Genomic DNA, 51,835 nt, shown 5'->3' on the forward strand with positions numbered 1-51,835 from the left:
GGGTTTGTCCAGGACTAGAAAAAAAAAAGCGGTCTGTTTTTTCAGAAACAGTGCTACATCTTACCCTGGGCTGTCTGGTATTGTAATTCAGCGCCATTCACTTGAACGGAGATGAGTTGCAATGCCAGACGCAGCCTGTAGACAGATCCTTTTCTCTAGTCCTATACGAACCCCTTTAACAGAAGGCTTCTATACAGTGGCAGATGGTCTTTAAAAAGGACTAAGATCATCCAGTTTTTTAGTAGTTAATACTTGATAAAAACAGATTAGAAAAATTGAATATGTTTCTATTATTTTGCTGTCTATGCATGACTATGGGGGCAGCCGTCGTTCCTGAGCTCCATTTAACAGCATTAAGAGATATACTTCACGGCAGTCTCATGGGCCATTCACACAACGGACAGGTGGAGACACACTGACTTGTATGGGAGACTGTTCTAGACATGTTCTGTCACTCGTGCAGAGGTCATTTTGCAGGAAATGGAGTAGATCGAATCCACCATTCGCAATAGGCGTTCACCTGTGACTGTGTCATCAAACTACTAATGACTTGTCCGTTAATTTGTGTGTGACATGTGCGAGTTACATGTAGAGCCTGACTGCACCTGTGATGTCAGTTACCGGCTGTTAGCTCCACCCCCTGATCACATGATGGTGACGTCACCACACGTCCTTTATGCTCCTTCTGCACTGAATGAGGAATTATGGGCAGACTACATCCCCCACAAACCCATACAGCCTCCTTTGCTATGGATACATCAATACTCAGTCTGCCAGTTTGTAGCTGGTTGTCAGACTGCTGCACATCTGTGTGGAGACTAAAAAAAAAATGACACCTCACAAACGTCCACATACATAGCTGGCGGTGCATATTGACCAACAACATTAAAGCATAGTCCTTCCCCACTATCTTCACATCTCATGAACGCGATATCATGTCATCTCAAGTGCTAATGCCGCCAACACCAGTCCAGCCTTCATCTAATCGTCAACCGTTGTCCAGTGTTGGAACAAACAGTTGCTGTCGTGTAAACGTGTCACCACAGAGGGTTCAACGCCGCCGTGTAGCGTGACACAGCGACAAGTCACAATTTCACCTCAACCACCAGCTGAAGTTTGTAAAACACATGCAGCTCATATTTGAAAGCTACAAACAAACATGTCCTCTCAGCGAGCTGCTGAAGTTCGTAAATCACGTGCAGCTCATATGCAAAAGCAATGTAGCAGAGCTGTGTGGTGCACTGCATCACCAGAAACACTGGTACTATATAATTTTCTATTACTAGTCTACATAGAGAGGTTACCTGTTACTGGAACCGTGCCTGAGAGGTAAGCGAGAAGAGTGCTGCAAAGTTTTATCCACAGATCAAAAAGTATCAGACTACCAGAAGGCCGGTCTCTCACGACTGGTTTTGAATTGCGGAATCTGTGATAATCACCAGCGCGGATGATCAGCGGCATTCTGCACATAATACAAAGATAGAACATTTGCATTTTCACTCACAGGAGTGAACAGCGATTGCAATTTCTGTAAGCAGAAATAAAATCACAGCATGTCTTATTTTTCTGCGGATTCCGCACAGATGGCGTCCATTGAAGTCAATGGAAGCTGTCCAACCCACGGCCCATTTGTAACTGACCTTGCGGACAGGTCAAGGTTACACATGTGATCACCCAGCAGCAGTGCAGTAAATACAAACATTTAAAAAAAAAAAAAATATATATATATATATCTATATATATAGATATATATAGATATATATATCTATAATTTTTTTTTTTTTTAATGTTTGTATTTACTGCACCGCTATATATATATATATATATATATATATATATATATATATATATATATATATATATATATATATATATATATTATATATATATATAAATATAAATATAAATCCTACTGCGCATGACAGGTGCCGGCCGCGGTCAGTGCTAGATTCCGCAGTGGACTCCTGCAAGTGGAATCCAACCCGTCCGTTTAATACGGGCCTTAGGCTCTGTGGTCAGTGTGAAAATATACAGGATTTTAGATTTGTTTGAATATAAATTGTGACTGAAAGTTAAAAAAAAAAAAAAAAACCCAAAAGTTCTTAAAAATGTTTACCACAAAATTTAAGTTTATATAAAAAGTAATTTTCCGATTACAAATTCCCTTTAAAGAATCCATCCACATTCAGTAGATGATATTCTTTAACCAGGTCCACATAATTTATACACAAATCTGTGTGATCTGTGGTGCCATAGTCTCATTTCATAGAATGTTAAGTGTCCGGGGTCATCGGGTCCAACCCCCTGCTCAATGCAGGATTCACTAAATCATCCCAGACAGATGTCATTCCAGCTTCTGTTTGAAGACTTCCATTGAAGGAGAACTCACCATCTCCCGTGGTAACCTGGTCCACTCATTGATCACCCTCACTGTCAGAAAGTTTTTTTTCTAATATCTAATCTGTGTCTCCTCCCTGTATCAGCGAAGGATCACTACTTTCCTGAAGTGATGCGAGACGGTTTTTGATATAAAAATGCCTCGCATCCACAGCAAAGTCGTATGTTAGCGAGTGCGATATTGGGCCACAATTCATGGCTCAATATTGCACTTTCCTATGTGAAGTTAGTCTAACAGAAAAGTCTTTAAAAAAAAACTTGTGCGGCACTTTTTCATTATCCTCTGGTAGATCTCAATACTGCAGTTAAATCTGCAAATACAAAATTCTACAAGAAGATTCTTACAATGCCCCAGTAGTCGTTCACTGTATCAGTTCCCCATATATGCACTGTATAGCCCAGGCTGTGTGTCCTTGTGTCACAAAAGAAAAAGGGCGCACCAACACAAGATTGCACAAAAATTGCTAATTGCACATTGGTAAGATTGGCTTGAATACAGCAAAAGGTTTAATCCAGTTTTAACCAACATAAACTGTGAATTCCACAGGGAACACAAAGCATGAAATGAGGAGAATACATATAAAATACCCGGATCTGGGTGTGTTTTACTATAACGTTTGCAATTGAGTGTGATCGATATCAATAAACATTCTGCAACAGGTGTAAAAAACAATCCCCGACAGACCGATATTCGCTACCCCTACTTTGCCTTGCCTGCCTCAATATGAGGGAAATAAGGAAGCCTAAAGTCTGCACTATTAAAAGGTAATCAGTATAGGACCTAGAAAAACCTGTAGGTACAACAAGCCCGCCGGGCAGAATCTGCAGTCCGCGAGTTTAGTGGGGCTGGAAGCAGCTGCAGCGATGGAGGTGGTCAACAAGGGCAGTCATTTATTCACATTTGCCCGCTTTGCGCTTTAATCACTTTCGGAGCAACATCTTGGCAAAGTCAGCATTAGACATCTTGCGGGGCTCCCCTTCTGCACCTGATGGACCCCCCGTTGACTGCGGGGTACCATTTTCGGCTTTTGTGGTGGTGCTTGATGTATTCTGGCGGTGCAGAGATCGAGGTAAGAGGGCCACTTGGGTTCTTCCTTTACCCCTCCTGTTAATAGATTAAACAGAATTATTTCAACATGGATCTCTTAGCCTCCTACTATGGACAGCAGAGAACAGAGGGAGAGCGGCGCTGAGCTTGGGGATAGAATAAGAGAATTTAATAGTGGCTTTGCACCACTTTTCTGAGAGGAAAAAAAAGTTGCAAACTTTGTCAAACAGCACATTTTTGTGTATTTTTTATTATTCCTAGGTTTGCTCTATATTTTTATGTACCCGTTTTTGTTGCTATGTGGATATTCAGTTATCTTTTGTCTCAATACGCAAATATTTTCGCAATTTTTTTAAATAAAAAATTCTGTGGCCCTCTAATTTATAATGGAGCTCTCTTGTTTTTGTTTCCTTCTTCATGCCATGTGTCTTTACAATAGGGATTTGCACTTTTTGTTGACTACGATTATGTAAAGATGTAAACTGGTTTGTTGCTTTGGCAGTGCAACACCTTCTGGGATAGTCTTCGGCTATTTTTATTCTACCCTAAGGATGGTTTCACACCTGTGCTGGGGATTCTGTTTTTCTGCTTCGTTCGGGAAGGGGGAAGCAGGAAAAAGGAATCCCCACGGCTGAACGGTTCCGTTTTTGGATGGATAGAAAAGCGCAGGGTGGTCTCCATTGACTATAATGGAGTCTGCTTAGCTTCCAAGTTTTGACATGGAGGAAAAAGTGCTTGATGCAATATTATGGAAGCAGGAAACCAGCACCCACTGCTGAATAGAACAGTAGTATGTTGGAACCTAGCAGCACCGAACGGACGCCACTGACTATAGCAGGGTCTGTTTGATTTCTGGTCATCCATCCGGCATTTTACAGGACTTACAATTTTTTGATGTAAATTTTTTTTTTCAATTGGGAATCCTAAATGGAAAACGGAGTCCTACTGTCCTCCGCTTTAAATGATAGACAGTCATACAGGAAAGCTGGGGTATTCTCCACAAAAGTTGAATTACAGACAGTAGGGGAAAAAAACGTTTTCTCTGCCAGAATTCCACAAGACTGTTTCTATACTTACGCTCCATATGTTTGCCGAGGAACCATAGGCCTTGGAGTGTCTTGACCCTCTTGTCTTCTTACAGGAGGATTACTAATCGCCACCTTAATAACATGGTTCTTCATCTTTGTACCATCCAATTTGAGTACAGCTTGGGCAGCCTGGCTCTCGTTTTCATATTCGACATAAGCAAGTCCCTAAAAAGCATAGAGGATCATGAGATTCTTGAGACTGGAAAAATGATCATGCAGGAAACAAAGTTAGCCAGTTCTGTAGACACAAATAAAGTAATGCGGCCTGATCGGGAAGTTTTTCCTTTTGTTTTTTGTCCTAAGTGTTTCCGCCTATAAATCGTCCTGCTACATTTCATCCATCTGTAGCCAATAAGATAAAGCCATAGTCCAAGCAAAAAAAAAAAAAAAAGCTCAATCAAACAAGAGTAAATGCACCTTGTTCTTTTCTTATTGCCGGCAAATGTGGCCTGTGGAGCTGAGCGGTCTGTTATGGCCATGGCATTATTCCCACAGGCCCTCTTCTGGTACATGGCACACGTGTCCCGAGGAGGTACAAAACATTCTGTTCTCGCCTGTACCAAGATGATGAGGCCGAGTCCTGTATCTAAGCATTACTATCCTGCACCGACTCATTTGCATAAATGTGCAGCACAAAATTTTAATAAATATCAGGATAAAACAGGGAGGTTTGGCCATTTTAAAAAGGAAAAATAAATGCATTTTCCAACACTTATTTAGAAGCAAAAAACTCAGCATGACTTCCCGTAACTTATCACCAATGTATTCTAGTAGCAAACTATGTAGTAAATGAACCTTTTAACTCCATTAGCTGTGTAATAGCGGTATTCAGTGCCAGCCGTGTGCTGCAGAAAAGACTTGATCAGTGCAGTGACAGGCAGAGGGAAACATAGTACCCTGTCCTAAAGAGCCGTGGGGGTCTCAGGAGTGAGACCCTCACTGATTCTGTGTTTAGGGGATCACTTAATGTATCAGACAATGTACAGAAAAAAATTTAAGATATTTTTAAGCGGTGTGGAATGGAAAATAAAACCCACAAACAAAATTACGCCATTGTTTTTTGAAATTCTGCTTTTCAAGTGTTCACCGTACAGTGAAAATGACATGTTAGAGGAGTTGTCCAGTGAGCAAAAAAACTTAAAGAAAAAAAAAAATGGGTCAACAACAAACTAACTTGTACTCTATTGAGGTCTCGGTCCTTTTTGCCCTCCATCTGCACCCTGGTAGACTGTCAAACTAACCTTATTAACAACATCCTCAGAAACAGACAGTCCTGCCACAAATCTAGTTATCCAATGGATGTATGATGTGCTTGGTGCCAACCAGCACATTTATATCATATAATCCTGTTGCTTACTGAATGCAAGGAATTGTGTGTTGTGTAGGACATAACATGACTGATGCCATGTTTAGTCCTGTGCATTTAGCCCATAGATGCATTACACAGGACTGCATGGGCTACTGTGCACACAGGAGTCCACAACATGGATAGAAGATGGTATGTAAGCAGGATTTTAAATCCATGTATATTACAAGACTGTCTGATTTTGTATTCTATAAACATTAAAAAAAAAAATTTGAAATACCCCTTTTAATATAAACCCCACGTGAGCGTAGCATAAACATTATGTACAGCTCCGGCGGTCAGGAGGAGACAGAATATTACCTACATACCCAATATAGATCCACTACATAAAAAAAATGTGAGTTTAGGAATTACTTTGTTTGCTTCATTAATGGGAAGAACATCTCCAAGTCGCAGTAGAAAAATGACTTACCTTTGGTTTTCCAGATCGATTGGTTACCAGACGGATCTCCCTGATGGTGCCATGTTCTTTAAAGATTTCTTCCAACTCCTCTTTGGTGCAGGAAAATGGAATCCCAGAAACGAAGAGCTTATGTTTCTCCAGAGCTGTACTGTACCTAAATACCTAAGAAAATCACATCATTATTAAAGCAGTATAAAAATACTATTTTGGAAGTAGTATAAAACCTCTATGCCCTGGCTCCAGATAGAAATCAAAATGGCTTTCCAAAGCTCCCTAGTATTTGCAAATGGCAACAAGAACTTCCAATCTTGTTGCCATTTGTGACTCACTGCCCTTGCTTTTCTGCATGGGTCTTGATGATGTTCTGCATGTCAGGCAGGTCTGCTAGACTCGTCTCTGACATTGATTCTCTTCCATCTCCCCCTACCAGTGGCTCCATGTTTTCTTCTATTTCCCACTATCAATGATGCAGGAGCCATTACGCTGCTTCCACACTTCGTTGGGGTGAGATGGAGTTTTTGAGGGGGAAAGGAGATGTTGCTGTGAAAAGAGAGAAGTGGTGCTGCAGGGAGGGAAAACATGTTTCGAAGGGGGAAGAGATGAAACTGTGTGGGGAGACGTGGTGCTGCAGTGGGAAGAGAAGTTGGTGCTGCAGGGGGACAGAAGAGGATGATGTAGCGTTGAGCAGACACAAGGATGCTTTGGAGAAGGTAGGGAAAGAAGATGATTGTGTTGTGTGCAGAAGCAATGGCAGGAGGCTGAAGATACCATGGAAGACAACTATCAGCTATAAGAAGCAGAAAAGAAAGAAAATCACGAAGAGAGAGATATTAGACACAGTAAGGGCGCCTTAACACTAGTGAGAAAATCTGGCGATTTTCTCATGCCGCGAGAGTGAGTGAAAACTCACGATTATGAAACCAATGGCTTTCAATGGTTTCATTCTCATTTGCGATGTTTTCACTCCTGCAATGATGCGAGCAAAAAAAAATAAAAATTTGCAGCATGTCCTATCTTTCTGCGATATCACCCATTGAAAGCAACGGGAGAAGATCACGCTCCCCTGCTGCAGCTGTGAGCTGTAGCAGGGGATTCCTTCATCCAGGGGTTTCACCTTGTTCTCAATGGGGCCGGCAGCAGCAGTGCCAGTCCCACTGAAAACATCACAAGACAGCAGCGGCAGGGTGTTCAAGTGATGAGGAGACTCCCTGCGGAGATGAAGGAATTCCCTGCCGCTGCTGTCAGAGCAGCAGCAGAGGATCGCGATGTTCTCGAGTCACATTGAGAACGAGATGAAACCCCTGAATCACAGCTGCAGGGGATCGCGATCTTCTCCCATTGTTTTCAATGGGGCCGGCGCTGCTGCCACCCCATTGAAAGCAATGGGTTCAAGGGCACCCCTGCAGTGATGCGAAGCCGTTTTCACATGAAAACGCCTCGCATCCAGGGATTTTTAGAAGATTTGCGAGAGCGATATTGGGCCGTGAATCACGGCTCAGTATTGCTGTCGCCACTATGCAGGAGCTCTAAGATTACGGTTCACATGGCAGAATTTGAATCAGATTTTTCCACACATTCATTCTGCCTGTAAAACTACGGCAGAAACTTACATTTGTAGACCAAAGTATTATTTGTTTTCCCAGATTTCTCACTTTAGTTGCCAAAGGCACCAGAGTGGTTTTTCTTTGTAATTTGCAGCACTGCCATATGCTACAATTCTGTATTTTTCCAGTTGACTCCTCCATCCACACCTTCTTACCACTTCTTGGCCTGCATAACCAAGTCCACAGCGTTTATCATATGTATGTGTCATTTGTCTCTACAGTCCACTACTTTTTATGCATAAGCATCAACTTGTGTCAAATTGAAGGCTTAAAATTTTCTTGCTGCCAACTATAAATCCAACCCCAAAGATTACACCTGCAAACCCGGACAATCTGAAGGACAGAGACCCACCTAAGTAAGCCGAATACAATGTAACACAAACCAACCTTAAACTCTGGGTTCTTGTTCTTGTCCACACATGGTGAAACATACATGGGTCTCCCATTCACCTCGTGTCGGTCCATTTTCTGCGCAGCCAGGGCACTTTTCTCTTCAGTAAATTCAACGTAGCAGTATCCACGGAAGGTCGATTTGTTGTTGTAGACAACCCTGACTTGGGAGATCTCCCCGCAGTCAGAGAAAACACTTCTAAGATGTTGTTCTGGATCAGACATGTCATAGGGCAAGTTGCTCACAAATACAGTTATGTTGTCCTTGATGGGATTATGAAGGATCCTGGGCTGCTCCTTTGTGGCAGGCGCTTTCTGTTTGGCTTCAGACTGGCTTGTGGAGGAAGTGCTCCTACCAAAAAGCCCAGTCTCAGTCTCCATCTCCTCGTTGTCTTCAGATTGCTCCTCTCCTTTGTGCTTCTTACTGGGTTGTTCTGCTGCAAGACAAAAACATGAACAATTGTCTATACGGGGTGTAATCAAAAAGCCTGACCCAGCGCTATATCCCAATACTGGTATCCTATATTGAAATATCAATAGCGAACTTGAAAAGGAAATCATGGATGTGCTACATGGTGGTATGGCGCGTGGGCCCTGGAACATGGATTTCAATTTTGTGTTGTGGCCCCTGTAAGAGAGAGAGAGTAAAACCCAAATGAAATGTTGAAAAAGTAGCATGCGAGAAGCAGAAATCTGCTTTCCACTTCTGTCTACGTCCTGTGGGACCCCTGCTGTGTCTGAGGTATGGAAAGCGTACTCGGAGTGACCTTCTTCTGCTACGATACATGCATGGAGCTGTCATTGGACCGGTATTCATTCCAGAGAGTCTCAATGCGGATTGGCAACAGAATCTCCAGCAAATGATGGTGGATGACTTCCTGGATGATCTGCCCCTATTGTACCAGGAGGCAACGGAGTACGCTTTCCTTACTTCAGTCATAGCAGTGGTCCCACAGGACTTAAGACTCTGTAAGTGGATTTCTGCTTCTCGCATGCTCCTCTTCAGCTTTTGCAATTGAGTTTTACCCTCTCCCTCTCTTACAGGGGCCACAACACAAAATCAAAATCCATGTTCACGGGGGCGTGGCTAAGCGGCCATGAAGAACAGTCGCACCTAAAGGCAGCTCCGTGGAGACCCCATTAATCCTGTCACATCCTTCCTTCCCTGAGGCACTAAACTTAAGTACTGGCGCCCGGAGACTGCACTGGTGCCGGTGGTCGTGCTGGCGGGGTCCCTGGTGCAACTTCTGGGCTGTTTTGAGTGAGAGGCGGGAGGTCCGGACCTGGGCCTGCATGCTACACGTGCCGCGCGCTGGGAGACCGGCCCACGTGGAACACGGCGGCAGGAGAGATAACGCTGCGGCTCCCTCCCTGCTGAGCATCCCTGAAGCAACTGGTGGGTGAGATCCACGATACGGACAGGGAGCTGAGTGTCGGGTGCAGTGCGGCACCTCCCCCACCTTTGCCTGAGAGGCTGCGGGGGAGCGCGGGGACGCTGACGGGCACTCACCAGCCCTGCAGGCAGAACACTGACGTGGAGGCTGGGAGGTGAAAGGTGACGGGGCTGGGATTCTCCTCGGGAGTCCCTTACTGCTGCGGAGGCTGAGAGTGGGTGCCGAGGCTGAGGAGACGGCCCCTCCTCCATCCTGACAGGCGGCTGCTGCTTAGCTGAAGCGTGGGGGAGGAAAACTGCTACAGCACACAGCGGGAGACTGTCTCCAGCTTCAAACAGACCAGCTCTGTGGGGGGCTTTACAGCATCCTGAGGTCACAGCACGGCTAGCAATCAAGTTACTGCACTACTACTCCCAGTGGACAGACATCAGCTGGAGGTAGGCACTGTATTACTACTACTCCCAGTGGACACTTGTAGCTAGAGAGTCATTTTGCCACTACTACTGCTCCTAGCGGACACGTCACTGCTGGAGATAGAGCCACTCTGCCACCACTACTACTGCTCCTAGCGGACACGTCACTGCTGGAGATAGAGCCACTCTGCCACCACTACTACTGCTCCTAGCGGACACGTCACTGCTGCAGATAGAGCCACTCTGCCACCACTACTACTGCTCCTAGCGGACACGTCACTGCTGCAGATAGAGCCACTCTGCCACCACTACTACTGCTCCTAGCGGACACGTCACTGCTGCAGATAGAGCCACTCTGCCACCACTACTACTGCTCCTAGCGGACACGTCACTGCTGCAGATAGAGCCACTCTGCCACCACTACTACTGCTCCTAGCGGACACGTCACTGCTGCAGATAGAGCCACTCTGCCACCACTACTACTGCTCCTAGCGGACACGTCACTGCTGGAGATAGAGCCACTCTGCCACCACTACTACTGCTCCTAGCGGACACGTCACTGCTGGAGATAGAGCCACTCTGCCACCACTACTACTGCTCCTAGCGGACACGTCACTGCTGCAGATAGAGCCACTCTGCCACCACTACTACTGCTCCTAGCGGACACGTCACTGCTGCAGATAGAGCCACTCTGCCACCACTACTACTGCTCCTAGCGGACACGTCACTGCTGGAGATAGAGCCACTCTGCCACCACTACTACTGCTCCTAGCGGACACGTCACTGCTGGAGATAGAGCCACTCTGCCACCACTACTACTGCTCCTAGCGGACACGTCACTGCTGGAGATAGAGCCACTCTGCCACCACTACTACTGCTCCTAGCGGACACGTCACTGCTGGAGATAGAGCCACTCTGCCACCACTACTACTGCTCCTAGCGGACACGTCACTGCTGCAGATAGAGCCACTCTGCCACCACTACTACTGCTCCTAGCGGACACGTCACTGCTGCAGATAGAGCCACTCTGCCACCACTACTACTGCTCCTAGCGGACACGTCACTGCTGCAGATAGAGCCACTCTGCCACCACTACTACTGCTCCTAGCGGACACGTCACTGCTGCAGATAGAGCCACTCTGCCACCACTACTACTGCTCCTAGCGGACACGTCACTGCTGCAGATAGAGCCACTCTGCCACCACTACTACTGCTCCTAGCGGACACGTCACTGCTGCAGATAGAGCCACTCTGCCACCACTACTACTGCTCCTAGCGGACACGTCACTGCTGGAGACAGATATTCTGCTACTACTACTCCTAGTGGACGCATTACAGCTACAGATAGAGTGACTCTGCTGCTGCTACTACTACTCCTAGCGGACACATTACAACTAGAAACAGGGCCATTCTACTACTAATCCTAGCGGACGCACACAGTGGAGGAGAGAGCTGTTCTGCTACTACTACTCCCCCCAACGGACACATCACGGCTGGGGAGAGGGGACACTTCACCACTCCTAGAGGACACAACCCAGCTGGAAATAGTCACTCTACTACTCCTCCTAGCGGACGCATCGCAGCTGGAAATAGTGTCACTTCACCACTACTACCACTCCAAACGGTCATACCACAGCTGGAGATAGTTTTTCTAGTACTACCACTCCTGGTGATCACAACCCAGCTGGAGCCAGTGACACTTTCTACCTAAAAAGACCTGTGTATGCCTTTAGTGTACCCCAGTAGAGTGGGTGACATCAGACTTAGTGGTGGGTCCTGCTGACCGCAATCATATCGACACCGGTGTCCTGCCGGCGAGGGAGCCGTAGAACCTCAAAAATGAGCCGCAAATCTAATATACCAATAGCAGAGCGGCTACGTGAATTTGCTCACGAACAACCTGATGATGCTAGCCACGCACCCTCTGATCCACTGAAACGGCCACCCCCCTCGCCAGGCTCTAGCACGCTTCTACCCTCTGACTCAGAACCTACACTACGGCAAGTTACGGCCCAACTGCTAGATGCCATTAAAGGTTCTACTACCTCATTAACGAGCAAAATTGAGGAAGTTAAAATTGACGTGGGCCTCCTACGACAGGATATGCAGAATCTTAGGGAGCGAGTCGGAGAGACTGAGGCCCGCATCTCACAGGTGGAAGATACTCTAACTCCAATACCAGCTAAATTGACCGAAGTGGAGAAGATGGCCGGTCTATGGTCTCAACGAGCTGATGACCTCGAAAACAGACTAAGAAGAAACAATCTTCGAATCTTAGGCCTGCCGGAGCGTGTTGAGGGACAAAACCCGTGTGCGTTTATGGAGGGGTGGCTGAAAGACCTTCTTCCAGAGGCGGCCTTTTCTTCGGCCTTCGCCATTGAACGGGCACATAGAGTTCCATCTCGGCCCCCACCTCCGGGTGCCCCACCGCGACCGATGCTGGCACGATTACTCAGTAGCAGGGACAGAGACGCCGCCCTACAAGCTGCTAGACGTAAAGGGGCACTTAAATTCAACAACACCACCGTCTCCATTTTTCCCGACTTCTCGGCCACTCTTCAAAAAACGAGGGCATCCTTTGTCAACGTCAAGCGTCGGCTGAGAGAAGCTGCTATCCAGTATTCCATGATGTATCCTGCCCGTCTGCGAGTCATTCATGGCGACCGCACTATCTTCTTCTCTACACCTGCGGAGGCTGAGACCTGGTTGGAGCGACTCCCGGGATCGCCCAGACGTTGACCTGGAGCTCCAGGAGTTCAAGAACTGGTAACCTAAGCGTTGTAACCCTGTCGGAGGTCTGCCCTCTCTACCTCGTATTTAACACCTTCAACTCCCTTCTGTTCCCCTACCCTGTGTGGATTGGGCAGTACTACATGACAGAGACCTTTTGGGACTTCTTCTCCCACGCCTCAGGGAATTATCATTATAACAGTTATATATGTTTTTCCGGGATCCACGGACTTTATGCTTGGTGCGAAATGTGAGATTGTGCCCTATATATTGCCATCTGAAAGGTGCACTCTCTCCCCCTATATTTACTATGTTGCATGAACTAAATACCAATGTTCTCCTCATTCTAAGTAATCGGGCACACATGCAACTTCAAGTTTGGTTTATAACGTTTAGTTATGTTTTTTTTCAAGTTTTGCAAGGATTGGTGCAGCACAATGTATGGATATGTGATTGGAGGGGATTTGTAGAGGTTGGGATGCTCCTGGGCCACTACTGGGGGTCCACCTTCTTTAACTTAGGGATTATCCTACTACTACATGTAAAGTATAATATTAATGTCTAATTTCACTATGCTGTCCTGGAATGTCCGGGGGCTGGGCTCTCCCAGAAAACGCTCTATGGTTTTCTCACAGGTGAGGCGCTGTAACCCGCATATTACATGTCTCCAGGAGACCCATCTGACTCCAGAGTCTATATCATGGTTGCGTAAGCCCTGGGTCCAGTGGTCCATCCACGCTACCCACACTTCATACTCCAGGGGAGTATCCATCCTGATACACAAGCGACTTAGATGGGAGCCTGGTCGGACCCTGAGAGACCCTGAGGGGAGATATGTCTTTATACAGGCCTGGGTTGAGTCAAATCCATATGTTATCCTTGGGGTCTACCTGCCGCCACCGGCAAACCTGACTGTCCTTCATCAGGCAGCCCAGTTTGCGGCTCAGTTCCCAAACGCTGCTGTTGTCTGTATGGGTGATTTTAACATGTTGCTTGACATAACATTAGATAAATTTAGCACTACTCTGCCAATTTCTATTAACCCACACCCTACAACACTAACTACATTTTCTCAGGAGGTAGGCTGGCAGGAGGTTTGGAGAGCTAAACATCTAGCGGATCGGGAGTTTTCGTGCCACTCAGCCGGCAGCAACTCTCTGTCACGCATTGATTACATTTTCGGTAACGCCCGTGCTTGTTCAACAGTAGCGAAAGTACAATACCTTCCTAGGGGTGTGTCGGACCATTCTCCCCTTTGGGCTGAATTTGCTATAGCAAATAGTAAGACTAATAGACATGGTTGGAGAATACATCCCTTCTGGCTAAGTCTATTTGACCCACACGATCGTATTCCCGACCAGCTTGCCACCTTTCTTGAAATAAATAGCCCTGATACTGACCCGGCACTACTCTGGGAGACCCTTAAGGCCTTTCTCAGAGGCTGCCTTCGCTCCTCTATATCATTTATTAAACGCAATACTTCCCGATGTGAGCAGGAGATGGCATCCGAATATTCCAAATTGGAAGCGACTTATGTCGCAGACCCCTCAGATGACAATAGAACAAGGTGGTTGAGTCAGGGAAGACAATATCTCATATATCTGCAGGAGAAGGCCCGTAGGTCTACTTTCTTTGCTAAGCAAAAATATTATGAACAAGGTAATCAATCCAGCAGCTTGCTGGCTCTGTTGGTCCATCAGAATTCAGCGTCTCCCTCTATACTACGTATCAAATCTGATTCCGGAGAAGTCCTTATTGACGGGGATCAGATTGGGATGCGATTTCAACAGTTCTACACTGAGTTGTACAACACCAAATTCCAGCATTCTCAGGACACCCTGAACAATTTCCTAAATAAGCCTACATTCCCGACACTCACACAGGACCAACAAGCATTTATGGATGCACCCTTTACCCTGACTGAATTAACGGAAGCGCTTTCGGGAATGTCCAACGGTAGATCGCCAGGCCCTGATGGCATTCCAATTGAGGTATATGCCAAATACCAAGACATATTGCTCCCTACATTACTTGCAACATACAATGCGGCCTATGAGAACGGAGATCTCCCTCCATCCTTCTACGAAGCAACAATAGTATTAATTCTAAAACCGGATAAAGATCCCCTAGACTGTGGTTCCTACAGGCCAATTTCCCTACTTAATACTGATTACAAACTCCTAACTAAAATGCTGGCTAATCGTCTCAATACCATAATACTGGATTTAATCCACCCGGATCAAACTGGATTTATGCCCGGAAAATCCACTAGAGAGAATTTGAGGAGGGCCCAAGTGGTGACGCAGATAGGGGCGGCCAGAGAAGAGGATTGGGCCTTGGCCTCCTTAGATGCAGCAAAGGCATTCGATTCCATTGAATGGCCCTTTCTCTTCCAAGTTTTACGGAGATTTGGTTTCGGCGAGACTTTTATACGCTGGATCACTCTTCTGTACAAATCCCCCCTAGCAGCTATTTCCATTAATGGATCCTGTTCTCCCTACTTCCGACTACATAGAGGAACTAGACAGGGGTGTCCCCTCTCCCCCATACTATTTGCCCTGGCCATTGAGCCGTTGGCAATGATTCTACGAGAAACCCAGTTATATAGGGGTGTCACAGTGGGGGATAGGGAAGATCGAGTGGCTTTATATGCCGATGATCTCTTGCTTTTCTTGGCGGACCCTGAGGCAACCCTCCCCCATGTGATAAATCTTATTAATACTTTTGGTGAATTCTCGGGCCTTCAAATCAACTGGACTAAATCAGCCCTGATGCCTGTTTCTCGTGAGAGTCGTCTGGGCGATATTGACTCACTTTGCGGCCTCCGGATCTCAAACCAGTTTAAATACTTGGGGTTACAGATAACCAATGATGTGGGAAAGTCTCTAGAGCTAAATGTATACCCCCTCATAGATTTATTCAGGTCTAAGTTTAAAATATGGGGCTCCCTACCGCTCTCGGTAGCGGGGCGAATCAATCTTATCAAACTAATAGTATTACCAAAATGCTTATACATAATGCAGCATGCGTCGCTGCATATCCCGTCCCGCTTCTTTAAATCCATGCAGTCCCTGATGTCTTCCTTTATTTGGGGAAATTCCCGCCCCAAACTACGAATCTCTACGCTTCAGAGGCCGAAGCAAGACGCGGGCGCTGCCCTGCCAGATTTGTTCATTTACTATGTGGCAGGCCAGCTAATTCACTTGAGAAGCTGGCTGAGTGATGACCCTCTCCCCAACTCTGAGGCGCATCTGGCACATTATCTTAAAATCCCTAGATTGTGGCCCCTGCTGGAATCTCCTTCTACCCTAACAGGCAAAATGCTACCAATTCATAGGTTGGCCTCTCAGGTCTGGCGGCAGGCCAAGTCAATTGGCAATTTTATGGACATAATAGCTGACACTCCCCTTTGGCGTAATCATGGGCTCCCAGAATTACTCCGACTGTAGGACGCTCACATTTGGGAACAATATGGCATCCGGACCCTGGCAGACCTCTATCCACAGAACACCCTGTCCTCATTTGAGCAGCTACAAAATAAATATGATCTGCCCCGTTCCCATTTTTATAGATTTCTCCAGGTCAGACACGCTTTGGAGGCGCAGTTCCCGCCACCCAGACCTGCTATTTCTCATTACCCCTTAATAGGCATCCTTCGCTCCCAAGGCCCCCGGGGCCTCATATCGGCACTATACTCCCACCTCATCTCAATACGAGCCTCTCAGGATATACCCTCTGCCCTAACAAAATGGAGGACACTGATACCGACACTAACAGACGATACGTTCCAAGAGCTCCTGGAATCTCCTCTATATGTATCCCCAGCAGCCAATAATAAAATGATCCAGCTGTATATAGTGTATCAGTGCTATCTCACTCCAGCGAGATTGTACAAAATGGGCAGAATACAGTCTACAAACTGCATTAGGTGTTCCTGCGAATATTCAGATTTTTGGCACATGATGTGGGAGTGTCCTGTTATTGAAAGTTTCTGGGGGGAGGTCACAGGTTTCCTCTCTGAACTTGTGGAAGTCCCTGTTCCACCGAGCCCAGAGATCTGCTTATTTGGAATACTAGATGAAGAAAGCTGGCAACACCATAAAAAGATTTTTCTGAGGGAATCTTTGTTCCTTGCTAGAAAAACGATTGCATTGCGGTGGATGGATCGTAAGAACCCCTCACTCTCAATGTGGAGGAAGCTGGTCAATTCGGTGGTGCCATATAATTATATAGTCTACAAGGGACGCAAGTGTCCTGAGAAATTTGATAAAGTGTGGGGTCTGTGGTGCGATTCCCCCCTCACGTTATATTCACCACAATTAATGGCTTCATCCATTCTGGAGCTCAGACGTGCCCCATAGTGGATACATGTTCTGGAGCGGGACCTGTGGCCTCGGAGATTTGGCTTCTGTGTACCTGATCAGGTTTTACAGAATTAATGTGTTATCTATGTTGTACTGCATTGACTGAACCTTTATACCAACCTAATTATACAGTTATGTGTATTATCTACGTGCTGCACCTTCCTGCGATTGTAAGTTTCTCTATGCTATTTAATTTTCAATAAAACGAGTTTAAAAAAAAAAATCCATGTTCACCATACCATCGTGCAGCACATCCATGCCCTCCTATTCAAGACAGCTATTGCGGCATGTCCCACCTTTGGGCGTTCCCTCACATTGTCCATTATTTTCAGTGGGGCTGACAAAGCATCGCACGGCGGTGCAGGAAAAAAATCGTGACATGCTCTTACTTTTTGCGTTCCTCTGAATACATCGCCCATTGACTTTAATGGGACCTTTAATGCTTCTCAAAAGCCATGTGATGAGTGTGATGCAATGTTTCCCACTGAAAATCAATGGAAAACACTTCCGATTCTCTATTGCAAGAGGACCGGAACTTCACAGATGAGAGGTGTTCATGAGTGCGATATTGGCCCAAGTTTCACGGCCCGATATCAAGATCGCCCATGCGTATGTAGCCTAATAGAGGGAATCTTCTGAATGTAAGTCAGCAATGTTCTGAATGCAGGACGGATAGTTACTGACCCTTGATGAAATAGCAGCACAGTAGAAATGTGCAGGGTCTGGTAGAACATATTGAAATACGAACAAAAGGGAAGAATAAGAGTTATTTGCAAGAGTTATGAAGACTAACTATCAAACTGTTGAATCAACAGGATTACAAAATTAAGCAAGCTGCAATGATAGTGAAGAGCTTAAGGCCAATTTATATATAAACTTTAGGGAAAAACAGTTTTTAATTCATTTTCATCCTGACAGCAGTGCATGACCACACTTGCACACCTCTGCTCCATTCACTTCAGTAGGACCACTGGAGACAGCTGAGCACTTGATCTCAATAATCTCCAGCGTTCCCATTGAAGTGAATGGAGTTGTACATGCACGCACAACCACTTCGGTCATAAAATTTGGGCTGCGCCAGGGATGCAATCCTGAGATGGGATAACCCCTTTTAAAACCCACTCCCATATTTTGCTAAACAAAACTGCATGTGTAACCCAGCATTATAATTATACCAATAACATACAGTGGATATAAAAAGTCTACAAATGCTAGACTGTTAAAATGCTAGGTTTTTTGCAAATAAGGGAGATGAAACAATACCTCCACAGCGCCACCTATTGGAAGGCAGCAATACCTAAAGTCAATGTTAGACTCTATATACAAGCCTTGTAACAATGACCGGGTTTGCTAGGCTTTTGTCATGTTAAAAAAATCCAATAAAGAATAATAATTTAGATTTATTTCCACCTTCAATGTGACCCAATATTTGTACAATTCTATTGAAAAACAAACTGGAATCCTTCAGAATGGAAAAATAAAAACAACAAAACTAAAATAATGTGGGTGTATAAATATACACTTCATAAAACTAATACGTGGTTGATGTACCCCTTGACTGTGACAGCATCATGTCTTTTTGGGTAGGTGTCTACCAGCATTGCACATCTTCACTTGGAAATCTTTGCCCACTCTTCCATGGAATTCAGGTCTGAGCTGTGGCTGGGCCATTCCAAAACTTTGATCTTCTGCCGAAGCCAGTGTTTTGTCGATTTGGAGGTTTGCTTTAGGCTATTGTAGTATTAAAAGGTGAAATTCCTCGTCATCTTCAGCTTTTTAGCTGAGGCCTGAAGGTTTTGTACCAAAATGGACTGATGTTTGGAACTCCAGCGGCAGAAAACCTGCCTCAGTGTATAATGCTGCCTCCACCATCTTCACTGCAGGTATGAAGTGGGAAGGGGAGGGAGGGGGATGTCTTCTGGTGATGCGCAGTGTTGGCTTTGCACCAAATATACCTTTTGTAATTATGGCCAATAAGTTCCCCCTTGGTGTCATCAGACCAGAACATGTTCTCCCACAGACGTCTGGCAGACTTGATGGAGGTTTTGGTAAAACACATCCAGACTTAGAAACATTTTCTAATAAAGAAAAACATCGGTCTTAACCCCCTACCCCACAGCCCAGACATGTGAAGAATACAGGAGATGGTTGTGGCATGGCTACACAACCTTGCCAAGACTTGCCAGAAACTCCTGCAGCTCCTTTAATGTTGCTGTAGGCCTCTTGGTTGCTTCCAGGACCAATTTTCTTCTGGCCTTTTCATCAATTTTTGAGGGAAAGTCCAGTTCTTGGTGATGTCACCATTGTGCCAATTTTTTTATGACAGTGTGTTCCATAGTATATGTAATGCCTTGGTAACTTTTTGGTCTCCTTCTGCTGACTGATGGCTTCCAACGATCAGATCCCTTTGATGTGCTGTAAGCGCTTTATGGCTTTTGCTGAAAAAAACAACTAAGAAAATATCAGGAAAATCCAACTAAAAGAGCTGAGCCGTATATGGAGGAAATCAGAGTCACTGTAAATAATGGCAGCGGAGTGCTGACTACTATTTAACATGAGTTTAAATGTGATCGGCTAATTCTGACCAGATCCCCAAATATAAGAGGGTGTTCACACTTATGTAACCACATTATTTTTTAAATTTCCACCCTAAAAGATTCCTGTTTGTTGTCCAACAGAATTGTACAGATAACGGGTCACATTGTAGGTGGAAATGTATCTGAAATGATTCATCTTTGTCCGATTTTTTAACAGGGGTGTGTAGACTTTTGATATCCAATGTAAGTGAAGTGTTTTGCAAAAGCAATAATATTTTCATTTTAAATAATGTACATGATAGAAACTCACCCGCCTCCTCGCCCCACTCCTCATCATCTTCCTCGTCATCCTCCGCTTTGCGTTTATCCCCAGGTTTTGCTTTTTTGGGTTTCTTAGCTTTCTTCTCAGCTCGTGTTTTTTTCCTCTGCTCGGCTTTTTCCTCTTCTTGTCTATCAAGGATGGCTTGCTTCTTAGCAGCCTTCGAAAACAAGCATATAATGTCATACGCTTTTAAGAAGATCAATGTTCTAATATTACCGTGTATTTCATATTAGGCCCCCTATCCACGGCAGTTGCGGAATATCTTCAGCGATATTCCACCACGGGGGAGCAGAGTGAGGAGGGGCGCTGTCAGTTCTCTGCGGAATCTGACAGATTCTCCGCACTTTCCATAGCACGGCTATGGAAAGCGTTCATTGTGTTACCCGCGGGTAACACAATGAACAAACGCCCGTGGACAGGCAGCCTAAATGCGACATATTCCTGGTACCTTTGCACGCTGTTCATTAACTCTTGATAGTTTTGCTTCAGTTTTCAGAACAGCTGCATCCCAGTCTTCCAAACTCCCTGAAAGAGAACAGATAATTACACTCTTAGTGAAGCTCATCCATGAAAAACATCACATCTTACATTATTTTCAATTTTGGGCACAAGTTACTCACCTTCTATTTTCTCCAGGGCGAGTAATACATCACACACATGCTCAGGATAGTCCACTGTGCACTGCACGGCACGATGCAAGGCCTTCCTACAGTGCTGAATGTCACCATGGGCTCTGAGGACGACATAGCATGCAACACAGATAGATACATCTTCTATACAGAACTTGCAGGATGCAGATGGACAACAAAAAGAAACAATTGAGGGAATTTATAAAGACCGGCACTTCATACTCCAGTATTAATTCGAAATATGTGCAGGAGAAAGGTGCGCCAAGTTTATTAACCCCTTTAAGGACCAGGTTGTTTTGGTCCTAAAAGACCAGTCTCTTTTTAGGGATTTTACCCATATGGTAGTTTTTATGGCTTTATTTTTTTTTTCTTCAACTACCAAAATTATTATTTTTTCTTTCGCGTTCCCCAATTTCGGTCAAAAAGTGTACAAATAGTCAGGCCGCGAAGTCCCTGCGCCCGTCTGCTAAGGGCTGTCTTTTTTTTTTTCTTAAAGTGGCAAGAGAGCAAAGTCACATATTTTTGCAGAAAAAGGGCTGTCAAAATTCACGACTTTTTTGTGCCAAGAAAATGTTGCAAATCATATATTAAATTTCCCCAAGTTCCCCTCTATCACTTTTCAGAGGATAGAATGAAACTGTACAAATGCTAGGATAGAAGAGCGCAGTAAGGGAATGAGATGTTGTGCACAAGTAATCGATCAGTTTCCGTAGGACTGTGAGCAGATGGATTTAACCCTTTCCAGTCCACTGTCTGATGTCTTCCTACATTCTGACTGAAGTTTGTACAGCTCCAATGTCAGAAGATGCCCGATAGGGTATTCTTACCATCTATTGCCAGCCACTCCACTGTCGGAGCCTCTGTGGCGCACACACACTGGCTTTAGCCAGCAGATGGCACCGTTGTACAGCAGCAAAAAGAGAAAGCCTTTTAGGAAACCCTGAATCCAAAATTGGATTGGAACGGGTTAAAGGGAACCTGTCAGGTATTTAATGCTGCCCGGGATGCAAGAAGCAAAGTGTAATGACAGACATGCTGATTTTCAGTGGCCACTTACACCAATCGCTTTATTACTATTAGAAAAGTAACATTTCCACGTATGAAGTAAGCCATGAGTCCGTATAGCCCCTTCAAACCAACCACCCGCCACCACTACGCCAGTGATTGACAAGCCTCTCTGTATTACTGTGCCTATGGAAAGGCCTGTCAATCAGCAGCAGGAGTGACCAGGGAATATATGATTACTAAGCCAACCAGACCCACAACTGACTCGCAGTATACTTTGAAATTTAAGTTTTCTAAAACTCTACATGACCAGTATAGGTGACAGACCACTGAAGTCAGTGTGTCTATCACTATAGCGTAGTGCCCACAAGTTAGGCGCAATTAGGGACATGGAGTTCCTCTTTTTGGCAAAGTATGATGCCAGCTAGTAATGTTACATACTCACACATTGCTGAAGGGGAAAATACATTGCTAAGTTCATTCAGACAGTTCTTACCTTTCTAGGTTGTAATACTCCAGCCACATATTGGCAAACTTCGAATTGCCTTTGGTCATGATGCTATCCCAGAGCTCCCTAGCTTTCTGCATGTTCTTGCAGTGTCGAGCCTGAGGGATAAAGCAAGAGGGAACTATCCTTTAATTTGTAGTTCATCTGCAATTAGATTTGTCCAGAATAAGCTCACAGTATTCTACAATTAAAAGGGGTTGTCCCGCAAAAACTAGTTATCCCCTTTGTGGATAGTCTGAGCTCTGGGACCCCCAGTAATCTTAGGACAATCTCTAAAATATCCTGCAATGAAGTCAGCAGTGCATACATGTGCACAGCCACACCAATCACTTCAATGGGACCGCAGGAGATAAGCGAGTTCAAGCGCTTTATGAACTAAAAAGGACTGTAAAAAAAGTTATTTCTGCTTTAAACATTTAGGACAAATTTACTTCTATGGGATTAACGGAAAAAGCCAAGCCTGCTTGCATATTTCTGTATCTCCCATTGATGAGAATGGAGAAAGCTGTGAACATGCGCCTTGGGTAGCATGATGAGAGACTGGTGAACACTGTGGCTGGCAGTGGGGGACACACCTCAGCTGCTGCAGAACACACTGTTGAAGTAGATGTTCATAGTACTCGATCAATGATTAAGATGGTGAGCTGAGGTGTGTGTTATAAAGAATAATGTATTAAGAATATTAAGTCACCGCAAAGTTCCATTACCTGTATAAAAACAAATTACAGTAGGGATTATTCCATATATAAACCACAGTGGAGCCAGTTACATCATGACCATTTTAAGATGGCTAGTCATCATTAAAAGGGGTTTTTGGGTGAAATATTATTGACGAACTATCCTCAGGATAGGTCATCAATAGTTGATCGGCTCGGGACCCCGACCAATCAGCAGAGCGGGTGCATGCTGTCTGCTCGGACCTCTGTGTTATTGCGGCGCTGACAGCATGCACCTGCTCGGCTGATCGGTCTGGGTCCCAAGCGGACAGGTCATCAATAGTATTTCCCTGGAAGCCCCTTTAATATCTGCTGCAAGAGCCTGAAAAGTGTTATGTCACTTGCTAATTATTTTTCTTCATCAATCCGGTAACAGTTTGTGTTGCACTTCCAAACGACATCCCACAGAAGTGGTCCGGAGTGTACGTTACACATCCACCGTCTCCAGCTGCACGGATACTGCATCTGGCACGTGTACGCATACAAGAGACGGTGCACATGGTATAAAAAAGCGGGACAGTGGATAAACGGTATCTCCAGCCAGATCTCCAATGCAAGTTTATCATAAATGTATCATATGGCTAGAATAAAATCTTACCTCTATTGTGGCCCAGTTCTGCATTATGCTACAAGACGGATCTCCACTTTCACTAAATCCTGTAAAAGATTGCAGACACATTCAATATAACAGGCAATTATGAAGAGCATCTCCCTCCTCTTCCTCCCCAAACCCAATACTGAAACAGCCAAGTAGTATTATAGACACATTCATATCAAATTTAAGTCAGGACAGGAGAATTGGAAAAAAATCTTTCTTGTCTTGTTGATTGGGCAGGTAAAAGGGTGGGTGTAGACACAGCTGAGACAAGTATAGCTCCTGCCTCCTGCAGGCACCAAGCTAAATCAGTTTGTATGCAAGCAGTAGGAGCAGCAGAGTAGCAAATGAAAAGGTAAAAAAAAGTCAGTGTGAAATAAAACATTCACATATTAAACCATGACACAACACAGCAGAGAACCAAGTGCAACTCCGGGGAGAATACTCCAACAAAGAGGGAGATATCGGAAAGTTCTCAGAATTGAACTGGGCGGGTGCTTTGTCCCCCACAGTTGAGAAAGTTTACGATAAGTACAAAAAGCTCATTTTCTCTTTTGCGTCATTGGGGGACATAGCTTAGACCATGGGACGTTCTAGAGCAGTTCCTGGGGGTGAGAAAAGTATGTAAGAAATTATGCGTTCAACTGTATCGCTATCTTTAAAAAATGTTTCAAACTAGAAAGGTGTCAGCGGGTGCAAAAATGTGAACCTGGTAAAACTTAACAAAAAAGTGTGTAAGAGGTTCCATGCAGCGACCCTGCAGATATGAAGAGCAGAATCGCTGTTACGTGCCGCCCAAAGCCCAAGACGAATGTACAGTAACATGGAAGGGAGGTTCTCTGCCCTTTGCACAATATGCCTCCACCATGGTTGATCTGATCCAACATGAAACTACTACTGTGAAAAATCGCAAGGCCCTTTCTCTGACTATCCAGAATCCCGAAAAGGGGGTCAGAGTGCCTGAAGGTGGAAGTTTGAGCCAAGTAGATTTGCAGAGCACGAACTAAATCCAACTTATGGAGAGCGTGTGCCCGCGGATGAGAGTTTACAGGACAGAAGGATGGTAGAACAATGTCCTCATTGATATGGAATGATAATACTACCTTCGGCAGGAAGGAGGACATAGGGCGGAGGAACACCTTGTCCCAATGTAATATAGTGTAGAGGTTTGGCCAACAGGGCTGTGAACGCTGAGACTCGGCAATAGGAGTCGACAGCCACCAAAAACACCACCTTCATGACCAAAGGAGAGCTGGAACTTCACGCATAAGCTCGAAGGGATGAGATTGCAAGGCATCTTGGACCAAGGAGAGAAGGCATGCGTAACTCCCTGTATGAAAATGCAGAAGGACAGTAGATGGGAAAGAGAAAAGCGCACGTTCGCACCATAAGAAGAATGCTTTCCACACTTGATGATAAACCCTAGAGGATGAGGATTTCCCAACTTTCACCATAGTCTGGATGACTGGTTCCGGAAAACCACGAATGCCCTGTATCGTGGCTTCAACTGCCACACTGTTAAACGAAGGATGGCTAAACTCGGGTGGCAGAATGGTCCCTGTAAGAGAAGATCGCCTCGAAATGGGAGGCACCATGGATAGTCAACCTCCAAGGGGCAGCAGCTATACCCACAGTCTCAACTGTGTTCCCCAACGACACGGACGAGAAATTTGTATTGTACATATAGCATGAAATACTATATATTTTTTTTAACCCCACAAGGGACTTGAACTTGCAGTTGTTTGATCACTCCTGCAGTATAATGTAATAATGCCATAGCATTACATACTATGAAATTAATACCATAGCATTACATTATAAAACGATTTGACAGGCAGTTTATCTAGCCACACCAAAGGCAGGCCTTCAAAGGGAATCTGCAATGGCTACTCTTGCAGGTGTTGTAGGCGGGTGTCAGCTGTCAAAGACAGCAGACACCCACCTTGGATGCGTGAGATCGCCCCGACTCCCACTTCATACAAACCTCCCTGATGAGATTGTATGTTATGGAGTGTTAAGGGGTTAATAGTAATGTAAGCATAGCCCAATGTATGTCTATTAAAGAGTACCTGCACTTTCAGAAAACTTTTGACATGTCAGAGGCATGTCAAAAGTATTTATCCGTGGGGGGTCCTGCTGCGGAGACCCCCGCTGATTGCTAGAATGAGGGGGCTGTAGCAGTCACCTGAGCACCGGGTCCCCTCGACTAGGTTTGCTTGTTCTCGGTTGCTTCCGGCAGCAGAAGATAGCCTCAGAGGTGTATAGAAGCTTCCCCAGTGATCAATCCTTTTGAGAGGTCTCTAACTTGTCAAAAGTTTTCTGAAAGTGCAGATACTCCAAAGTATCCAAGAAAAAGCAAGATTGCACAAAAGTTGATTAGATTTAATCTATCTTCAGTCACTTCCTTCCAAACATTAAATAGAACATGAATACCATGCAGTACACTACACAGAAAATCAGTCAGTAAGAAACTAGCACCATACAGGACAATAAATATTTACTTTCTTCCACTTCCTGCTTCAGGTAGTCTAGCGCACGAACAAAGGCAGCTCTGAGCTCTTCGTGTTCTTTACTGGAATCTGAAAGGTAAAGTTGATCAGATGAGAAATAATAAATTTAAAAATATGTATTATGAGCTGCACAAAACCCAATTAGTGTAATGCTGGGTTTTTTAAAATGTGTATGATGTATTCTACTTAGAGGCAATTTCAAATCCCAATGTCACAGAAGAATTTGGGAGTACACGTTTATAACCATCTTTGATATTACCAAAAACGGAATGAATCTCGGAGGGGGCTTTTAGCATCAGTGGAGAATAAGAAAAATCCAGAACAGAGGTAACACGCTGGCCTGTTGACCCTCTAACATCAATTTAGAAACCATAAAATTTTCACATTCCTTGTCATTGGACTAATTAAGTATTTACTGTTATGCTCATCCCTTTCTGGTATTTATCCCAGTGCTAAATAATCACACTATGTCTGTGCCTTCTTATCTTGTTCTGTAATTCTTTGTGAGTGCAAATTAATCACAACATGTCAGTGCCCTTTCATGTGTATATATTAAAAATGCCTTTAGATTTGCTTCATTATGCCTGAGGATGAACCCTGAGAGGTTCTAAAGCTCGCTATAACATCATGTATTTTTGTTAACCATTAAAAGGTATCATATCTACAAGATTACTTGGTTTCTCTTGCTGGGAACAATAACATCCTGTATACTGTGTTGGACCTCTTAACATCAGCCTATGTGACCTATGTAAAAGTATTTCACTGCAGCCAGAAGGACTGATGAAAAATACGACAACTTGGGCAACCCCTTTAAAACTCCTCTGGCACCTGCTTATCTCCAACGCAAACAAAGGATCAGTTGGGCACATTGAAATCAAAGATGCTCAATCCTTCTTTTCCTTGACATATGCCACCAGGGCATCACAATACACATTAGTCTGCTGGTACAGCTGAAATCATAGGGATGAAATCAATTTAATCTAAAAGGCCCATTTACACACAATAAATTTGCGTGATTATTGTAATGTGTAAACGTGAAGCCATCGTGCACTATTCAATCATTTGTAGTTTATCGCTGAGCTTCAGCTGGCTTAAAAATAGTCATTTTATTCGCTTTTCGCTTAGTTTAAATTGCATTCCTTCAATCTTTGAAAGACTTGAGAGGAGGGGTGATTGTTTGCCTTGCAAAACACAATGCCTACTTGTTTACTCAGGCCAGCAGAAGACAATGGCTTAGCTTCACACTAATTAAAAACCTGCCAGCCAAAAATTCCTTGCATAAACACACACCCAGCTGAGCAAACATAGATCGTGTTTACTTAGCTAATAAGGGAGATGATTTTCAAACTATTATTGTTAATTCATTCAATCGTTCGTTCAAACGATAATCGTTGTGTGTAAATGGAACTAAAGTCTAACTAGCCCCTTAACACAAAGCGCTGTACATGTATGTCATCTGTGGTTTGTGCTTGCTGCAGTCACATACTTTTAGGTCACTGTGACCATGTGGACACAAAGACATAAGAAAAAAAACAGTGACTTTAAAATGTTGGAGGAGCCCAGAGTATTTCAGTACTCCATGCACTTACAAGATGCATGACAGCCCTCCTAATCTAATAGTATGGGCATCATTATTAGGCAGCATCTACAAAGGGTTTATTGCAGTTAATATATCTTCTAACTGACTGTGAAATACCTGTGACCTGCAATATAATTTGGGGAGTAACATTGGTAAAACAGCATATCTTAACATGTAGGAGTGGTGGATCTATCAAAGTACAAACTACCTAAAGTAAGCGCTCAATGTGATAATTTAAAGGGTTTATCCAGGGTTAGAAAAATATGCCTGCTTTCTTCCAAACAGAGCGCCAACCTTGTCAATAAGTTGTGTCTGGTACTGCAGCTCAGGTCCCATTCCCTTCATGGAAATCCGCCCGACAGTGCCCAAATTAAATAATTTCCTTTGGGCTACTCTTAGACTCACAGTGTTCCTGTTTTGTATGGTTCCACTTGGATCTAATCATTTCCACTATTGGGGATACTTTTGATTGCATGCATAGGATGGCAAGAATCTGCACACAATATACTATCCACAGCAATTGGTTTAATGTACATGCTGGTAATCACCTTGCTACTGTCTGTTAGGAGTGTGAGGTGAACTTCAAAACTATAAGTATTATGAAAAACATGGAAAAATAGGTTAGGTCCTTAAGGCCCAAAACAGGCCTGGAGTGTACAGGATTAAGCACACGGAAGATTGTTACCTTTTGTGAAATCTACTCTTCGTCTGAGATAGTCCAAATAGGACTGCCAAATCTCCACGTAGTCTGTAGCTTGAATGAACCCTGCGTTTAGAGCCTTCTCAAAAGTCTCTACAAGAAAAAAAACACAGAAAAAAAAGAAAATACAACATAAAGGCAATTAGTACTAGAAACACACTGCCAAATATTCTAGTATCCATCAACATAAATGCATTCCCGGGAAATTTAAGATCTCCTTGCACCTGACTACTTAAGGCAAACGAGAGCCTGTAACAGTGACCGAGGGCTGCGGTGAGCGGTCCTCGGTCACGTGATCACGATAATGCCGATCACATAAAAGTTAACAAAAAACAGTTAAAGTTTGCTGCTCCTTTCGGTTTGGGCCCCGTTGTGCATACAGACGCTTAGGGCTACAACGGATATGTTTCTGAACACAGGACAAACGGGGATCCATTTTGGGGTGCAAATCTTCATTTTCATGTGCACTATAGAAAAAAAGTCCTGTGTTTAAAATTACATATTTGCAAAATAAAATGTCTTATTTTTTCTCCTCTAAATTGCCTGACAAGAAAATGTGGGGTCAAAATACTCATGACACCCCTCAGTGAATTTTGGATTCAGGGTTTCCTAGGGGGCTTTCTCTTTCTGCCATTATACAATGGCGCCATCTGCTGGCTAGAGCCAGTACTGCAGTGTGGGACATGCTGGAGAGGCCCCCCAACAACAGAGCGGCCAGTAATATACAGTAAGAATACCCTGCCGGACGTCTTCTAACATCAGGGCTGTACAACCTTCAATCAGAATGTCTTCAGACGTCAGACAGTGGATTGGAAATGGTGAAGATATGTTTTTTATCTATGATTCTGACACCTATGAGCCTTTGAAATCTTGGCTTGGTGCAGGAAAACAAAGTGTTCCTCCAAATGATTATAATTAATGTTAAATTTGTACGTCTCCTAAATGGTAAAAAAAAAAAAAGTTTTTCTAATGTGCATCCAGAATAAATAGACAGATGGAAGTATATAGCTCATCAAAATTTTGTACAGTATGTTTGCATATATTTGAGATATTGCAGTTGAAAATGTGAAAAAAAAGACAATTTTTAAAAATGTTCCCAATTTTGGCGCTTTTAATAAATATAAACAAATTCTAATCAGTCTATTCTTACCACCTATGGGTGAATGCACACGGGTGAATTTCCTTCCGTGCCCGCTGCCATAGGATTGCATTAGTTTATGCAATCCTATGCAGACGGCCGTGATTTGACTATGTGAAAACTTGCGCAGTAAACAAATTGTGGCATGTCCTATTTCTGTGTGAGCTTTGCAGAGGCCCGCACGGAAACATCCCCGCTGACGCGCCGGCTCTGCTCTGTGCATGTGCGGCTGGGTGGCAGCCGGCACGTGACAGAGCGGAGGAGGAGACGCTGCGAGAATTCTTGCAGCGAGATCCGACTCGGACGTCTGCTTAAGCCTTAAATGAAGTACAATATGTGGCAAAAAACAAAACAAAGTCAGAATCACTTGGATATGCAAAACCTTTAGAGTTATATGTTAAAGTGACATGTCAGATTGCCTAAATTTGGCCTGGTCATTAAGGCGCAAACAGGCTTGGTCACTAAGGAGTTAAAACGATATTGAAGTCACTATCCAATATTTACCTGCTCTTTATGGTCTTCACTGTTGACTGATCTTTAGCTAGGCTCCATTGGAGCATTTCTAATCGGTCAGCGCAGCTAAGCTGAATTGTCTAATTGGAGTGCCACCATTTTTGGTGCCTTTTTTTTTACTTCTTAGGCCGCCTGCAGACGGGCGGGTCGGATCCGGCGGCGGGAATTCTCGCCGCGGGACCCGACCTGAGAGCCTGCAGGGACGAGCGCGTACTCACCCGCGCCTGGCGGCCCCGGCTCTTTCATGTGCCGGCTGCCGGCGCATGCGCAGATCGGAGCCGGTGGCCGGGTGAGTGCGTGCCCCGCACAAAAATAGGACATGCCGCGGTTTGCTTGCCGCGCGACATTTCGCGCGGCCAAACCGCGGCCGTCTGCATAGGAGTGCGTATTGTAATGCACTCCTATGCAGGCTTTCAGTGGCAGAAATCCCGCAGATAATCCCGCCGCGGGATTTCCGTTCGTGGGCAGGCGGCCTAAGTTTCATAATGGCAGCAAAACCACAACCATTTCTACAAAAATGTTGCAGTTTTACTGTAATTGAGAGAACAGCGTTGCTGGAAGAATCGACTCAAGACTCCATTCCCAGGATTAGAGAGTAGCAAGTGTCTATCTTTAGTTGCATGCAGGCCTTAGGTAGTTTGGCCTCCTGTAGGTGGTGATCCTTTATCCCGATCCCTCATTTACCCTGCCAGGAACCATCGGAACTTGCTGGGGAAGATCCAGTCATCCTAGACTTAATGCATCTCTAACCAACCCAATTTTATCTAATTGGGTATCTAACATCACCAAGTGGACCCCAATTCTTTCTCTCCTACTGTTCCGGCGTTTGTCCATTATCACACTCGTAGAAGTGTGATCTTAATGGACATATGGTCCCTACATGAATCCATCATCTTCATCGACTGCAAACAATCGTTCCTTTCCTCCAACACCAGACCCACCTCCCGTCACTCCCCGCGCCATTCCAAATGCTACCATAGTTGCTTTCTTAGGCGATCAAAACTGCATTGGCATGGCAATGTTAGAATCCCGCCACAGTCAGTGTGCGGAGATCCACCTTCCAGCCCTCCGGCATTCTGCATCTCTGGGGTGCACAATTGGGTTGCCAATGTCCTGGACTGCAAAAGTGCCAATCCAAGGGGTGAGGCCTTCACCCACTCAGTTAAGATAGTTCTCCCCTCACACGGGTCTATCTAGAAGTGGAATATGATGCTTCGGCCATCACATTCAGCTTCCTCTCCGGATCATAAGATGCAAACACTTTTTAGGAAGATTTTTTCTTACTAAAAAGAGCGTCTTCTAATCCGAAAAATACGGTACTGGTACCATCTTCTGACCACTAGAACTTTTTTTCCCCGGTCAATGTGATTCTATGTTTTTTGTATGACGACCTGTACTCTATTGTTACCATTTTAGGGTACATACCACTTTTTAAATCACTATTAAATTCTAGGGTGACCAAAAAAGTAAAATTCTGTGGCTTTGTATTTTCTAACTGCATTCACTGTGTGGGATAAATAATGCACCATTTTAATAGATGAAACTTTTTCAGTAGTGGTTATTAAACCCCCCCCCCAAAAAAAACAAAAGCATAAAAAATATTTTGTTACCTAAAAATGGAAAAAAGCAGCTTTTTAAACCTTAAATAGTTTTAATTATTCCTAGAAATAAGACCTAACTTATTTTTGCTAGTTATTTTTCCATTTAATTTATTCCCCATAGGGGACTCGAGCTTGCAATCATTTGTGCAATATAATGCAATACTTCAGTATCACAGTATGTTGTAGTTTTACAATATATTGCACAGGCTGGGCTTAATGGTAATGGTTACAGAATGGCCCCTTGTGAGCCTTTTGGAGCCTGTTAATCCATTTAAATGCAGCAACAGTGCTGATCGTGACATCTAAAGGGTTAATCGGTTGGGTGTCAGCAATTAATAAAAGCCAACACTCACCATGTATGGAGTGGGCCTGGCTCCTAAGTCCACTCCATACAGATCCCGCATACAAGCATGTCAGGTGTTGCAAGGGTTTAAAATGAATGTAATTACTAGCAGAAAGTGCCAGGTTAATGAAATGCTTTATCCTTACCAGTTACGGTGTTGTGCTCAACACAATGTCGCTCCAAGGCAAGGATATAACTCTTCCACAAGCCTACGGTCCATGGGCAATTTCTGACAGCTCGATCGTGGGCACCAAGCACAAGTTCCTTGATTTTTAGCTGTCTGTCCTAAGGAAACAGTCATGAGAACAGTCTTATTAGCTTCTTATAATTCACCTAACTATGAAGTCAATAGATGGAGAACAAAATGAGCCAATTATCCATAAATAGTTAAAATTGCCCTTACAGCCAGGTACTCACAAGATACTGTGTGTATCTGGCCCATAAATCGGGCACCAAGCAGTTGTCAGCCAAGGCACGCTCAAACACAAGCTGGATCCGAGCGGGGTCTCCTTCCTTCGTTTCAAAGTCAATGTAAGCCTGGTATTCTGCCAGCTTTGGAGTTTCTGCAGCCATCTAAGGGAGCACAAAATGGAAAAATGTGAGAAAAGAGATGGTTTCTGCTACATACAGATGTAGCACAGTTTAACTTGGCTGACAACTTTGTATAACTATTTATCTTAACACAACAAAAGCCATGTTAAAGCAAATAAAAGGGTAAATTAAACCGTGGCACAGAAAAGTATCTTAACATGTAAAGTCTCAAGCTAAACTTTGCTACATCTGTATTTTGTTAAAGGATCACTATACGTCTAACAGTCATTCAATACAAAGATAGACATCCATACGACTGAGTATGTGTGGATGCAGCTTCATACTATACAGCTTTTAAGGGGTTTCCAGGCATCGCTGGATGTCAGTGCTGGGCTACACCAGGGTCGGACCGGAAGCCACTTCTCCGACCCTTGTGTAGTGGCTGGCGCTTGTAATTACAGGTGTGGCCCTCATTGAAATCAATTGGAGCTGCACTGCAATTATAAGCGCAGCTCCCATTGATTAGAAAGAGCTACACCTGCAATTAAAAGCACTGGCCACTACACAGGGGTCGGAGAAGCATCTTCTACTCCGACCCCATTGTAACCCGGCACTGACATCCGTCTGGAAAACCCCTTTCTGTACTATGTGTGCCTCTGTATGGCACCTCCTTGTGTCTGCCTTAAAGAGGATATCTCTGTAGTAAGCTACCTGATGAAGCATGTCATTCTTCTAGTTGGATTCATATTGGATCCAATGAAAATAAGTCTTTGTAAGAAATGTAAGGCATTCATAGGTACAGTAATACATCTATGGGTGCTGTATCACAGCTCCATACAACTGCAGTCATGGCAGGAGGCCTTAAGTAAAAATGGCACACAGTGATACATACCAATCTGCAGTGGCACCCACTGTAACATGCCATGTGTTGGAGGATGCCACAATTCTCACCCACAGTAGTATACATGAGTGCAATAGAAAAAAAATGTAGGCGACATGGATTTTGAATACAGCTATGGGTTTCTGGTCAAATACCTTTCACGTTATGAAAAACTTTTGCTCTCAACTAGCTGCCTTTCCAATAGCGGATGTGATCGTTGTCTGTTGATTTATATAGAATTCAATATAACATATTATAGTGTAACATTGAATTCTACCGACAACCAATTTCCCTATTTACTGCGCCAGGCTCTTGAAGGATGGTGTCCAGCACTCACCAGTGCCTCCTCATAAGGCTTATACTTCGCCACTTGTTGGATCGCCTTCTTATAGTTCTGAATGACAATCTCTGGAATGGGCTCTTCTGACCACTCTTCATACTCTGCAAAGGTTGATGCCATATCTGCCAAGCATTAAACAGACCTCAGATTATAAACGTCACTGGTGATATTATGTCCATTAGCATGAGCACTTTCCAAAAGTCTAATTGCTGAGTAGTTACAAATCCAAAACACTATTTGTATAAGACCGCTCCATCGTGCTGCAAGGTTTTCTGCTCACCTATTGCTTTTATTTACTATAACCTTTCAAAGCCTTCTAATATCCCCCCATTTTCTATACATCCCCTGGGCAATACTGAGGAAATCCTGAAAACATGACCTGTTGGGGGTACCTGAGGACTGGAGTTTGGGAAACACTGCATTAAATGGATACCACGATGACCCATGAGTGACAGATCACTGTAAGGCATCTGTTTAACGGAAGCGTCATGAGCTTTTCATGACATACCTGTTAACAGGTACCATTGCAGCCTACAGTGATGGAAGTGTTAAAAAGGGGTTTTCCAGGGAGAATGCTTTTGATGACCTATTTTCAAGATAGATCATTAATAGTTGATAGGCTGGGGTCTGTCACTCGGAAGGGCAGCTCTCATTGAAATCAACACTTCACAGAGGTCGGAGCAGAGGCTTGCACTCCGACACCTGTGCGATTGCGGCACTGTTAGCAGGCCCACAATCAACTGATCATTCTCGGTCCCGAGCGACAGACCTCAGCCGATCAACTATTGATCATCTATCCTTAGGATAGGTCATCAATAGCATTCTCCCCGGAAAACCCCTTTAAACAGACAGTGGCATTAATCACCTGTAGGCTATACTGGCATCATTTTTAAACAGGATGTCTTTATATTCTATGGGTGATGAATACCAACATGGGGTGCACAATATGCAAATTAGTTGTAAATGGACCAAGCTCTCTCAACCCCTCATTTGTTCCGAACACACCTCTTGGTTCCTAATTGACGTCTCCAATTCCCTTGAGCATGACGATGCCATGCGTTCCAAAACCTATGTGTGCGCTGCACGTCCGGAATCAATGCACGCATAGTGTGTAGAACACACAGCTTTCTCCAGCGCAAGGCAGCGGGATACATCAATCAGGAGCCAATTGAGGGGCAGGGACTATGGACCAGTCCTATAACTGAAGTGTCCATCAATCCCCCTCTGCTGTTTCCCAGCAGGACGTTTACCCGTGTTCACTGCAGGATTTCTACAATGCCACTTGTTTCATGGGCAAGTTTATCTGTTGTCTACTTTCATCATTCATTTCTAGGGTTAGAGTAAAAAAAAAAAAAGTGTTTTAATTTTAGATAATGCTCAAAGGAACTTACCTAGGAGTGGTACACCTAGCTGGCGTTTGAAGAGATTGTGGATCTTCTCCAGCTGAGTATTCAGCATTTGCTGTTGGTCTGCTGAAGGGATGGTGCCAGGCAAAGGCTACAGCATAAAACAAAGTCATCACATTTCCATGTACGGCACTAGGTCAATAAATGTCCCCAAATCAGAACTAGATATTCTATTCTCTAGAGAAAAAACAAGCACTTACCTGTATGGTTCCTAATATAGCATTCTCAAATTCCCTGTAGGCATCCCATATGGTCGATCCTTTGGTCATATGAAGCCCTACAGCTGTTAATGATCTCTCAAAGATGGTGCGAACTTTGGCAATGCCACCCTCTTCCCCCATTCCTCCAATGGAATATTGGGCATACTCCAACCAAATTTCTGGGCCTAAGAAAAAAAAAATTATACATATATTTGTGAATGCATAATTTCATTTTCCGCTTCGCCCCAGTGTAATGTACAGCTTTGAAATAAACAATAGGGTTTCTTTTTTTGTACATGAGGCTACCCAGTGTAGGAGACAGATACAGTGAGGGTGGATGGGTATACGAGTGCAATCAAGATAATTGGAGCTTACAGAGATAATCTTTAACCGCTTTCTCAAACAGCTCATAAACAGCTTCGCGAGTTGAATCATCTTCAGCTATCTTCATCTCATCCTTCAACCAGTCCAACCATATCTCTGCAGGAGGAAGAAAACACAAAGATGGTGTAATACTGTGGCATAGTACTTATGTTGCTTGACAAGAGCCCCCTAGTGGCAGCCCCTTTATACTTTATTTTCAGTGGCAAAGCAAAGAAAATTAAAGACGCTCCGATGATTTTTCCCCCCCACTCATTATGTTACTAGTCCTCCAGCATGTACAAGTCAGACAGGAGTACCTGGTTTGGCTATTCCTTTTCATTTGAAAAATTCTCTTCAGTTGGGTCATGTGATCTCATGGTGACCCCCCCCCCCCCCCCCCCCCCAATGAATTACTCGCCCTTCTATTCTCTTAAAGGATCACCAGAACTTTCTGTATGATTAAATGATATGGACTGTACCACACAGACTGTTCATAGGGGGGGGGGGAATTCCTATCACAGTAACTGGTGATGATTAAAGGCTCCTGCCACACAGTTATACAGAAGGAGATAACAGCTCACCCTCCATAACTTATGGCCTTTAGATTTTGTAGGTAAATGTAGAGCTTAATTATAATTACAGTATCCTCCCAGCAGGCAGAGAAGGTAAAGTCTCTAGATGGTCATGTGATGCATCATAGGATTGCTAGCACAGAATAATGAAAGAGAAAGCAGGGAGAAATCCACAAATGAAGATGGTGGCTGATAAGTATAATACAGGAGGCTGCACAGCAGGGAAGTGACTGCAATATACATAGGAGCCATGCAGTGTGTGACAGGCAAGGAGATGGAAAAATGTGATTTTGCTGGGGTGTTTCTTTAATGCAAGTATATTACAAGATTGAGTATATACATATATGCTGTGAGAGGAGCACAAGTGGTGTGAAGAGTTAGGGCTCATGTCCACGAGCGTGTTTTCACCATGTATTACGCGTGACACGCCGTGAATGGAGTCAATAAAAGTAAATCGATCCATGCACATGAGCGTGTAGACACTACATGTAAATACGCATAAGAAATAGATCGCAGTATGCTGTATTTCTCGGCGTACCACGCAGTGTGAGCCCTACTCTTTTATATGCCAGTGTATGCAACGCAGTCCATACGCAATTCATTGCGTGTGGGCGGCGATACTTATGCAGCCCCGCTATGAAACAGAGCAGAAAGAAGACAGTCACACTGCGCATGACTGTGAGAGATACTCGGTAACGCACAGTGCATTCGTTGCCACACACGGTCTCTGCTGGTAGAGCTGGCGTCACACACCCGCAGCGTTTTACCCATATACCCGTGGACGAGCCCTTAGTGTCCATTAAGGTGCTGATCACCCATGTATTTCATATACATACCTTCAGTTAGTGGAAAAAGTTCGCTCATCTTTTGACGGGCGCGCCTTAATCTATCCAGTTCTCCCTCTTGCCTCAAGAGTTTTATGAGGTCCACGTGGCAGTTGTAGTCAAAGGCATTGATAGAGAGCTGAGCGGGAAGAAACATGTCAGACTAATGTCAATATAGAGGAACACGGTGATACCGGAGGGTAATAAGTAATCACAAAACAGGACTTATTATATTGACTGTTCACTTGGATCAGTGGTTTACAATCATACATGGCTCCTGAAGGACAAAGCTCCGTGGCCGATGGCTGCTATATCGACCCTAGAGGTAGAAACTAACACCCACCTATACTACATTGTCTGTTGAAACAGCCCAAGATCCCCTGTTAGGGGAGGTAAGTAGGACTTCAGAGTTAAGGAGGGCCCAATGTCCTCTATCCTCCACAGCAACAACACCTCACCGGCCAATCAACACTTTTATGTCTATAGCCAACTGCATAGCACTCATTCAGTAACTTCCACTTAACCAAGACGGACCGTGCAAGGACCTGTCCGCGGACAGCCACAACTCGACTCTATTCTTTCAGCACATGACAATGAAATAATAGTTTGGGAACATCCCATTAAAAGATCGCCGACATGATCATGTGCTCAGACTGCCGGAATAAAGTAAGACCTCTCCACAACCGGGAGATGTGCCATAAAGTAGGAGGAAGTCAAAACCAGGTGAGGATCCTAAACAGAATTTAAGGGGGTTATCTGAGGTTTGTAAAAGGACATCTCATTGGTGTACAAAGGAGTAGCTGATACTCACCTGTCCCCACTGGTCCCCCGCCAGCGCCATCTTTACAGGCGGCAGTCAGCCTGAGCGGTCTAGGTGGTAATAGTGTGCCCACATGATGACACGCCATGCATTTGGAGATCTTGAGGACCCCAGTTCTCGTGCTCGGTGGGCGTTCCAGCAGTCAGACCCCCACTGATCAGATACTTATCTCCTATTCTGTAGGACAGGTGACACTACTGGGATCGAAGGTGTCTCTGATCCCCGCTTTTAGGGCGGCAGCCCAGCTGTCACCCAGAGCCCGGCTTCTGCAATGATAGCACAGTGCCGCTCCTGTGCCCACACGATGGTCATGGCGTGAAGACACTATGCAACGCTATCTATGACGTATTCATGTAACTGTGGCCTAACAGGTTCAGGGGTATTTCCACAAATACGAGGTGGAAGGGGGTGACCCTAGGGATTCCCACTGAACCCTAGTGGATGGGGATGTAGTTCCTGCACGGTTAGTGACTCTCTGCACTGGAAAACTGAGTGTTTAGCACTGCGGACCCTCACTGATCAACAAACGCTGTGCGTCACATGCTTTACCATCGCCCCTAATCTGCCTCCGCCCACAGAAGGTCATAGAGTACAGCCTGTACTCTGCGAACACCACCAGTGGGCACACCACATGGCGGCTACTCAGACTGCGGCCTTCAACGTGGCACATTTGTGTTGGGGATTCAGTTTCCTGAGACCACAAAAAAAAACCACACACATCCGTGACTAAATCCCAAGGGATCCGTTCAGTTCCTGTGCGCCATTAAACCGGAAAAGAAAGTCACACTTGCAGGGCCTTTATATCCGGGTGGTCTCCCTGCGACCGCAGCACCCAACGGCGCCGGACGGTCTCCCTGCGACCGCAGCACCCAACGGCGCCGGACGGCCCCCCTGCGACCGCGGCGCCGGACGGCCCCCCTGCGGCCGCAGCACCCAACGGCCCCCCTGCGGCCGCAGCACCCAACGGCCCCCCTGCGGCCGCAGCACCCAACGGCCCCCCTGCGGCCGCAGCACCCAACGGCCCCCCTGCGGCCGCAGCACCCAACGGCCCCCCTGCGGCCGCAGCACCCAACGGCGCCGGACGGGCCCCCCTGCGGCCGCAGCACCCAACGGCGCCGGACGGGCCCCCCTGCGGCCGCAGCACCCAACGGCGCCGGACGGGCCCCCCTGCGGCCGCAGCACCCAACGGCGCCGGACGGGCCCCCCTGCGGCCGCAGCACCCAACGGCGCCGGACGGGCCCCCCTGCGGCCGCAGCACCCAACGGCGCCGGACGGGCCCCCCTGCGGCCGCAGCACCCAACGGCGCCGGACGGCCCCCCTGTGGCCGCAGCACCCAACGGCCCCCCTGTGGCCGCAGCACCCAACGGCCCCCCTGTGGCCGCAGCACCCAACGGCCCCCCTGTGGCCGCAGCACCCAACGGCGCCGGACGGGCCCCCCTGTGGCCGCAGCACCCAACGGCGCCGGACGGGCCCCCCTGTGGCCGCAGCACCCAACGGCGCCGGACGGGCCCCCCTGTGGCCGCAGCACCCAACGGCGCCGGACGGGCCCCCCTGTGGCCGCAGCACCCAACGGCCCCGGACGGGCCCCCCTGTGGCCGCAGCACCCAACGGCCCCGGACGGGCCCCGTGACTACAAAGGGGTCCGTCCGCTTTCCGTCCAGAAGAAAAAGCGCTGAATGTTTTTCGTGTATTTTGAGGCGATGGGCTGCTGGTTCCGGCGCACATGTGACACCGACCATCATAGATCATCTGACTTTCTTTTACCTTCTCTTGCTCTAAGCAGGGAAGACTTGTAAGGAGTCGCTAAGTTCTGTGTGGGCACTCCTTGGCGCCCCCGTGGCTGGGAGGCCATAGCCCTGCGCCCCCGCTCCATCTGTCCCCCCGGTACACCGGACACCCCGCATCACCTGCTCTTCCAGTCTCTGAATTTCGGCTTCATTCTCCTTCTCATCCTCCTCCTCTGAGGAAGACTGCCCCGTCCCCTCCGGCGAGCCATCTCCGCGCTCTTCCTCCTCGGACTCCATGTCCTCCTCGGCACCGAGCCCCCGGGCTTCCCTCTCCTTCCCTCCCTGCTCAGCAGCCGCCATCGTGCTCTTTGCTACGAATTCACAACGTTGTTGGGTGGGCGAGTGTCCTCGGTAGCGCCTGTCTAGAACACGTGTACCAACCAGCAGTACTGGGCACGTATTCACCATAAATACCCGTGTTGTAGGTTATAAAACATCTCAGCACAACCCGCATGTCTATTACACATTTTCTGTAGCTATAAGAGAATTATATTTCTCATGCAGGCGGAAGGGACTGCCTTGTCTCCAGGGAGACCGAGGACCAGGCGTTCTTTGGGTCCTGCAGTGTGCACGCTACGTGCTACTCGCTGTCGGCCATCTTGGTTGTGGTATTCTGCACAGCGCTAGGACGTGAGAGAGAAGGGCAATATTTCCCAGTCCCGGCCCACATCTTTGGCTATGTGCAAGTCCTATATGACACAGTACACTGTGATTGCCTTATATCAGCCATATACAGGGATACGTCTAGTAGTGGAAGAGGGCATCTAGGAGACTTTATGTGCTGCAACAAAAGTGGGTGCGGCCGCCAAGTGGGCGGAGCCATATACTGTCTGCATGGAACGTCACATGCGCTACGGCGGGCACAGTGCAAAGTTTAGTTGGAGTCGGCGGTGAGTCGTTCTTGGGATCGGTGGGGGTTTCATCTGTGAGATACCCACCAATCAGACTGTTATCACCTGACCTGTGGCTGGGTGATACAAGTCTATTCCGGTACAACTCCTTTAACCCATTAAGGAAGCAGCCCTTTTTTTTTTTTTTTATAATTTCCAGTTTTTCTTTCCCACTTTAAAAAAATCCTGACTCTCATTTAACCGTCGCCATAGGTGTCTGAGGGCTTGTTTTTTGCGGGACCAGTAGTATTTTTGTAATGGTACTATGTAACGTATCATATAATGGACTGAAAAACTTTAAAAAAATTCTATGTGGTGTGAGATGGAGAAAGAAAAATAAATCTGCCAACTTGAGGGGAGGGGGTTCTTCATATAATGGACTGAAAAACTTTAAAAAAATTCTATGTGGTGTGAGATGGAGAAAGAAAAATAAATCTGCCAACTTGAGGGGAGGGGGTTCTTCAGCATACAAACTGCAGCTAAAACGACATGATAACTTTATTCTATGGGTCGGTACGATTACTGCAATACTAATTTACAGGTTTTTTTGTTGCTTTACTATTTTTTGAATCTAAAATATTTTTGGGAAAAAAAATATATTTTCTGCCGCCATCCTTTGACAGCCATAACATTTTCATTTTTTTGGTGACATAGTTGTGTGAGAGCTCTTTTTTTGTGGGACGTCCCGTAGATTCTATTGGTACCATTCGAGTACATATGACGTTTTGATTGCTTTTTATTACATTTTCTTTCTTGGAGACGAGGCAACCCCCCAAAAAAAGCGCAATTCTGGCATATTTTGTTAGTGTTCACTATGCGGGGTGAATAGTGCGTTACTTTTGTCGGACTTTTATGTATGCAGTGATTCCAAAGATGCTTTTGGGTTTTTTATTTAAGATTTTTTTTATTACAAATATGAGAAAAGGTTTTTTTGTTTTTTTTTAATAATGCTAAAACTTTTTAAAGCCGATTTTTTTTTTTTTTTTTTTAAACTTTATTTTTTGGCTCCATTGACCACGTGTTATGCGTGCGTAATACGCAGTGACAATACCGCCGTGTAATGAGCTCTCGTAGTGGCGCTCCACACTGTAATATGGCTCCCTTTAGGCCCCACACTGTAAGGGCTTATTTAGACGACCATATATTAGCTCGGTTTTCACGCCGAGCCGATATACGGTGTCCTTGTCTGCAGGGGGGGGGGGAGGATAGAAGAGCCAGGAGCAGGAACTGAGCTCCCGCCCCTCGCCACTATTTGCAATGGGAGGGGCGGGGCTAAGCGCCGAGACTTAGCTTTGCCCCCTCCTATTGCAAATAGTGGCAAGGGGCGGAGAGGGAGCGGGAGCTCAGTTCCTGCTCCTGGCTCTTCCATCCTCCCACCCCCCACGCAGACAAGAACACCGTATATCAGCTCGGCGTGAAAACCCAGCCGATATATGGTCGTCTAAATAAGCCCTAATACTGCGCCTCATGTCAGTCAGCTTTTCTCCTTTGTGCCCAGCATAGCAGTAATACTCTCCACACGCTGATGGTATGTCATACTCGCTTCAGTTTGCTCAGATCGGTCTTGTGTTTCTGAACGCAGGATAGAATATGGAAGAAACATTCTAGGCGGCCGAGAAAAGCTGCCAACATATTTAGGATGGAAAAATCCTAATACTGCCAAGCCTGGCACAGAGCACAGCGCTATCACTCCAAGGAGGTGGGTTACAGTAAGCAGATAAGTCTCTTCAGAGTCATCAATGGCCAGACATAGGTGGCATGATGTTCTGGCATCATCGAGAAGCTGAGGGTATGCCAGTCTGGTAGTTGGCAGATCTACACCCTCCAATCCTGTGCTGTCAGGTAAAGGGGATATGCAAATTGGACATGTGAGCATGGTAGTAAGACACCAGATATCACTGCAATGTATTCTCCTGGCAGGTGTGATATTTACTAGAGATGCCAGAAGGATAAAGTCACCTTCTACCATATCTGGTGGTCCTGTGACATAATCCATGGCAGAATGAAATCTGCCAAAAATATCATTCCATTTGTGGAACTGTTCTTCCACAAACACTTGAAATTGCTCTTCACTTTCTGTTCGCACTCCGAACCTCTTATGTTCCAACGCAAAAGTCTTTGAGTCTGCAAGATTGCTTATTCCTATATACTGGCTCTTAACCCTTTCCAATCCAATTTGTATCCTGGTTTTCCTAGGGGGCTTACTCTTTTTCTGCTGTTATACAACGGCGCTATCTGCTGGCTAAAGCCAGTACTGCATGAGGTGACCTGTTGGATAGGCTTCGACAGCAGAGAGGCTGGCAATATACAGTAAGAGAACCCGACGGACGTCTTCCAACATCGGAGCTGTACAGCCTTAAATCATAATGCCTTTAGACGTCAGACAGTGGATTGGAAAGGGTTAAAAGATATCCCTAGTATTGGGCACGGAGTACAGAAAACTGATCAGATCTAAAGAAGTTTAATATTAGGAATCTGGCTCTGGACACACTTTTTGAAACAATATGGAAGCCATGGAAAGTTTATAGAAATGTCTTCTCCTAATACTCCATTCCACCCCCCTCTCTAACCTCATTATGGCGTTGCCCTTTTTATTTTAGTCTTTATTTATTTAGTTAGTTATTAATTATAATTATTTAATTTTATAATATGCACGTATGTAAAATTCTGCTCACATAGCTTAATTATATCAGTACAGTGGCCCCTACTTGCACAGTAAAATGGTATAGTCCATAGTAATGGACATTAGTCATGTGACCACTGATATTCAACAGACACTGATAAGGCAACTAGTAGATGATTAGTACATTGTCGAGGAGCATTTCAAACTACAGAAAGCAGTAGAAAAGGGGGGGGGGGAACAGGATAGACGGGGTGCATTCTGGGTGCAGTAGTTCCACAACAACGAGAAACAGAAAGGAAGAAATGAATGTAATTATGAACTCTCAACGGGCTGGGGTGTGCAACTAGGGCAAGACTCCAAATCAGCTGTAAGCAAAATATCAGATGGAGTTCAGCGATTTGAACAGGAGCTGCCAGCATCGATTCCCAGCAGGGACGAGCAATCACATAAACATACGGTACTAGCAACCAAATATAGCGCTGTTCCAGGATCTCACGACCAAAGGGGCAGGGAGATATATAAATAGCGCAGCCAGGCACAATGCATTTCCGCTCTGGATTGGAACTTTTGTCAGGTTCAAAAACACTGAAGGCATATTCATTTTCACATTGATTACTCCCATAGTAATCTGTGGCATCATAGAGTGAATCATGTGACCTGCTGGAGTGCACAGCGCTCATGATTCAGGTGATGCAATGATGAATACCTAGTAGAGCAGAGGGGCTCCGCGAGCATCAGTCAGGGGCTCCAACCGAGGCTCCGTGGTGGCGAACTTATGGCATGCGTGCCAACGCTTGCTCACCACTGATAATCACACAGCGACGCTGATCCCGGTGCGTGCTCTGACATCAGTGTGCACCCAGGATCCTCCTCCCCTGAGTCTACTCCTTAGCTCTGAAAGAGGACAAGGGAGGAATCATTCCGGGCTTACACACTGATGTCAGTGTGCACGAGGGATCAGCGCCGAGCAGAGTAGGAGCGCCGTTGACTGCAAGGAGGAGGTAAGTATATGGATTGGGGGACTATTATTACTGGAGCAATTGTGGGGTTAATATTACTGAGGGGGTTAATATTATTACTGTGGGGTTAATATTACTGGGGCTTATGTGGGGTTATTATTACTGGGGTCACTACTACTTCTGGGGCCACTGTGGGCGTCACTATTACTACTGGGGCCACTGTGGGGTTACTATTATTACTGAAACCACTGTGAGGGTCACTATTACTACTGGGGCCACTGTGGGGGTCACTTTTAATACTGGGACTACTGTGGGTGTCACTATTACTACTGGGGCCACTGTGAAGGTCACTATTACTACTGGGGCCACTGTGGGGGCACCATTACTACTGGGGCCACTGTGGGGGTCACCATTACTACTGGGGCCACTGTGGGGGTCACCATTACTACTGGGGCTACTGTGGGGGTCACTATTACTACTGGGGCCACTGTGGGGGTCACTATTACTACTGGGGCCACTGTGGGGGTCACTATTACTACTGGGGCTACTGTGGGGGTCACTATTACTACTGGGGCTACTGTGGGGGTCACTATTACTACTGGGGCTACTGTGGGGGTCACTATTACTACTGGGGCCACTGTGAAGGTCACTATTACTACTGGGGCCACTGTGAAGGTCACTATTACTACTGCATAATAGTATTCCCGAGGCTTCCACATGAAAATAAAGACGTGGACCATATAAATTAGTGATATAATTCATGAAGCATCACTGTTCTTGTCAAGATTGTCCAGAGAAGAGAGAGAGGAACAGTGGAAACACCGGTTACATACTCCTAAAAACAAGCAAAGACATAAAATGAACAAACACATAAAAAGATAAAATGTACACATGCACAAATAATGTACAACTAATCATTCCGACCCTAAACTGCAAGAATCTTAAATGTGTGGCATATAGGCATATTCCAAGTTTAATCCCCTGGGGGACATCGTATCTAACGCATAAATCCATCTGAGTTCACGTCTCCTTAACTGAAGACCACGATCACCCCCCAAGGCAATGGAGGGAGATGGTCTATCATCCTGTATTTGAGCTGGGAAATGGAATGCCACTTAACAAAATGTCATGACACTGGCAATTCAAGGTTTTTTGTCCTAATTGTTCACTTGTGCTTCACCATTTGTGATCTCACCTACGTACCCAAGGCTGCATGGGCACGTGATTAGGTAGACCAGGAATGATGAAGCACAAGTATACCTGTCCCTTTACCAGGTTTCCACAACAGGAACATCCCCAACAGGGGAAATTCCCTTTCCTGACTGGTGCCAGTGTCCGTTGTATCTGAGACCTCACAACTGGGTAAAAAGAATGGACCAGCTGGTCCCCGATGTTTCTTCCCCTCCTATATGCCATCATAGGCCTATGGGTAAATCCTGGCACATGCGGACAACCCGTACTCAATAGCGACCTGTACCTCTTAATAATGTCTGCTATTCTCCGACTGACACTACTGTAGGTGGAAATAAATGGAATACGTTCTGTCATTTTACATGCTCTTGTGTTCGTCAAAAGCTCACTTTGCGTAAGGGATCTAACCCTTGTCATGGTTTCTTGTAATAATATTTCCGGGTACCCCCTCTTTAAGACATTGTTACACATTTCACAGAGTCTCAGGTCAATAGTGTCATCATGGGTTACACGTCTCACCCGTAATAACTGGCTCCATGGTAAAGATTTGAGTAGATAACGGACGATTGCTATCATATACTAATAAATTATTGCGATCCGTAACCTTTGTATATAGGTTGGTTCGCAATAAAGTATCTTTCTTCACCACCAACACATCCAGAAATTGAATTTCAGTATATGAATATACAAGTGTGAACTGAAGCTCAGGGTACACGGAATTCAGAAAGCCTTGGAACTCATCGAGTTCAGCCAGTGAGCCATCCCAGAGGAGAAAGATATCGTCTATGTATCGCCACCAACACCTGAAGGAGGAGCTGTAGGCAGATACATAGACCAATCTCTCCTCAAACATATGCATGAAGATGTAAGCGTATGTGGGTGCCATATTGGAACCCATCGCAGTGCCATGTCGCTGACGGAAGTACACCCCTTCAAAAACAACTATGGAGATGAGATCACGAATGGTGAAGCACAAGATCCACACATTTAAAGGGGTTGTCTCGCGGCAAACATCAAAATTTTACCTTACCCCATTCCCCCTGTCACCCCCCTGGCATAAAATTTAAAGCGGTTTTTAAACCGCTTGCTACTCACCGATCCGACGAAATATGGAGTTATAAAATTCTTCTCCCAAGATGGCCGCCGGTCCTTTCCCAGGGATGCACTGCGGTTTTCTCCCATGGTGCACCGCGGGTCTTCTCCCATGGTGCACCATGGGCTCTGTGCGTTCCATTGCCGATTCCAGCCTCCTGATTGGCTGGAATCGGCACACGTGACGGGGCGGAGCTACGATGACGACGCGGTGACCAGCTCTCCGGCACGAGCGGCCCCATTCACCAGGCAGAAGACCGCACAGCGCAAGCGCGTCTAAAAACGCCAGAAGACATCAGAATTAGACGGATCCATGGCGACGGGGACGCCAGCAACGGAGCAGGTAAGTGAATAACTTCTGTATGGCTCATAATTAATGCACGATGTACATTACAAAGTGCATTAATATGGCCATACAGAAGTGTATAGACCCACTTGCTGCCGCGAGACAACCCCTTTAAGATTCTTGCAGTTTAGGGTCGGAATGATTAGATGTACATTATTTGTGCATGTGTACATTTTATCTTTTTATGTGTTTGTTCATTTTATGTCTTTGCTTGTTTTTAGGAGTATGTAACCGGTGTTTCCAGTGTTCCTCTCTTTCTCTCCTCTGGACAATCTTGACAAGAACAGTGATGCGTCAGGAATCTTATCTTTATTGTCCTTTTGGAGATACTTCTCATAAAAGAACAAGTCATTGCATATGTCATTTCTCTGTCATATATCACTAATTTATATGGTCCACGTCTTTATTTTGATGTGGAAGCCTCGGGAATACTATTATGCTAAATGTCTGGTTGAGACTAGTATATGGGAGATTATATGATCAAGTGTTTGACTGTACATTTCAAACTATGTATCTTCATTGGAATTGGTCATCATTAAATATGCAATCTATCATAATTCTTTATATATAATTTACTTTAACATGTCACCCCCGATGCCCCTGCTGTGGCAATGCAGACCATCTTTGTGACTTGGTCGCGGCGTTGCTGTGCGCAGTCTACAGACGGCGTCATGGCAATTGGAATATCGCGCTGAGGTGAGGTAGGTACAGCCCTAACGCATGTGTAGGATGGGCGCGGGCAGTGATGTGAAGGCAGTTCTCGCGAGATTGGTTGCTTTCTCACATCTGTGCTATGGATTGGATTCCACGCATGCGCAGTAGCACTATCGGGATGCCGAGTGATGATGATGACTATGGAGGAGCGCGAGAGCCACTGGAACACTGGATATTATGTATTGGTGATTGTATATGTGACTTATAGCACCTGTGGATGGGTTGGGTTTCATTATGTATGTCTTTTTTTATTGGTCCTTTGGATTATATTGATTACTATTTAAATGTTGGTTATCACATGTTGTAATTAAGCTTGTGAAAGGCCAATATGGCCGAAATGTCGCCATTTTTGTATGTGATGGGAGAATAGATCTTTCCTTGGATTTGCACCTCTGTATGCTGCTGAAGTCTTCTAAGTACCGTGGTTTCTATTGATACCTTTTTGGAGTACATACAACTTTTTATTAAATATTTTCTTGAAGACAGGCTGACCATACCTAGTATGTACACATCCTGAGGCATGAAGGGGTTAAATGAACCTGTTCGCCAGTATTCACAAACGCAAACTGTTCAACTGAGTACATGTCTGTGCTACACTGAATCAAATGCTGGTTTGGCGGTTGCATATCGGCACCACGGACGCAGACCACGTCACTGAGAGGGGATGGTCCATGGACAAAATTGTCTGAAACAAATACTACCTTTGTTGCCTGTAGCAACCAATCACAACTTTCATTTCTCATAGTGCTCTTTACAAATAAGAGCTGCTCTGTGATTGGTTGCTACGGGCAACAAAGGCAGTTTTTTATAGGGAACCATGCAAAAAGGGTTGGGTTTTTTGTAGAATGTTTTCGTTTCTTTGCAAGACAATCGTGTTGGATAATTGTAGAGAGACAGTCACCTACTGTTAGCCCTAGGAGATAAGCTTCTATAGTGAAAGCATATGTGACCCGCTGAGTTCGGGGAGGAGTGCTACTTACCTCCCCCATCGTTCTTCAGCTGAAGGCCGTCACTGAATGCACTGTGTGGCGCTGCTAAGTAGTCCGTCCGTTATAAAATTAGAGCAGGCTACTTAGCAGCTCCGCTCAACGCATTACAGCGGTGGCTTCCAGCGCTCACACCGGGGGAGCGGCAGAGGAGGTAAGCAGAACACTTACATCCCCGGACTCCACAGATCACCTACTGGCAGCTCATGGGACAAAAATAGGTGACAGGCAGGGGCGTAACTAAAGGGGATGCGGCTGCACCTAGGCCCAGGACTCTTAGGGGCCCATAAGGGCTCTCCTCTCCATATAGGGAGCCCAGTGCTATGAATAAAGCATTATAGTTGGGGGCCCGATACAGATTTTGCATTGGGGGCCCAGAAGCTTCAAGTTACGCCTCGGGTGACGGGCTCTTTAAATGCAAAAACCTCACACAGCAGCATCAAAGAAAGGGATGGGGCAAAAAAAAGAAAAATACACCAAGTCCTTTATGAGTTTCTAAAAATCTACATTAAAAACCAGTGGCCGCATATATACCAGCACCCCGTCTATATACCAACGGCCACATATATACCAGCACCCCGTCTATATACCAACGGCCGCATATATACCAGCACCCCGTGTATATACCAACGGCCGCATATATACCAGCACCCCGTATATACCAACGACCGCATATATAACAGCACCCCGTGTGTATACCAACAGCCGCGTGTATACCAACGGCCGCATATATACCAGCACCCCGTCTATATACCAACGGCCACATATATACCAGCACCCCGTCTATATACCAACGGCCGCATATATACCAGCACCCCGTGTATATACCAACGGCCGCATATATACCAGCACCCCGTATATACCAACGACCGCATATATAACAGCACCCCGTGTATATACCAACGGCCGCATATATACCAGCATCCCGTATATACCAACGGCCGCATATATAGTAGCACCCCGTATATACCAACAGCCGCATATATACCAGCACCCCATGTATATACCAACGGCCGCATATATAGCAGCACCCCGTGTATATACCAACGGCCGCATATATACCAGCACCCCGTGTATATACCAACGGCCGCATATATACTAGCACCCCGTATATCCCAACGGCCGCATATATACCGGCACCCCGTGTATATACCAACGGCCGCATATATACCGGCACCCCGTGTATATACCAACGGCCGCATATATACCAGCACCCCGTATATACCAACGGCCGCATATATACCGGCACCCCATGTATATACCAACGGCCGCATATATACCGGCACCCCATGTATATACCAACGGCCACATATATACCAGCACCCCGTCTATGTACCAACGGCCACATATATACCAGCACCCCGTCTATATACCAACGGCCGCATATATACCAGCACCCCGTATATACCAACGACCGCATATATAACAGCACCCCGTGTATATACCAACGGCCGCATATATACCAGCACCCCATATATACCAACGGCTGCATATATACCAGCACCCCGTGTATATACCAACGGCCGCATATATACCAGCATCCCGTATATACCAACGGCCGCATATATAGTAGCACCCCGTATATACCAACAGCCGCATATATACCAGCACCCCATGTATATACCAACGGCCGCATATATAGCAGCACCCCGTGTATATACCAACGGCCACATATATACCAGCACCCCATGTATATACCAACGGCCGCATATATACTAGCACCCCGTATATCCCAACGGCCGCATATATACCGGCACCCCGTGTATATACCAACGGCCGCATATATACCGGCACCCCGTGTATATACCAACGGCCGCATATATACCAGCACCCCGTATATACCAACGGCCGCATATATACCGGCACCCCATGTATATACCAACGGCCACATATATACCGGCACCCCGTGTATATACCAACGGCCGCATATATACCAGCATCCCGTATATACCAACGGCCGCATATATACCAGCACCCCGCGTGTATACCAACGGCCGCGTATATACCAGCACCCCGCCTATATACCAACGGCCGCATATATACCAGCACCCCGCGTATATACCAATGGCCGAATATAAACCAGCACCCCCATATATACCAACGGCCGGATATATACCAGCACCCCCATATATACCAACGGCCGCATATATACCAGCACCCTGTGTATATACCAACGGCTGCATATTTACCAGCACCCCGTATATACCAACGGCCGCCTATATACCAGCACCCCGTATACACCAACGGCCGCATATATGCCAGCACCCCGTGTATACCAACGGCCGCATATACGCTAGCACCCGGTATATACCAACGGCCGCATATATACCAGCACCCCGTATATACCAACGGCCGCATATATATCAGCACCCCCTATATACCAACGGCCGCATATATACCAGCACCCCGTGTATACCAACGGCCGCATATATGCCAGCACCCCGTATATACCAACGGCCGCATATATGCCACCACCCCGTGTATACCAACGGCCGCATATATGCCAGCACCCCGTGTATATACCAACGGCCGCATATATACTAGCACCCCGTATATACCAACGGCCGCATATATACTAGCACCCCGTATATACCAACGGCCGCATATATACTAGCACCCCGTATATACCAACGGCCGCATATATACCAGGACCCCGTGTATATACCAACGGCCGCATATATACCAGCACTCCGTGTATATACCAACGGCCGCATATATACCAGCACTCCGTGTATATACCAACAACCGCATATATACCAGCACCCTGTGTATATACCAACGTCCGCATATATGCCAGCACCCCGTATATACCAATGGCCGCATATATGCCAGCACCCCGTATATACCAACGGCCGCATATATACCAGCACCCCGTGTATATACCAACGGCCGCATATATACCAGCACCCCGTGTATATACCAACGGCCGCATATATACCAGCACTCCGTGTATATACCAACGGCCGCATATATACCAGCACCCCGTGTATATACCAATGGCCGCATATATACCAGCACCCCCTATATACCAACGGCCGCATATATACCAGCACCCCGTGTATACCAACGTCCGCATATATGCCAGCACCCCGTATATACCAATGGCCGCATATATGCCAGCACCCCGTATATACCAACGGCCGCATATATGCCAGCACCCCGTATATACCAACGGCCGCATATATACCGGCACCCCGTGTATATACCAACGGCCACATATATACCAGCACCCCGTGTATATACCAACGGCCGCATATATGCCAGCACCCCGTGTATATACCAACGGCCGCATATATACCAGCACCCCGTATATACCAACGGCCGCATATATACCAGCACCTCGTGTATATACCAACAGCCGCATATATACCAGCACCCCGTGTGTATATACCAACGGACGCATATATACCAGCACCCC

At 45.6% G+C, this 51,835-nt stretch overlaps 1 protein-coding gene across 1 annotated transcript; it reads right to left on the reverse strand.

The window, feature by feature from the left end:
- Positions 1-2,876: 2,876 nt before the first annotated feature.
- On the reverse strand, positions 2,877-39,956 carry SART3 (spliceosome associated factor 3, U4/U6 recycling protein). Its single transcript, XM_066603837.1, has 19 exons — positions 39,737-39,956; positions 37,022-37,148; positions 35,626-35,730; positions 35,251-35,435; positions 35,036-35,141; positions 33,642-33,766; positions 32,311-32,466; positions 32,040-32,178; positions 28,284-28,391; positions 26,011-26,088; positions 23,513-23,571; positions 22,187-22,296; positions 20,677-20,789; positions 20,505-20,581; positions 20,045-20,213; positions 8,294-8,733; positions 6,312-6,464; positions 4,523-4,698; positions 2,877-3,502 (listed from the first exon to the last, which is right to left on the reverse strand). Exons 1-19 carry the CDS (start codon positions 39,914-39,916, stop codon positions 3,319-3,321), a joined length of 2,790 nt encoding a protein of 929 aa, XP_066459934.1. The 5' UTR covers positions 39,917-39,956; the 3' UTR covers positions 2,877-3,318.
- Positions 39,957-51,835: the final 11,879 nt, after the last annotated feature.

This window comes from Eleutherodactylus coqui, chromosome 5 (genome assembly GCF_035609145.1).
Source record: "Eleutherodactylus coqui strain aEleCoq1 chromosome 5, aEleCoq1.hap1, whole genome shotgun sequence".
Classification (NCBI taxonomy): domain Eukaryota; kingdom Metazoa; phylum Chordata; class Amphibia; order Anura; family Eleutherodactylidae; genus Eleutherodactylus; species Eleutherodactylus coqui.

Bases quoted from the DNA above. Each gene is read 5' to 3' on its own strand.
- SART3 (XM_066603837.1), bottom strand. From the start codon at position 39,916: ATGGCGGCTGCTGAGCAGGGAGGGAAGGAGAGGGAAGCCCGGGGGCTC. The intron at 37,149-39,736 runs GTGATGCGGGGT...CTTCCCGCTCAG, and splicing joins TTCAGAGACTGGAAGAGCAG to CTCTCTATCAATGCCTTTGA. The intron at 35,436-35,625 runs GTAAGCTCCAAT...TTTTTTTCTTAG, and splicing joins AGCGGTTAAAGATTATCTCT to GCCCAGAAATTTGGTTGGAG.